The sequence below is a fragment of the Adiantum capillus-veneris genome, chromosome 3 (assembly GCF_014529385.1).
Source record: "Adiantum capillus-veneris isolate H3 chromosome 3, ASM1452938v2, whole genome shotgun sequence".
Taxonomy (NCBI): Eukaryota; Viridiplantae; Streptophyta; class Polypodiopsida; order Polypodiales; family Pteridaceae; genus Adiantum; species Adiantum capillus-veneris.
This window is the reverse complement of record NC_140933.1, coordinates 144,335,610-144,407,698: the sequence shown is the minus strand read 5'-3', so window position 1 is coordinate 144,407,698 and position 72,089 is coordinate 144,335,610. Positions and strand designations below refer to the sequence as shown.

General features: G+C 40.6%; 1 protein-coding gene and 1 long non-coding RNA gene across 2 annotated transcripts; one reads left to right on the top strand and one right to left on the bottom strand.

Annotated features, from left to right (window-relative positions):
* Nucleotides 1-24,921: 24,921 nt before the first annotated feature.
* Nucleotides 24,922-27,920, top strand: LOC147461854 (putative serine/threonine-protein kinase WNK6). Its single transcript, XM_086509321.1, has 2 exons — nucleotides 24,922-25,049; nucleotides 25,285-27,920. Exon 2 carries the CDS (start codon nucleotides 25,292-25,294, stop codon nucleotides 27,464-27,466), a length of 2,175 nt encoding a protein of 724 aa, XP_086365447.1. The 5' UTR covers nucleotides 24,922-25,049; nucleotides 25,285-25,291; the 3' UTR covers nucleotides 27,467-27,920.
* Nucleotides 27,921-32,731: 4,811 nt separating this feature from the next.
* Nucleotides 32,732-41,451, bottom strand: LOC147461853 (uncharacterized). Its single transcript, XR_015186651.1, has 3 exons — nucleotides 40,872-41,451; nucleotides 32,875-32,950; nucleotides 32,732-32,806 (listed from the first exon to the last, which is right to left on the bottom strand). It is a non-coding gene; the product is annotated as an uncharacterized LOC147461853 (long non-coding RNA).
* Nucleotides 41,452-72,089: the final 30,638 nt, after the last annotated feature.

The window sequence follows — 72,089 nt, the reverse complement described above, 5'->3', positions numbered from 1 at the left end:
CTACTCGGAGGTGCAATTATGCAAAAGACGCAGGGACGGTAGGATGGTTTGGGTAAGTGATGCATTGCAAGGAAGTGTTGACCATAGGACTAGTTTGAAGGCATGTGGCAAATATAGATGAAATCAATAGTCCGAAGCTAGTGAAAAATAATGTCATGCTTGGATGAGCAATGTGTGTCATGCCTACCAATGGTGGTGTACTCTAAGCATAAGCTTTTTATATATTTTTTACATTGAATGTAAAATGAGGATGTCTCCTATGCTTGCATCCTCATGTGCAAACACTTGCAAATATGAGGAGTGTCTTATCTGCAGTTTGATCAAAATGAGATGAGGAAGAAAAGGGCCAATTTAGTTGTTCGTTGCCATGAGCTTAGTATCAAGGGGAATATGAGCTAAGGAAGAAGAGGTGAGTAGGTAGGCTGTGCCAATTTTGGTTAGGGGGTGTATTAAGGGGTATCTAAACAGATTCCCTCTTTGAACTAAATGGAAAAAAGGAAAGATGTCCTCTCTCTCTCTCTCTCTCTCTCTCTCTCTCTCTCTCTCTCTCTCGCTCGCTCGCTCGCTCTCTCTCTCTCTCTCTCTCTCTCTATCTCTAGATTCGAAACTTTCTAGGTGTCTCTCTTGATCACGACTCATGAGTAAAAAAGGATAAGCGATGGAATGGACGAGCAATAGCTTATTTTGTGCAGAGGAAATTTTAGAAAATTAAATTATCTTTTCGGGTTTTCACAGTATTTTCCTCTATTTTGGTGCGGAATTTTTCCTTTTCGTTCTTGTCCTCAATCATCATTTTTGGAATTGAAAACGACACAATATTAAGCTGGGACACATTTTTCCCAGACAGTGGAGAGGATCTACGGAGGCAGTTTTCATCACACGTGGAAGACACACAGAGAGAGAGAGAGAGAGAGAGAGAGAGAGAGAGAGAGAGAGGCTAGTTGCAGGTGTGTCATGCGAATAGGGCGGAGAGAGAGAGAGAGAGAGAGAGAGAGAGAGAGAGAGAGAGAGAGAGAGAGATCCCATCTGTATGTTTCACGTCAGAGTCCCTGTCGCAGTCGTTGATTTGCATCTGAGAAGATGGGCAAATGTAGAGGTGGCAAAGGCATGAAGACTGCACAGAGAGGGATTGAGAGAGGCGATACAATGAAAGAGGGAATGGAGACAGGGTGCGAGGAAGGAGGATATAAGTTATTACTGATGCACCTGTTGGAGATGGTGAAGAGGCTGCATGCAACCTTGCCGACAACCTTCATGTGGTCTTTTCAAGCCTCAAAGAGCTGTCGGCCAACCATAATATCTCTACCCTCAATGAGGGCATTGAAACCAGACATCCTCGCGTAGAGGCATAGAGATGGTGGAAGTCAAGAGGAGGAAGGGGCGCGGGATCCGGCTTGCATCATATAGGGGGAAGAAGAGGTAGATGCTCTCTCGTAGCCTGCATCCGAAGAGAAGAGGGAGAGTTATATATGCTCAGAGAGAGAGAGAGAGAGAGAGAGAGAGAGAGAGAGAGAGAGAGAAGTGGTTCTATCTGAGCACAACCGCCGCAAGGAGGGATAGAGAGCTTGCGCGGGTCTATGCAAGAGGCAGCATGCCAACGACAATAATGGTCTTCCATTTCGGCTTGGAATGAAAGATTCCTTGACATCTTCAGAGCTAATAATGGGTTTTGTGATTTCAACCGAGTAGTAGGCACAATAACAATGAAGCGCATGGCCCTATGTATGCTTCATTAAAAGTCTAATGGCACACAAAATTGTCAACATTTTCCCAAGTATAAAGACTCATATTCTTGAAGCTTTTGGAGAGTATTTGCTACTTGCTGAGTGGGGATGGTCATGGGATGGGGAAGTCGTGTTGACGAAGAGTCACCCACAATTTACATTCAATTGTTCAATTTACATTTCTATGACAATGTTAAACTCATGCTCTTGAAACAAGAGCTTGGAGTGATTTGTCATTACAAGATTTACTTGAGTTAAGGTCAAAACATAAATTTAAGAGGTATGTCAAGCTTGATCCTGTTCAAATAGCACGACTAAAAGTGCTATGTAGGTATATTGCAGAGGGATAACCGCAAAAAATTATGTGTTGTAGAGCAAAAACTTTTATTTTGTTTGAAAAAAAACTCTTTGTGATGTGTTTTCTCTCTCTCTCTCTCTCTCTCTCTCTCTCTCTCTCTCTCTCTCTCTCTCTCACACACACACACACACATACTAGTGTTCCAAACCGACCTACCGAGACTAGTTTGTTCCACTTTGTCTTTGGCGAGAGATAATCTAGTGGAACAAACTAGTCTCGGTAGGTCGGTTTGGAACACTAGTATGTGTGTGTGTTTGTGTGTGTGAGAGAGAGAGAGAGAGAAAGCTTCTATATAAATGGTTGCTTGAGAGACATTAGAAAATCTCTTGTATTAACACAATAATTTGTGTTCTTTGTTCAAAAAAGATAAACATTAACTATACTAGTATAGCCAGCGGCTTCTCAATCTCTCTCTCTCTCTCTCTCTCTCTCTCTCTCTCTCTCTCTCTCTGCGTTACTGTGCTCTCGGACGCTGCAGGCCACACCCGCCGGTTGAAGGAGGATCTGACGCATGGCGGGGGGGGGGGGGGGGGCGGAATTCCCTCCCCCTTTATCTATTAGTATAGATGATTGATTTTCTTTATTTTTTTGTAATTTGAAGTTATTTTTGGCCTGCTTACAAGGATTTCAAGAGCGAATGCATATGAGATTGATCCCACGATGTCTAGTATTGACTCATTGAGGATTTTTCTTAACATTTTAATTTTTGAAAGAGTCCTTTCATTGAAGAACCTCATAAAAGTCCATTACGTTAAATTATTTTATTATTTCTTTGAATACATATACTCATTATTGTGAGTTGGACCGAAATTTCTTTTATTGTTTCTTATGCTTAATAGACCAACCTTTTTTTTTTTTTTGCCATACTCACTCAAATGAGTGAGTTGAAAATAAAATTAGATAGAACAACATACACCCTCCATGCTCAAAATGAGCTCCGGAGTTCAAAAAGAATTAAAAGAGAACCCAATCATGCTACAATATCAACATCTCGAGGGCTTTTACAGGGAGCCCCCAAACCCGACAAACTAAAGACAACATCACGAGAGCTTTTACAAGGAGCTCTCAAACCCGAGTTGCTAAAAAAAACCATTAGTGTCGAAAGGGGTGGGGCCCGAAGTCCCCATCACTAGCTCTGGTCCCCCAGGTTACCACCATGTCTTCATCCCTACTATCGAATCTGACATGCCCTGGGAAAGCCAGACAAAAAGGCCTCCCACCATCATCACCTGGAAACCCAATCCAGGCCGTGGAGATGCCCAAGGTTCGATACCTCCAAAACTCAAAAAATACCTTTAGCTAGAGCCTTCACCCCAGTCTGTAAGAATACATGTTATCATTTGTAACATGTGAAAAAGGGAATTGTTGTTTGGCAAAACTCACAATTGTGAGTGATTGTATTAGAAAGAGAACAAAAAGTTACAGATCAATCTCAAGCCCAGGCCGAGCCTTGAGAGGCGGATATTACATCAGACTTTACAACATAAAGGCTTTGATCGAATGGGTTGTGCTGCCCAAATCCAATGATCTGAGTCATGACTTTTACTTATTGTATATATCAATTCTTTGCTTTCTTTAATAATTACTGAGAAACTAGCCACAGAAACTTCATTATTGAAGACACGGCAGTTCCTGACCTTCCAGATATTGTAGAAGAAGCAAAATCTAACAATTTGGGTACAGATAAGAAGGGCAGGACTTCGAAAGCGTTTTCCTCCAAGAAAAAGATCCTTCTTTCCCATACTCACAATTGTGAGTGGAGAGAAAATATATTAACTTGAAAAGAATAAAATCACCCTCAAGCACCACATGAACCTTGAGTATCGACAATTCCATGGGGGCATGAACCCAACCCCAAGTGAAACCAAAACATGCTACGAGAAGCTTACGCAGCTCAATGCATGAGGCCACTCTTTATCTCTACATGTTGTTCCTCTTTTGGCTCCTACAATATGGATGAGCTCGGTGTTGAGACACACAATATCATCAAACTGGGCTACAACAAGTTTAGCCTCAAACCCCTGAAGGTTCCTAAGTTTCCAAACTTGACTAAGGTAACAGAATCTGGTGATTCGGGTACACACCAGAACAACATGGCTTTGGTAGCTCCGCTCTCCCAAGATCAGATCGTCTATAAAGAAGCTAATGTTCCATGTCTTTCGTGCCCATTTGTAGACTTTAGCGGCCAGTCCTCGCGAGGTTGGGCACTTGCTAAACAAATGTAGGGGGTCCTTAGAAGGTGCCCTACAACCAGAGCTAGTGGCAATGCTGATCGCTCTAGCATGAACCTTAATCCCAGTTGGCATGGCTCCCCACAACACCTTCCAAGAGAGTGGTATGAATCTTATAGAGATCATGTTAATGTAATTGTTGAAACATGGCTTCCTTGAAGAAGACTCCCCTTGAAAAAGACCGCTTGGCACTTTTGAAACCAAAGAAAACAAGGTGAAAATACATGGGGGACCTGCTAAGAAGGTATGTTGTGGAAGGGGGGGAGGATGAAGGGGTTGGGATGGTCAGGCAAATGGAAAGAGAAGGCAGGAGGTAGAATGGTCAGACCAAAATGTGTAATCAGTCCTTGTGGTTGTGGCGGGAAAGTTGTTGGTTGTTCAAATGTGGTCTAGCAACCAAGTAGGCTTTGGCGATAGGACAAAGATGGTTTTTCTCCTGAGCTCTTGCAATTGCACTTTTTGAAGCTTGTAGTGCGCCACATGAGAGGCAAGGATGACCGTGGAGATGACAGCCAAGAATAAAATGATTTTATTAATTAAGTGCTCTGAATCAAAATGGCAAAGAAGAAAAATAGCTTTAATTCATCTTTAAATTAGAATAGCATGTTGGAAGTGGAATAGACACTTGCAGCTATAGAAAACCATGAGCAGCCACATTTCGGCCGACTTGGCCTATCGCAGCACCATGCTATAAAACGAGAGCGAAAATGACAACAGGGGCATGCAGCATAGGTCCACCGCCGAGCTGAGGTCTTGAGGAGGACAAAACATCCCATCTTACAAAAGATCATCGATGATAGAACACAAGCGTAGGCCGCCCAACACACATCACATGGGGAATAACCACACATGGTCAACTAAAACCACATTGAATACAGACAGAGATAGCATTAAATGGCAAAGCCATTCCTCATGTGCAGCCTTGTGTAGCAACAGTGCATAGGGAATAAGCAGACGATAGCACGCAAGTTGAAGTTCCAATGCTCGAAAAAAACCTAAGTTTAGTGTAATCCCACCTACAAATTTTGAAATTTACCTCTAAATTTTATATTTGAAGGTGAGAAAACCTACAAAACTTTGAAAAAATTAGTGTAATTCGGTGTTAAAACCTTCAAATTTTGTCAATTTACCTCTGTTTGTTTCATATATGTAGGTTTGCCAAGTTTTTGGAAAAATGTTTTTTTCGAGCTCTCCACGCAACAAATGGAGAAGTGAGCACGCATTGAATGTTCTCCTAATTACGAGAAGGGAAATAAAAGAAGACCAATAAAGTACTCTCCAAATCATGACACATGTTGAAAGCCAAAAATTGCCCATAGTGCACTAAGGCCTTGAGCGGGCCAAAAATTCAACAGAACACATTATGTCGCTTTTTGCGTTTGAAAGAGTGGTGTTTTTCATATGTCAAATTGTGACATTAAGATTGCTTACCTACAACCATCAACATTCAAGATAGTGTGAATGCACTTGTCCAAGCATGGCCCATATGAAAGACTTTCTATTGAAAAGGTTTTTTGGTAACTACATCACTCGTGAAGAACACCCTCCGTGGCCAAATTACAATAACAAAAACATTTTATTGCGTCTTATAATAAGGTGAGGAGTCACTAAGGTCCACTGCAATTAAGGGGGGATGACAGTTATTGAAAGTGGGTTTAAACGAGTGCTTCCAATCATATGTCATTTTTGTTGTGTTTTGACAGAGCAATATACACTCACTCACAATTGTGAGTTTTTTTTAAAAAAACAATATGTACACATATTATATGTATGCACATACACACACACACACACACACACACATGTGTCTATGTATTTATATTCTTTCTTTTTTTTGCAAAACTCACAAATGGAGTGAATTATATTAATCAACCCAAATAATTACAAGGTCTTGTCATGCTCGTGTTGAGCCATAACATCATCCAGGGAACATAATTACATCGGCAAACAGGGTAGCCATCCCTACCAACTTGCTCCCTTATCCTTGATACATAAGGTCCATTATCATGTTCTTCAGAGATCTTTTAATTACCGATGGCCAAGATTTTTCCCCATCCTAAGCATGCTCTCTGTGAAAACAAGGCACAAGTAGTCCTAGACCAATCCTCCGAGTGTTGCTTGCGCCTGAGCATCCATATTAGCACTTTGCTTTCTTGTATAATTTCTGCGAAGCTTGCCACCTCAAGGCCTCCTTCAAACACACGGCGGTTCCTTGTCTGCCATACATTATGTAAGAAGAACTACCTGACGATTTGAGTGCTAATGAGGAGGGCAGGACCACCTGAATTCTGAATAGATCAGTCTTTTAAAAACCAATTTTCCATGTTCTTTGGACCCACTTGCATATTTTCCCTGCGAGGCCTTTGATAGTTGGGCAATCCATGAATAGGTGGGCTAGATCTTCACTAGTCAACCTGCACCCCAAGCATCAATCTAACCCAATCCCTCTTTCCTGAATCTTCATCCCCGTCAGTAGAGCACCCCAAATTACCTTCCATAAAAATACCTTCATGTGTTGCGGAACCTTTGGCTTTCTGATGTTCTCTTATATCAAAGATTTATCACATAGATCTTGAAGCCTCTTCTTGTTGTTCCAATACCCTAACTATGACATTCAAAAAATTTATGCTCCCCTCGTGGCCCCCTCCAAACCTCTCTCTCTCTCTCTCTCTCTCTCTCTCTCTCTCTCTCTCTCTCCCCCACACACACACACACACATGTCAGGTGGATAGCAGTTTGCATGGAGCTCTTATGTGCATACACATACGACTTGTCATCATGGTATAGTAGTTGACAAATTGGCGCTGCGGTTGCAGTGATAACCCTAAATCAACACGTGAAAAGGACGAGCAAACTCTTTTTTCTTAATCTCTTTAAGGAAAAGTATAGATGGCTATGATTGGTCGGTCTCTCTCTCTCTCTCTCTCTCTCTCTCTCTCTCTCTCTCTCTCTCTCTCTCATACACACACACAATGCAATCGTAGTCCTCCGATTCACTCTAGAAAGATGACAATGCATCTGTATGCCTTCTCTCTATCTTTCTCTCTCTCATATTAGATCTAGAGATCAAGACTCATCAAGTATATCTTTGATATCTCTTTTATCACCTTCTTTCCTTTATTTCTCAATTCTTTTAAGTTGAAGACTTGCTCAATAGCTCTCTCTCTCTCTCTCTCTCTCTCTCTCTCTCTCTCTCTCTCTCTCTCTCTCTCTCTCTCTCTCTCACACACACACACACACACACACACACACACTAAACACATGGAGTTCTTTCAGCCGATCGGTTGCAATCAGCTCATCCTTCACACGACTTCTAAAAATTTTAGTTGTCTGTATCTCCCTACTCATCAATCAATGACAATGTACCACATTTCTACCAACTTGCTACTATTGCGCCATGCTTTCAAAACCATGGCTTGCCAATATACGTAGTCATTTTGGTGGGCTACCAAGTTGCCAAGGAAAGTCTCTCTCTCTCTCTCTCTCTCTCTCTCTCTCTCTCTCTCTCTCTCTCTCTCTCTCTCTCTCTCTCTCTCTATCATAACTTCTTCATCCGAACTCCGATTTGGGTGATCTATAGCCTCAATCGAAGAGCACGAAGTACTCCACGCATTGATGTAAAGAAAGAAATTTTCAGAGTTATGGAAGGCGTCTCTGTAGCAGCATTTCCGAAGTGAACAGGTTCAACAAAATTGATTCTCATCTCCTATTTTACATACAATGTCTTCCGGCACTCGCAAGGGTTCTTCTTCTTCAACAAGGTCCACAACCATTGTGGAAAATGATCCAAAATCTCCTAAGTGTGGAGATAGCAACACAACCACCCAACCAACGACATCGGAAACCATGATCATGGCGTTCTTGGTATCATTGCAAGAGACCGTAAACAAACAAGGCGAAGACTTACGAGCACTTGCAATGGAGAATGGCACACTAAGGGTACTTGTGGTTGAGAATGAGAATCTCAAGAGGAAACTTGAGATGCAAACAACACGTTTGATGCAACTTGAAGAGGAAGTCAAGGAATGTAAACGCTCTCTTGTGGACTTGAATGCTTTGAAGGAGCAGATGAGCAAAGTAGAGCATGACCATGTATTGAAAGAGGAGAAATTTGACACTATGAGCCGGGATGTATGCGACATGAAAAATGTATGCACAAACAAGTCTTGGGCTGATGTATGTGGTAGCAATGTGGTTTTTAATTCCTCACTCATGCAAGCTATGGTTCAAACAAAGAATGTTGAGAATGTGGATGTGGAGGAGTTGAAGGAACGGGAGCGACGTTCCAAGAACATTGTTATTCGTGGAATTCCCGAAGAGAAGTTAGAGACACCTCCTTCTCTTGCCATTGTTATTGAAGATTTCTTCAAAACCCACTTTGGCATGTCCCGAGTTATGGTCTATGGAGCACATAGAGTGGGGAAGCAAGGAGCTCCTCGCTCGGGAGAATGGCCAATTGTATGCACCATTCCGGATGAGACCAAGCGAAAGATTATCCTTGATAATAGTTGGATCTATTTGAGGGATACAAAATGTTTTGTATGTGAAGATCGCACTATTAAGCAACAAAATATGCATCGCAAGGCATATGAGGAAAAGAATAATAAAAACAAGGAGATCTCTCATGAAGAAAATGTGCCCAAGGAGGAGGCAAGTCTCTCAAGCAAATAGGGATGCGTGACCTATGAGACCGACTTACAATTGAAAATATGCTTTTGGAATTGTAATGGATACCCATGGAATGCGGGGGTTGGCATTGATAAACTAACAAGCAAAGCCGATGTTGTACTTCTTGTTGAAACTTGGAAGCATGATACACAAAGGATTAACGGCTTGGAGGATTACAATGTACATTCATTGATGTGGTCAAAGAATCTCAAGCAACGAAGAGGACAAGGAGGGTTAAGAAAGGATTGGAAGATTTTGTATCAATTGTGAAAGATAACAATTACAAACGTTATGTATGGCTGAAAATTATGACACCAAAAAGAGTACCCATTTTTGTAGCCGGTTGCTACATTCCTCATCATCATTCTCCCTTTTATGCTTGCATGGATAGAGATCAACCATTTTCTAATTTGGAAGAGGACATTGCTTATTTCAAAGGTGAAGGTGATGTTATTGTATTTGGGGATATGAATGCTCGCACAAAAACATTGCAACATGATACTCAACAATTTGATATGCCATACATTTCAAGGGAGTTGGAGGAAGTTCACTTGTATGATCGTACTTCAATGGATGAGAAAGAGCCGGATCACTATGGAAAGTTACTTTTACACATGTGTAATAGCACGGGTATGCTCATTGCCAATGGTGTATCTTTGTGGAGTGGAACCAATGGATTTACATGTAGGAGACATAATGGGGATAGTGTGATTGACTATATGCTACTCTCTGAAGCCATCATGTATCGCATAAAGAGTTTTATGTTTGGTCAATGGACCCCGGAATCCGACCATCACACTTTATGTATTGACCTTTCATGTGGAGAAGCAACTAAGCATGATAATCTCAGCCAAAGGAAAGAGAAGTTATCACTATGTATGGATTTCAAACGGGCACCAATGTACATTGAAATGGTTGAGAAAAAATTATGGATGACAAATTATGGATGACAAAGCTTCACCATTGGAAACTAAATGGGAATCTTTCAAGAAAGCTATTTGTTCTTGTGCGGAAGAATGCTTTGCCATAAAGCATCTCCATGGTATCAACAAAGATAGATCACACAAAAGGTGGTTTCATAAAGAATGTCAAGATGCTCGAAAGTCCTTGATAAAGCTTGATGCAACTATGGACAAAGACAACTATCAAAGTCATTTGCATACATACAAGGCATTGATTCAAAAGAAGAGAAGAAGATGGGAAGTAAAGCAACAAGAATTTCAAGTCCAAGAAAAGGCACATGCATGTGGAAGATTTTGGAGAAACTTGAGAGGCAAGCGGGTTGAGAATTTTGGTAACTTGAGTCTAGTAGATATGTACACACATTGTAGGCAATTATATGAGCAAGAAAATACTGAAAAAATGCCATTTTATGGTTCACTCCCATGTATGCCATCTTTTTTTACTATTGAGGATGTATGCGGTGGGCTTGAAAAGTTGGCCACTCGCAAAGCGGGAGATCTTCAAGGTATCAAGCCGGAGATGATAAAATGGACGGGAGATTTTACCCATGAGTGGATGTGTGATATGTTCAACCTTGCACTTCAACATGGTATGCCTTATGATTGGAGTACTAATTGGGTTAATCCTTTGCATAAAGGAGGGGATGTAAAGAATGTAAGCAACTACCGGACTATAATGATTGGGTCTCTTATGGCAAAGTTGTTTGGGTGCATAATGGAGATGAAATTGAGTGATTGGGCTGAAGAGAATGACAAGCGTGCAAAGGGACAAGCGGGTTTTCGTCGATGCCATAGCACCATTGATCATCTTGTCACTCTTCGTGTTCTCATGGAGGAAAGTCGGTTGAAAGGCAAGCGATTGTATTGTTGTTTTGTGGACTTTAAGAAAGCCTTTGATATGATTCCACGTAACAATTTGTGGAGAAGGATGGAAGAACTCCAAGTGCCAAGTGAGTTTATGCTTGCGGTTTCTCGAATCTATGAGAAGGTGATTTGTCAATTGCGCATGGGAAGAGAAATTTCAAAAAAATTTGTAAGCACTATTGGGTTAAACAAGGATGTCCATTGTCACCAACTCTCTTTGGTCTATGCATCGATCAATTGGAACAAATGGTACTTGACTTTATGCAAGAAGAAGGCATTGAAGAGGTCACTATTTGCAATGCGGTAATCATGCTTTTGTTGTATGCGGATGATGTAGTGCTTCTAGCACACACTTTAGAAGATGCACAAAAGCTTATGGTTGTCCTTGAGAACTTTTGCTTGCATAGTGGGCTGATTGTAAATGAATCCAAAACAAAGGTTATGCTTGTGAAAACCAACCATAAGGAGGAGCCATGCATTGTGTACAACAACGAGACACTTGAAGTTGTTGAGAGCTTTAAGTACCTTGGCCTTGAGGTTCCATCCAATCACAAGTGGCATGAATGTGCTATGCGTCGTTGGGAAGCGGGAAAGAGAGCATATTATCCATTTGAGAACATGTGTAATGCGGGAAACATCAAGTGTTGGGTTCTCAAGAAGTATCTTTTTGATGCATTGGTGACACCGGTTCTTCTTTATGGAGTTGAAGTGTGGGGCGGGAGCATCTCAAAGTCTACATGGAAAGAGTTTGAGAATGTCCAAAAGCGTTTTCTTACAAACTTTCTCCAAGTTAAGACACAAACACCATATATGCTCCTACTTCTTGAGTCGGGATCTCTTCCAATTGAGGTTATGGGCATAGAAAGGGTTGTGGAGTACATGATAAAGATGAGTCAAAACCCCTCACATCGACTTCCTACAATTGCATGGGAAGCAAGCAAAAAAGTTCAAAAGACGCATAAAAGCAAGATCTTGAGCACGGGATGGATGCAAGACATAAAGAAGTGGTTTGGGAGATGGGATGCATTACACTTGCTACATGATGCTTCAATTGACTCTCAAGTGAATGAAGCTTTTGTACAACGCCAATGTATTACGGCTTGGGAGAAATCCGGTGGGTCACCCTTCATACATTACACCACCTATATTGCCCCCAACTACAAAACCATGTTCTTCGCTGAGAGAGGAAACCGTACTCACACTTACATGCTTGAGCCTATTCCCTTGTCCGCGATACGCACTATCGCACCAATTCGGCTTAGCTCCCATTTCCTTGGATGCGAGATAGGGCGTTGGGGCAATGGAGAAGAGTCAAATCGATTGTGCACATTATGCTCACTGCAAGTTCGAGAGTCTGAGTACCACACACTACTAGAGTGCTCAGCTTTTGATCACATCCGAACTTGCTTCTCTCACATTTTCAGCCATAACTTAGACCTACACACTTTCCTCTCCCAGCCAAAGTGTGGGCTCTCCATTTTGACTCTCATCACTACAATTTTGGAGCATCGAGAGTCACTCATCAGCCATACACATACTACATCACATGTAACTTTGGTCCCATAGGTCATATTTGACCTCCAAGGACGATAATAAAATCTATCTATCTCTCTCTCTCTCTCTCTCTCTCTCTCTCTCTCTCTCTCTCTCTCACACACACACACACACACACACACACTGTGACAGTGACATGTATGCATGCAGAGAGCGTGTGCACACACATGCAAACTATCAGGTGCACAGTTTCGGCTACTACAATGTATATGTCGTTGAAAAAGGTTGGATTTGCGTATTCTACTCTCTCTCTCTCTCTCTCTCTCTCTCTCTCTCTCTCTCTCTCTCTCTCTCTCTCTCTCTCTTACACACACACACACACACACACACAGATTGACAACAGCTTGTCAGACGCACAAATTTGACTATTGCAAGTGATTGGGAAAGGCTGGAGTTGCAATCTGAACTACTTTATGCAATTTTTGAAGGCTGGGACTCAACATCTCAATATTGGCATTGATCAAACGGGCCATACGAATCAACCAAAAATGCGACGTGTGGAGGCCCTCTCCTTCCTCTAATTTTTTAAGGTCCAGTATAAAGAGTATAGATAATGGACTACTGAATAATAGCAGAAAACTATTATGTACCCAACTGCTCAAGAAAAACCTAGGTTTAGTGCAATCCCACCTACAAATTTCTCAAGTATATCTTATGCACCTTGGAGGGGGCTACCACGTGACATAAGAAAAGGTCTTGGCGGGGGTGGAGGCCAAGGCGAAGAAAGAGAGAGAATGGACTGGGTGCCAAGGAAAAGGACCTCTCTCTCTCTCTCTCTCTCTCTCTCTCTCTCTCTCTCTAACGAGCCGCACACTTGTAATATTTAATTTGAAGATTAGGACACCCACAACAATTGCAAAAAAAACCTAGGTTTAGTGTAATTCCACCTACAAATGTCAAGATTTACCTCTAATTTTTAAAAAAATTGTTTTCAGTAACACTCACTCAACAATATTGAAGTAGAAACATAAAAATACAACATCGCCATGCTCCAAGAGAGCCATGTATGCAAAAAGAATAACACTTCAAGTCACAACCTTAAATTTTAAATTGAAAGACCACCTCCAAAGTTCAAAGAAACTACAAAGTTCAAAAACCTAAATCAAAGTTTAAAGAATCTACAAAGTGCAAAGAAGTTTAGTGCAAAACCTTCAAACTTTATAGTAAATTTGCCACTTTTTTTTTTGGGAAAAATCATAACATAGCCAAATGCTCAAAAAAACCTAGACCTACTAAAATCTCACTTACTGATTTTAAAAATTATCTGTATACATACAAAATATATAAAAATTGAGTGTAAAAGCCTTCAAATATAATAAAGTTACCCCAAAAAATTCTCACAACTAAGTTTTCCAAGTTTTTGGGAGAAAACACAACTTGATTTAGTGTAACCTCTCTTACAAATTTTTGAAATTTGCCTCGAAAATTCTTTTGCCTTTAAGCGGTTGAAAAAATCTAGGCTATGTGTAATCCCACCTACAAATTTTGAGATTTAGGCTATGTGTAATCCCACCTAAAAATCTAGGCTATGTGTAATCCCACCTACAAATTTTGAGATTTACTTTCAAATTCTAAGTCAACTCAAAGGAAACCACAAAGCTCACAAAAATCAAGCATAAAAATATCAAAAAGTTGTTGGAGTTTCCTCCCATCGTCCACCTTTGAGCTCCGCTCCTACCTTGGGTATACACGCTTTTTGCCTTGGATTCATTGGATCAAATTTTTTTATTACGTCGATTCTTAATTCTGTAGATGTCAATTGTCAATTTTCGATTCTTGATTGCAAATTTTATCGATTGTTGATTGTAAGACCAATGGTTATTCTCCCTCCTCTCTCTCTCTCTTCTCTCTCTCTCTCTCTCTCTCTCTCTCTCTCTGAGACACACATACACACACTCACATGGATTGTAGTAGCAAATGACGCTCTCTCACTCACTCACATGTGCATTCTCTCTCTCTCTCTCTCTCTCTCTCTCTCTCTCTCTCACACACACACACACACACACACACACACACACACATGATGAATCGCATGGACCATTCTCTATTTCTCAGCACACTCTCCCACACATAAAAGCATAGAATGGTTCTCTCTCTCTCTCTCTCTCTCTCTCTCTCTCTCTCTCACACACACACACACACACACACACACGTGCATGTACGCACACAATGTGTCCAAGAGACATCCACAATAAATTATTAGACTCTCATGGTTGAATTGTTGAGCTCATTGCACTTCATTAATGCAATGCAAATGTGGAAGACCTCCGCAACGCTCCAATACCACAGCAAATAGCACGCCTTTTGTATCTTTCATACACACACCTGCAACGAGTCTCTCTCTCTCTCTATCTCTCTCTCTCTCTCTCTCTCACACACACACACACACACACACACACACAAAACACAGATGTGCCGAGATCAAAGATCATTTACCGCATGGAAGGTTCGTGCAAGCGTGTTGAGAGAGGTTCATTGGGTGACAGTTAGAGGGGTTCTTCATGGCCTTCATAATGCAAAGTAGAACTACTCTTCAAATGGCTTTCACAAAAGAAGTAGTCACCCTTGACATTTGAGGACTGAAGTGAGACTCCATGGCCTTCTCAAGAGCTGTAAATAATCTATACTAAGGATAAAGGGGTAGGGAATTTCGGCTCCCCCCCCTGCCATGTGGCTGAAGCTGCTTAGTCCGACGCACCTTGCGGCCTGCACAGGAAACGACCGAGTGTGTTCTCTGCAGCTTTGTGCTCGCATAGAGAGAGAGAGAGAGAGAGAGAGAGAGAGAGAGAGAGAGAGAGAGAGAGAGAGAGAGAGAGAGAGAGAGAGAGAGAGAGACGCTTTTTCGCAAACATTGTGTGTGAGAGAGAGTATTATACCTCCCGGATCCGCCAGAGAGAGAGAGAGAGAGAGAGAGAGAGAGAGAGAGAGAGAGAGAGACCCCTCTGAATCTAATTGCGGGTGGGCACGAAGAAAGAGAGAGAGACGCCGCCTATTGGCCATTTTTGATGTGGTTTGAATGTACACAGTGCACAAGTGCATCCTGCTCTCTCTCTCTCTCTCTCTCTCTCTCTCTCTCTCTCTCTCTCTCTCTCTCTCTCTCTCTCTCTCTCTCTCTCTCTCTCTCTCTCTCTCTCTCTCTCTCTTTGTGTGTGTGATTTTCAATGCTCTTCCCTCTCTATCACCTGCTCTCGCTCCTACGATCTATCATGTGGTTCGTTCATCCACCCATTTGCCCACCACCCAGTCCTCATTCGAGTGTGTAGGCTGCAGCACCTGGCCCGCCATCATCCGACCTGTGCAAGGCGCCCCATGAATGCATGCAGCGCTAGCTTCTTCTAGCACCATCTCTGGCTCTACTCCCAGAATTTCTCCAGCCGGCCCTTGCTTCAAAGTTACTTTTGTGGTGGCTAGGCAACATTTGGGAAAAAGTTGTATTTCCAAACATACAAAATTCATTTTCTTGATTTCGTTAAGAGAAAATTTTGGAAAATCAGGTCATTTTTTGGGTTTTTACACTATTTTTCTCTATTTTGTCGCGGAATTTCTCCTTTTCCCCTTGCTCTCAATCAACATTTATGGAGTTGAAAATGTCACGATATTAAGCTGAGACACATTTTTCCGAACATTGTGGCTAGGCAACAAACCATGCTTAACAATGAGCTAGGTCGACTGGTAGGGTCACGACCCCTAGGCTGCAAGTGGCGTTACAACGTGACGTGGCCTACGATCAGAGAAGCTACTCGCCTTTGATTTGCAAACCCATCCGCCCCCATAACCCTTCGCTTCCTCCTGCTATATGCTGGGTCACGACTCCTAGGCTGCAAGTGGCGTTACAACCGACCGACGTGGCCTGCGGGGTCGGAGACTACTCGCCTCTACTCATGTGAAATCTCATCCACCCCCATAACCCTTCTTTTCCTCCTGCACTCAACCTGCAAGCTCCTCCACCTGCCAAGCTTCTGTAGCTCCTTGCACCTGTAAGCTCCTCTAGCTGCAAACCCCTCCCCACTTCCAGCTATGCTTGGCACTGCATTGATCGACATGTATGGCAAATGGAGTGCACTTCATAAAGTATGAAAATTGCTTGAGGAGCTTCATGATGTGAGGGACATCATCTCTTGGAATGCACTGATTGCGGGATATGTCCAATTTGGGTAGGGCCAAGAAGCTTTGAGTTGTTCTTAGTGAATGCAAAGTGAGGGTGTCTCTCTAGATGCAATCACATATGCTTGCATCTTGGAGGCATGTGGCACTATGCGAGATGCTCCCGCTGGTGGTGGTGAGGAGTGGACTTCAGCACCAACTCTCTTGGGCATTCATATTGAATGGCTGGCTATTGTTGGCCTCGCGTACACTTGCACCTTCAAGGCATGTGGCATTACACAAGAAATCAGTTGACATGGGCAAAAGAACTCATGATGGTATTTTCAGCCGGGGGTTGTTGAAAGAAAACGTGCTCGACACTGCCTTGGTCGACATGTATGCCAAATGTGGTGCACTTCATTAAGCACATAAAGTACATAATGATCTTTTTTTTTTGGGACGTCGTCGTCTTTTGAAATGCATTGATTTGTGGGATATGCCTAACTTGGGCAGGGCCAAGAAGCTCTAAGTTGTTTCCGGTGGATGTGAAGTGAGGGTGTCACTCCATATGCAATCACATACACTTGCATCTTGAAGGTAAGGGTCAGCAATCCCTTGGCTGTTTTTAGCAGATGCAAAGAGATGGTATCTCTCTAAATGCAACCACATAAACTTGCACCTTCAAGGCATGTGGCAGTGTACAAGATGTTGATATGTGCAAAAGAATTTATGATGGTATTGTTAGTGAGGGGTTGTTGAAAGAAAACGGGGAATAGTGACTATGATCGCCCATTACGTCGATATAGATCCTACTACTCTTAAATGCTTCTACTTCTCATATCACAATTTGATGACCCTTAAAGTAATCTCTCTCTCTCTCTCTCTCTCTCTCTCTCTCTCTCTCATGTGTTGGAAGTCGACGCTGCTCCTCCACATGAAATTATATATATACTATAATAAAGGGGGACAAGCAAGATCACCTCGGTGCATGATAACCAACAAGAGGCACGGTCCATATATTGTACTGTAGGACCCTAAAATTATAAGGGGAGCTACCAAGCTGAGCACCATGGCCACCATAATAGGAAATGGGAGCCCCTTTCAACGTGATTGTTGCCTTAAGGTCTCCTTGCTCTCTCTCTTATTCCTTCCCTCAACAGTCGTAATCAATCACGTACACTTGCACCTTAAGGGCATTTGGAATTACATTTGAAATAAATGCATTGTCTATCGACCAATAGGCAAAATACAAGCAAGATCACCTCGATGCATGATAACCAACAAGAGCCACGGTCCATATATTGTAGTGTAGGAGCCTAAAACTATAAGGGGAGCTGCCAAGCTGAGCATCATGGCCACCATAATAGGAAATGGGAGCCCCTTTCAACGTGATTGTTGCCTTAAGGTCTCCTTGCTCTCTCTCTTATTTCTCCCCTCAGTGACCATGAGCAATCACGTACACTTGCACCTTGAAGGCATTTGGAATTACACAATATGCAGATATGGACAAAGGAATTCATGATGATATGGTTCGCCAAGGGTTATTGAAAGAAAACGGTGTGCTTGGCATTGCCTTGGTCGACATGCATGACCAGGAAGCTCTCGGTTGTTTTTAGCATTTTCAAAGAGAGGGAATCTCTCCAAATGCAAATCTCCATGATATGGTTAGTCAAGGGGCTAATGAAAGAAAATGGCCTGCTTGGCTCTACCTTGCTGGACATGTATGCCAGATGTGGTGCACTTCATTAAGCACAAAAAGTGCTTGAGGAGCTTCCTGTCCGAGATGTCGGGGGCTGCTTGGCTCTACCTTGCTAGACATGTATGCCAGATGTGGTGCACTTCATTAAGCACAAAAAGTTCTTGAGGAGCTTCCTACCCGAGATGTCGGGGGGGGGGGGGGGGGGAGAGAGAGAGAGAGAGAGAGAGAGAGAGAGAGAGAGAGAGAGAGAGAGAGAGAGAGAGAGAGAGAGAGGAATCTCTGGATTGTTTTTTGTTGCGATGGGGCCTCACAAGAGTGCATTGATCGCAAGATATGTCCAACTGCAGGGTCAGGAAGCTTTGGGCTATTTTGAGGAGATGCAAAGTGAGGGCATCTCTCCAAATGAGATGATGTACACTAGCACCTTTTGATATGGGCAAAAGATGACGTACACTAGCACCTTTTGATATGAGAGAGAGAGAGAGAGAGAGACAGAGAGAGAGAGAGAGAGAGAGAGAGAGAGAGACAGAGGGAGGGAGAGTCAATATGTACGACAAGTACGTGGATACACAGGGGTTTGACTATGCAACAAAACGTATAGGGGTGCAAAGCCTCAATCATGTAGGACCCTAAAATTATAAGGGGAGCTACCAAGCTGAGCACCATGGACACCATAATAGAAAATGGGAGCCCCTTTCAACGTGATTGTTGCCTCAAGGTCTCCTTGCTCTCTCTCTTATTACTTCCCTCAATGGTCGTAAGCAATCATGTACACTTGCACCTTAAGGGAATTTGGAATTACATTTAAAATAAATGCGTTGTCTATTGACCAAGAGGCAAAAACAAGCAAGATCACCTCGATGCATGATAACCAACAAGAGGCACGGTCCATCTATTGTAGTGTAGGAGCCTAAAACTATAAGGGGAGCTTCCAAGCTGAGCATCATGGCCACCATAATAGGAAATGGGAGCCCCTTTCAACGTGATTTCTGCCTTAAGGTCTCCTTGCTCTCTCTCTTATTTCTCCCCTCAGTGACCGTGAGCAATCACGTACACTTGCAGCTTGAAGGCATTTGGAATTACACAAGATGCGGATATGGACAAAGGAATTCACGATGATATGGTTCTCCAGGGGTTATTGAAATAAAACGGTGTGCTTGGCATTGCCTTGGTCGACATGCATGACCAGGAAGCTCTGGGTTGTTTTTAGCATTTGCAAAGAGAGGGCATCTCTCCAAATGCAAATCGCAATGATATGGTTAGTTAAGGGGTTGATGAAAGAAAATGGTTTGTTTGGCTCTGCCTTGCTGGACATGTATGCCAGATGTGGTGCACTTCATTAATCACAAAAAGTGCTTGAGGAGCTTCCTGCCCAAGATGTCGGGGGGGGGGGGGGGGGAGAGAGAGAGAGAGAGAGAGGAATCTCTGGACTGTTTTTTGTTACGATGGAGCCTCCCAAGAGTGCATTGATCCCAAGATATGTCCAACCGCAGGGTCGGGAAGCTTTGGGCTATTTTGAGGAGATGCAAAGTGAGGGCATCTCTCCAAATGAAATGATGTACACTAGCACCTTTTGATATGGGCAAAAGATGATGTACACTAGCACCTTTTGATATGGGCAAAAGATGATGTACACTAGCACCTTTTGATATGTGTGTGTGTGTGTGTGTGTGTGTGTGTGTGTGTGTGTGTGTGTGTGTGAGAGAGAGAGAGAGAGAGAGAGAGAGAGAGAGAGAGAGAGAGAGAGAGAGGCAATATGTACGACAAGTACGTGGATACACACGGGTTTAACCATGCAACAAAACGTATAGGGGTGCAAAGCCTCAATCATGGAGTAATACAAACATGCACAAGGTTGGGCATTGGGCAACATAGAAAAAAGAGGAGCATAAGCACATACATGCGTAGGGATGGGCAGCCTTTGGCAACCAAGCAAAGCCATAGGCTTTGTGCAACTGAGGGGATGACTAAGGAACAATGCAGAGAGAGAGAGAGAGAGAGAGAGAGAGAGAGAGAGAGAGATGCTAAGTAAGAGCAAGGGGTTTGAGGGTAAGAGCGGCGCCGTTTTACTAGTATAAATATAGATAGAGTACTACTTTTTTGACTTTACATTACCAAGACTAAGTTCTAATCTTTTGACTTTACATTGGCATCAATCAATCAGAAAGTCTTATCATTTTTTACCATCTAAGTACTTAACTCTTCACTTTTGCATTTCAAATGAAATGTTTCCAAAGGTTTTCTTTGAAATGAACCAGAGTGTGACACGTGGTTTGAGGGTAAGAGCGGCGCCGTTTTACTAGTATAAATATAGATAGAGTACTACTTTTTTGACTTTACATTACCAAGACTAAGTTCTAATCTTTTGACTTTACATTGGCATCAATCAATCAGAAAGTCTTATCATTTTTTACCATCTAAGTACTTAACTCTTCACTTTTGCATTTCAAATGAAATGTTTCCAAAGGTTTTCTTTGAAATGAACCCGAGTGTGACACGTGGTGGCTCTCTCGTGGTGGCTCTCTCCTTCCTTCAAAATTTTAAGCTCCATTAGATATAGTATAGTTGACTTCATAAAATCTACATATAAGTGCATGGCACACCAATTAGGCAATGACAACTCATCTCATGTTAGCTCATCCCAAATTGGTGACTGCAAATCAACAAGATTTAATCAACAATAATGTTTACAAAGAACAAGAGTTAATTAACAACAATGATAACAACTTCCCAAAATCATATGAATGCTAGTATGACATGAAGCATGAAGTCTTGCATCCTCATCAGCATCTCCTTGATGGAGAAGCGGTCAACGGGGAACTCACCATGACAGATAGAAACCACTCCGTCCTTCTTTAATTTTTCAATTTGCTTCCATGTCTTTATAATGGTGTGTCTAACGATTTGGTTGCATAGCTCATGCATGTGGGTAAGCACAACTTTTACATCCTCATTGGCCACTATGTCATTTGATTGCAAATGTATGTTCTAATAAAACAACCCTTTGGTCACTCTTTGTGAAAGTTGTGAGGGATCTTCATAGGGTTCTCAACAGGGGTCTCATGTGGTGCCTACTATTGAGTGGGTTCCATAACAGTGGAAAACGCATAGGGGCATATGATGGCTACACAAACTATGGAGTGGATGGTGAAGTTGTGGTAGGTGTGGAGCCAACAAAGGGAAGCGGGGACATGACATCATTGGCACCATCTCCCTAGTATTTTCCTCCACCACTACTAGAGTTTCATAGTCGTGATTGGACACTAAAGAATGAGAGCATCGTGAGTATGTGCTCCTTGGTAGGGATGGATATGAGGATGGTTGCATAGAGTCTAGGTATTCTTGGTGCTTTGGCGAGAGAGTGCCATACCAAGCATCAATGTTTGCTCGTGAGTATACACAAGCAAAAGTGCAAGAGTGAAACAAGAAAAGTGTATGAGAACCCTAGCCTACATGGTCAACAAGTAAACATTGCATAAACAACCAACTAAATTGCACCAAACATTCAACTTAATTAATGAAAAAACCCTTAAATTTGAATTTAATACTCATAAAAACAAGCAAAAAACAAAAAAGCTTTGCTTTCATTGCACCAAAATATGTCTAGTTGCTCAAGGGAAAAATTTGCTGGAATATAGTGAATAGGTTTCAAGAAGCCTCCATCTCCTCTCAACACAACACAACATAAATCCCCATATTTATGAAGAAATCTCCCCTAGAGAGATAGCCACACCCTCATCAAAGGCATCATCAGATTCTTCCAAGATTTGGTTAGGATCTTGCCTTTGAATTAAAATTTTCATCAAAAAGTTGATGAAGACATTCAATTGAGATTTCAATGTTGCACTTTAGCGCATTATTGGCCAGTAGATTATGTTTTAATGATTGGGATTAGGTTTTAGGCCACAAGCATATGACATCGTTGCTACTCAAGGTATTGGTGGAGGGCAAGGTGGGTTGTAAGTATAGTTTGTTGGGGTCAAGGTCCCTGTGCCAAATCACCCTTATGGCACATTGTTCACTGACCTTACTAACTAATCTCACATTAGATGCTTATAATATACAAGAGCATAAGGGATCATGCTATTGTTGCTTCACGTGCATCATGTGTCTTCTCTCTCTATCTCTCTCTCCCGCCCCGCACCACCACAAAAAACTTTTGTTGTCACTTTGCAATTGATACTAGATGTTTGATTTCTTTGGAGTACGACAAATGCATAACCAAGTTGCATAAAAGTTCCAAGCAATGCAGTGTTGATAAGTCGCATCCCTAAAAACAACGCGAAAATTATGCTTTTGAAGTCGAAATAATTAGTGATAACTGAAAATTGAAAGTCATGCATATAAGAGCACATGTAAAGTAGCGCTAGGTGACAGGGCTTTCTCCTTGGTGGCAACCTAAAGACAGTCTTGGATTTTCATTGTTGCTTGTGGTCTTAGGGTGGCTCCCTTTGTCAGCTCATGTATGGTCTATGGTTGGATGATATGGTGGGATGGTTGTTGGTAGATGCTATGGTTCGGTTGGAGCATGGCTTTCATTGTAACTTTTTTGTTTTTGTAATATACACACACACACACACACACACACACACACACACACACATATACACTCAATATTGTGAGTTTGGGGGGAAAAAAAGTAGTGCTAGGTGAAGTGAAACGAATAGAGCACTAAAAGGTACCGTTTGCTTTGGACTTGTAGAGTATTTGGTAAAGAAAGTGGTAGCACATCACTAACCCGTCTATGTGGTGTCACTTATGTGTATGTGGATCTTCTATGTAGAATTGGATACTTCAGGAGATGATCTAGCTATTTCAACAGCTAGATCATCTTCTAGCTATTCATGATCGGTTGTCGCTCATGGACGACCTAGCATGAGGTTGTATTGTAGTTATTTTGTTTTCAGTTTTAATATAATACTCTCACATAATGCCAAAAAAAGAAAACGATCTAGCTATTTATGTACATGTATTACATCTCTCATGAACTGATCAAGACTAAGATGAGTGAGAGTTCCCCTCATCCAAAGCACTTTTGCCAATCTTTTTGTAGATTTAGTTGGCATATTCTTGGACCGCTTGAGTTTTATAGTTATTGTCCATATTGAAGTGACAATGATTATCTTTTACTCAATGTATGATGATGATTATCTTGCTTATGTGTCATGTTGTGATTTGTTGAAAAGTGTATCATTATTAGACCTTGAGTGTCTCTAATGCTTCAAAAAGCTTCAAAAGCTGAATTTTATTCGGCCTTTTCATGAGGAATCTCGTGCAATGCGTAAATGTTGAAAATGATGAGATTTACAAAATCCCTCCCAAAAATATCACATTTCCACAAGTCGCCTCTAAAGTGGCTCTCTTACCCTATGTTATTTTGATAAAACATGTGGATTGCATTGGCACATGCGCATTGTACATGATTTGGATTTGGTACTAATAAAGCACCCTTTTGTGACCTTGCCATAGAAAGTACACAACATATAGGTGCTAATTCTGTGTACAACATTTTCTCATTAGCCTCAATGGCCCCAACATTCCAAATGAGTCTATTAACTCATTAATGATTGCGTGATGTTTGGAATTTTTTACCAAAATTACCAAAATTTCTTCAAAAATCGTTTCCTTTGAACTCAATTTTTGACTATCAAATTTATTCTAAAGATCTTATAGGTGGGCAATAACTTTTACATAATTGAAGAAGCAAATATGGGAGTATAAAGCTAGATTGGCTATGGAAGGTTTTGTGCAAAAGTAGGGGTATAGATTTTGATGAGGTTAAAACAACTGCTATGCGGATAGTTCTTCCTTTGGTTTCCATAGCCAACATGGAACTTGTCCAAATAGTTTCTAAGATTGATGTTCTTACATGGTGAGATCTTCATGAAAAGAGTCGCACTCGACATGTAGAGGGTTTCCTTGACAAAAGGCAAAGAGAAACTGGTGTGTAAGAGCAAGAGAATCCTATATTGTTTGAAGCAAACACTAAAGGAATGGTATTGTAAGATGCATTCACGAAATCTCTAGGTCATAGATAGAGGAAAATTGATCATTGCCTCCATGCAAAAAATTCTACATATGGTACTCCCACGGTAGCCACTCATCAAAATCTCCCTAGATCTCTTGTGTTTGAGAGATTATCAATAATACCCCAATAGACATGGTACATTTACACTATGGGACTATACACCATGCACAAATGTGCTTTGACTAGGTGGGAAAGAGATCTAGAGTTGCCTTGGCTAAGCTAGCTTCAAGATTCATGACATAGAGCAAATCCATTGTGTAGAGGATTAAGCCCATGTTGCTCCGGAAGAGGAAGCACCAAAAAGAGGACATTGTGGATGCGAACAATTGCATCCATGTGGATGGTACTCCTCTCTTTTTAATGGATCCTCTTTGGCAATTGGCCTCTCTCTCTCTCTCTCTCTCTCTCTCTCTCTCTCTCTCTCTCTCTCTCTCTCTCTCTCTCTCTCTCTCTCTCGTTCTCTGTGTGTGTGTGTGTGTGTGCGCGCGCGCGTGCACGTGTGTGCACGTGCATGAGCATGCGCACGTTGTCTGCATGTGTCATCGGGATTGCAAGGAACACCGTCGGACATGGCCGGGGGGAGGGGCCATAATTCCTCCCCGCTTTACATATAGTGATATAAATTCTCTCCTTCACATGATACTCCTCTCTTCAGTCCCGGCAGGACTCGGTTCTAAACACCCCTAAATTAAACGCAGTGCAAATATATATGTGGAGCAAATGACAGGTCAAGAAGATTACGTAGCATCACAAAAATGTTTTGAGCACATCGCCAGAATAATTCTCCCACCTTCATTACATAAAAGCCGCCCGTCCATCGCTTCTGCTCCTTGCTCTGGCCGCTCTGGCGACCTCGTCTGCGTGTTCATCATACACAGGTACGCTAGATCTTCCTGCACCGCTGGGAGCTATTTGAAGTCTCTCTCTCTCTCTCTCTCTCTCTCTCTCTCTCTCTCTCACACACACACACACACACACACACATACACACACACACACACACACAGACGCACGCACGCATATAAGCTTATTTCCCCTTCTAAATCCGCCCTCATAAAAAATCTCCCCTCTGCACACATTTTCGGTCTTGTACTTGAGAATTTCCTTGCGTCAGCATCGTCATGCTTTCTGGAGGAGACTTTGATGAGCCCGATGAGCCCCCAGAGCCTGACGAGATCCTCCACGAAGAAGATGATGACGACAATGATGGAGGTGATGATATGATTCTAGATGACAGCACTGATGAGGAAGAATTTGTGGAATTCGACCCATCTGGCCGATATGGGCGGTACTCAGAAGTGCTTGGGAAGGGGGCTATGAAGACAGTCTACAGAGGTTATGACATGACAGATTGCAAAGAGGTGGCCTGGAATAAAGCAAGGCCGCCAATTGAGTGCTCTGATGAGCAGGCAGTGGCGGTGCAGCGTGAAATCCATATACTTCAAGGGCTACATCATCCAGGTATTCTCAAGCTTGGTAATGCATGGGTCAATGACACCGGTGATACTAATTTCATTACAGAGCTTTGCTCTACTACTCTCTTGGAATACCGGCTCAAGCACACGCGTATCAGCAGAAAGGCTGTAAAGAGTTGGGGAAGACAAATATTGAAAGGCCTGGCTTACCTTCACATGCAAGATCCGCCCATCATACACAGGGATTTGAAATGCGAGAATATCCTTGTGAAGTGTAGATCTGACACTGCTCTTAAAATCGGAGATTTTGGAGCCGCAACTTTTCTCGACAAGACGCATCACATGCACACGCTCGTGGGAACCCCAGAGTTCATGGCACCTGAGATGTTTCAGGAGGATTATAATGAGCTTGTTGATGTGTACTCTTTTGGGATGTGCATGCTCGAGATTCTGACGCGAGAGTGTCCCTACAGTGAGTGCAAGAGTCTAGGGCAAATCTATAAGAAGGTCATAAATGGAGAAAAACCAAAGGCCTTGCTCAAAGTAACAGACATGCAAGCACAGAGGCTCATCAACCGGTGCTTGTTACCAGCATGCAAAAGGCCGTCGGCAAGTGAATTGTTAACCGATCCATTTCTGCAGTTTCGTGAAGCAGGGTGCACTAGTTCTGGTCAAAGCATCAAAGCTTCTGCTTCAATGCCAAATTTGAAAACTCTGACTAGTAATATTGGAGTGAAGAATATGCTCAGTGGGCAGGGTATCGTGAATAAGCTCGCAAGACCATCTGCATCTACAAAGAGTGTGGATCACGCGGAGAGTGTAGATCATGATCTGTTGGTCATGAAAAGCAAAGATTGTGTGCCTAGAAAGGCTATTTGCACCAAGAGCCCCTCCTTTCGCAGAACCTATAGGGTGACTGGCAGAGTCGAAGATCAGTATACTTTGCGCTTGAAGATACGGATTCAGGAATCTAGCCGGTCTTGCGATATTCACTTCCCTTTCGACTTGAGATTTGATTCGCCCATGAGCGTGGCAGAAGAGATGGTGCGCACATTAGATTACTCGGAGTCAGATCTGGCAACTATTACTGATTTGATTAGAGAGGAGATTGCAGCATTAATACCCGGTATGGAAGAGAGATTTGTTATGCCAGCGTCACCTGAAATGACGTTTCAAGGTCCCTTCTCAGAGCTCTGTGAGCATAATGAGTCAACTGATGTAGGGTTGTCCTCCATCTCGTCCACCTCATGGGAGCTGAGTTGCAATGCCAATGAGATTGGAAATAAGGGGTTTTGTGAAAGGCTTCTTAGCTCCAAGAGTTATGGAACAGCTGAAGAGGAGCCATGCAGAAAAGCTTCGGATGATTGTAACGCTGAGTTTTCAGCATCATCAGAAGATGGGGGGAGTACAACTACTGTGTTTACATGTGAAGGCGACTCATGGGTCGACAACTCCAGTGATTCAATGGAACTTATTTCTGAGAATGATGAAGAGCAAGGTGACTCGATGCTTCCAGAGGGTGATTCAATTACAACGAGAGATTCCACGAACTCATTGCCTAGTACGCTTTTCACGGAGCAGGCTTCGTTTGCGTCAAAGGAGATAAAAAAAGGGAATGAGTGCAACTCATTATCAAACAATACTGATGTAGCTGTTAATGCAGCTTTGGAAGAGAATGGAATAGTCTCGGATGATTGTGGTGCATTTAGAAGGAAAAACAACCGATTGGTGCTTTTTGGCAGTAGGCAGTCTCCACCCCATTGTACCTCGAAAAGCCCTTCCAGGTTCAAGCAGCTTCCTGCGGGAATTGGCATTCTACTGAGGCCTAGTGAGCAGGGCCTTCGAAGGGCACGCCCTTCTTGTATAAATGCATCCGCCTGACACTAACAGCGATATTGTTTGGTTTTGTGGCTTCGGCACATCCCCACAGCACTTGTGGATTTACTCACATTTGCAGGGAGTTTGTGCATATCAAAAAAAATTACTGGTTCAAATGTATGATGTCAAACAAACGGCCACCCCTCCCTAGAGCTTGAATTTATGCTGCGGAGGGGATATATGGTTTCTGAATTTGTTGGGAAGGTTACATGAGTCTTTTGTATTTCTGGTTTGACTGGGTTGTGTACAACTATTGCAAATTGAGTGCAAAAGTTGGATTAAGTTCTCTCCATTGTTCCCAGTACATGTGGTGCATCAATTAGGTGGCCATGGTGATGCCTACGCGCGGCCCTTGGCCCTTGCCCGACCATGTTTCATGGCTAATATTTGGAAGGGATAAGCACCTCCCCCTGTGGGCCCTCTGGTGTGTTGTAAAAAAAAGTCGGATTTAGTGTGTTCTTAGCAAGAAACACCCCCCCCCCCCCCCCCCCCCGCCCCCCCCAAATTTTCCCTCCTGCTTTTTTTTTTTTTTGTAGTGGTCGCAGTGCAAAGTGAACACGTATGCAGCATATCATTTCAGTATCAATTTGTTTGCAATCCATGAAAGGGATTATGTATGTACCTTGCTGTCAAGCCTTGTAAAGTTAGGCTTGATGTCAATTTTCAAGGCCCCTTTCCTTGGAGTAAGATTAGTAAAAACTCTCTGCTAAGAGTCGGTTTTACATTGTGGATGTGTGTGTCCCTGCTGAAAGCAAAAATTTACTTGTGTAAGATTGGTAGAGAGAGAAGAAGAAGAAGAAGAGCGGTTTAACGTCATAGGAGACTATCCCAAGAGACCTTAAAGATCTATCCGATGAGGGGAGTTGAAGTCAAGACCTGTTATTCAAGAGAGGGGGAAGAGAGAGAAGTTTTTAACGTCGTTGGAACAATCCCACGAGACCTCAAAGATCTATCCGACAAGTTTTGAACTCGGGACCTCTTAGGCAAGAGGCTAACAAGTCCGGGCAACATTGATCCAGAGATGTAGGAGCTGTTGTTGTGATCCAAATTCGTTGTTTGGGGATTGAGCTGTGCCTCCCCATCTAATGCTCAAGGGGAGATTATTTCTGAGAGTCTTGAAAGCTTTCCTTGCATCATGCCCACACCAACATTTTCCTTGACATGAAGAGGTGGCTTCTTGCCTCATGTGCTGTGTTATGAGGGTGTGGTTGGAGATGTGGAGAGGGTTGATCCTCTAGTAACCTTGGAGTTTGGACTGGAAAGGTGATTCGACACCTCTTTTGTTTGCAAACATGAGGGTCAAAAATTGGACTCACATTGATTGGACAAGAGCTTCGCTTCCTTCTATGTGAGTGGATGTGATCTTGACGCTTTGGGCAGAGATTGAGAATGCGATTCTAATAGATTGGCGTCCACTGTGGCAAGGGGACCCTCATCACTAAAGACCACGGGTCTTGAATGAAGCCCAAGCCATGGGATTGATGATGCACAACATGGGCACAATTTTCATGGTGATGTGCGTTTGTTGGATGGCGGCTAAGTTTCCTTTTTAGGCCCTACTTGACTTTCGCTTGCGTCTGTTTACAAACCCACGCGGGTGCGTGGTTAGCACATCAGCCTGTCAATGGGGAGGTCGCCAGTTCGATGCCTAGCTTGCGAATGAGAAAGTCAATGCCGTTTGAATTTTGTGGACCATCCACGCCCCTTGAGATCCCTGTGAATCCTTGCTCGCCATCAATCCCATGGCTTGGGCTTCATTAAATACCCCATGCCACTTAGTGTTGTGGCAAGCGGACCTTACACATGGCGGTGGTCTGTGAGTTTGTTTTAGTCTTGAGATTGGTTTTAAGATCAACGATACCATTGGAGTGATGGCCCTTTGCATTCGAACCATTGATCGCATTCCCACTGGTGGTGGGGCTACTTTATTGAGACACACAAATGAGGTTTTGTGGTTCTTGAGAGTAGCTACTATTGGTGTTAACGGCCGTCCGACATTTGATGAGATTTTGTTGGATTTAGAGGCCTCCACTCTTGTTCTTTATGTAGTTGATTCCACAAGGAAGCATCGTTGTGTAGAGTTGATTTTCCGTGTGGTTGATGTTCGGTATCATAGAATAAGACTCTTGGAGGGTTGTGATACTTGAGGGCCTGGTTGTGAGGTCCCAAATCCACACTCAAAAACTGTGATGGGATCATTGATAAAATTCTACATCTAATGAAAAGCAGAGTTACTAAAAAGGGAAATTTAGGGCACATGCTCTCACCATTAACCTCTCGCCATTAGATCTGATTATGATATTTTCATCTCAGCTTCCTAACAGTGTGGTTGAACTTTGAACATTATGTCATATCTTTTTAAGTTGTTTTGATATTTTTCTTTTTTAATGTATTGTAAAAATTACACAATTTAATAAATATTCAAAATAAAAATCTAATGATAATATTTTTATCTTAACTTTCTAATAGTACATTTGAACTCTAAAAGTTATTTCATATCTTTTAGTGATTTTGATATTTTTGGACAACATAAGGAGTCCTTAGTGAAGGGTAGATTTTTGGGTGCAAACCTGGACCATTGAAAAAAGCTTATCGATTAATGCCACATGACGAGCTAATAATAATTTTAAATTATATTTCATAGGGCCTTGTGAGAGGGTGTTGACATTTGTGTACCTCTATCTTTAAAGAGGGGTATTGAGTTATTTTTAATGTGTTTGAAATATATTGGAATGTAAATAGTTTATTGTTGCACTTCAAAAATAAAAAACATAATATTGTGTTGTGACACTATATGTTTAGAAATAATGTCACTTTCTATTTTTCGCAAAGAAGCTTTTTATTAGGAAATCTTTGTCAATAGCCTTATATAGGCCATAGTGAATTTTCACCTTGTTGCTTATTGATTTTCATTCAAAATAAAAACAAATTGGTCTAAATTAATATTTAAATTATAAGTAGGACTATGATATTTTTATCTCGACTTTCTAATAGTCTAATAATTATGTAATTAATGTTCTTTCACATTTTGCGTATATAGAAAGAAGATAATCCATGATGTAGAATGTTTAATCTTTCTTGATTTAAAATATAGAAGCATAGAATAGTTTGAGTAATTATCTTTCACTAATCTGAGTGGTTTAGGATCAATCACTTTGATTAGCTCACTAGAGTTTTTGCTTTCTTAGTGAGTTTGAGTAAACTATCTAAAGCTAAAGAGATTTTGACAAGGTCTTCAAGCCTAACTAAGTTTGTGAGAGTTAATGGCCTTTTATAAATGTATGTCCCTCCCCCAAAAAAAAAAACTTCGTATACATCCCTTGCTGCTAAATTTATTATGCACATGGCTTGCTACCATTTCTCAGTAGTTGTCCAATTTAAAAATAAAGCTATGCTATTTTGGTTGCATTTCTTGTTTTAAGTAAACATATTTGCCCATGTGGTCAAGACCATGTGACACCTTATTCAAGCCATGTGTTATAATATCTACTAAGGTTTTCAATAATTTGTTCATTTTAAATAACCATGTAGAATTAAATTACGTCCGATTTTGATTTCGAAAATTCTTAATTTAAGTAATGATGTGCTTAAGATTCTAAAAATACCAAATTTTTATGATAAGGATTTGTCAATTATTGAACTTAATATTTTTAAATAAGAACATAAAATATTTTTTGTATTTTGTAAAGGTGGAAATCTTACATTCACTACAACTTGAAGAATTTGAGAGTCCTCATCTCAATTGAAGTTAGAGAAAACATTACAAAGGGAGACTTCATTCTCCCGTGTACTATCTTCAGTGGGATAATCTTTCCATTTGACAAGATGCGCTCTCTCATCACTATTTTTAAAGGTTCTTTCTCTAGTGTTGCAAATACAATATGGTTGAAATTCAAGCACTCCCTGCTTTTGCATTACAATTTGTTCATCATCCAGAGCATGATTGGGATACAAGGCTTAAGGAGACTGATGGAACACGTCATGAACCTTGAGGTATTCGATTAGCTTTAGCTTGTAAGCTTAATCACTAAGTACTTATGGGCACCCTCATATTGTATGTGGTTAACTACAATTGGGATAGCTGGAGCATAATGGTTAATTATTGTGTTGTCTTTTTATTTTTTTACTAACGGTGAGTTGATGACTTGGAGATTGAAATTCTGGGAGTTGAGGAGAAAGCATCGATAACAAATAAATTCCTCGACCGTTTTACATTTGCACAGTGTCTTAGATCTTTTATCAATAAGCCACTATGGCTGCTTTGTAAATATGATAGTGAGAACTTGTCCTAAGAGGGTCATCCAATAAGTGATATGCTCCACTCAAAAAATAAAGTGGAACTAAGTGTAAAAGAAAGGCCACCAATTTTTGGCACCAATAAGCAATATCAAATATTACTAGTATGTGACCCGCGCGTTGCTGCGGTCAAGGAGTATCATTCAATTTTGGGTAGCCCCCCTCCCCCTTTCTTCAAAGGGATAACATGTGTCAGTATTCTTTATGCATCCAACTCAAGGTAGTGACAACCATACCTTAAATGCTTTATTATGTGCAATAATATTTTACATGCTTTCTGGTATCAACTTAAATCACATCGACTTTGTGTGACAATAGAAAGTGCATAGAGAATTGAATGAATGTAACAACTATAGAACATAAACTTAAAAGACTGCACGTTTGGGGGGGGGGGAGAGAGAGAGAGAGAGAGAGAGAGAGAGGGAGGGAGAGGGAAACTAAAAGAAAAACAACAATCCACTTCCATTATTATAAGTAGTCTTTGCAACCATAACATAATACTCGTCTTAAAAGAAAAAGTTTTTTGAAAGCTACTAAATTTCAACTAACAAAACAGTTGCAACTTCAAAACGACAACCTTCGGGATGTTGTATTTGGTACTCGTAGAATCCATTGGCCCACACAACGAATGCTCCTACCAAAACGATGACGGCCCTCATGTAGGTGTACAGTACACCCTCATGTAGGGTGTACAATACAATCCTCCAATTTTCAAACCTATCCCTATAAGAGTATTTTGCATTGGCCGGCAAGCAATCTCCGAGCTCGCGAACCCGTATGCGAGCTGAACCTGCACTATGATTCAAAGCCACACTGATTTAAAAGTATCCTTGTAGTCCGCCAAAAAACTCATGTACTTCCATTAAAATGTTATCACGATAATAGTAATTCTTGCAAGCCAACAGGTTAAGTACAATAAGTTTAATAACCAACCAAAACATTAAAAAGCATTGTGCTTCATTGATGTTCCTTACCTGACAACTTCAAAGCTCTCAACAATGTGTACTACATCGTGCGTAGTGAGTGGGCCTCTCCAACCAGGATGATCTACATGAGAAAATTGTCAGTTTGAACACCAACCTGAAAATTTTACAAAGAATATACTTAGATGTTACCATAGATATGAAATGGTGGATGATGAAGCATCCTGCTAAATGTAGATAGTCTCCAATTCCTTCTTTGATGTGGCATCTATAAATAGAACATTTCAACCCCATCCAAGAAACATCATAAAATCAGCTTTTCATGACCATCAAAGTGTATAGAGAATTGAATCAACATGCTAACTATATTATGTGAACCATATGCTGGTGCGAACCAAAAGAACACACTATTAATACCACTACAACTCTTAAATTTGTGTCAAAATCTTAGCTCTCGATCACTCACAGACATGTAGCATAGTTGTTACATAAATCTACTCGTTTATGTATATATAAGCCATAAAATTTCAACATTCCCACATAATGAGATGAGAAAACACGAAAAATATCACATATAACAACTTAAAATAGAAGGCAATACTTAGTTTTGAGATTTTGATGTCTTTTTTGAAAAGAAATAACTCCAAATGCAATACCAATAAACCTTCAAACACAGAAAGATTTTATTCATAATTTACATTGTCCACTCCATGGAAAACGTCAAAACTCTTAGGAAACAAACAAAATAATTAGTGGCAAATGATGCTTTGGTGGAGTTTCAACTGGCACTATATAATAACTATAATAATGTCCAAATTTTCTACAATTATCATACATCGACGATCCGTTTTGCAAATGAAATCCCACAAACTCTACCGTCTTGTTTGAACCTTCCACAAGGTCTACATTATACATCCTTGGTGGATACACATTATAACAGGGGCCAAATGGTCCATAATTTTCAAATCAAAGGGTTTCATAGGAGGAAGTTTGTTGTTTGCAAAACGAAAACAAACTTGAGGCATGTGCATATGCATCAATACAATAAAACATCTAGTTGAAGTGGTTTGATGTGCATGACCCCAGTCGGAAGTTGTCTACAATGGTCATTGAGTCAAAATAATAATGGGGTTTAGAAAGTGCCTCCCTATAATTCGAGGGTGCAAAAAGTGAACCAAATCTAAAGGAGCAAGACAATTCCTACTTGTAAACCTACATAGTGTAGTGACTGAAACCTCTTTTCTAGCGACATGCTACTTTATGTCCCTAAGCCACAAAGGTAGTACTTCATATTGTTTTGACACGAATATCATCTCAACCAAGATCTCAAAACTTATTTTAGGTAGTATAATCTATGGCTTCATGCAATGTAGATCAAGCAACACAAGCATAAAACCAAACGAAACAACATGTTCATTAATTTACCCTACCAACGTATTTCAAAGCAAGGTATGCTTTAGTACATCAAGACAGTGAATCCAATTATCACACAGATGTACGTGCTTCAATTATTTCTAGTAGCCAAGGTTGAACATTGCTATATGGCACCGACATTAGAAGCTCAAGCCATCTTTGTCATCAACGCATTCAATCGATTCATGTGGACCTTGAGCCGTGTCACCTCTCCTTCTAGAGCAAGGACCTGGTCCTTAAGTGCATCAATTTGGATTCCAATTTCCCTATTGGGCATGTTTGAGTTTTGCATTGATTCAAATTGTTGCTCCATGTGCACCAGCATGTCGAGTTGGTTCTCCTCAACGTGGGTCGTTCCGCCATTGCAGCGTTGTGCACATAGATGCACCTCATTGCGAAGTTCTACAATTTGTTGGCCATTGGCTTGCTGAGCCACCTCCAAAAGTGCTTCCAAGTGTCTTTAAAAGTCCAACTGCCTGGACTCACTACGGGCAAAGAAGTCCCATAATGCAGCCATGAGTTGGCCGTTCCTACCATTTACCACAGGATCAACAGAAGAGGATCCCACACATCGAGCATTTCTCTTTGCCACTCGAACATTGGCAAACCTTGGAGGAGTGGACTCAATAGCATCAGACTCGGTCTCAACAATGGCATTGTTATTAGTGTTTTCCATAGCTGTACCATTAAAAAGTAAATCACAATGCATATAAACCTGGATTATGTGTTAACTACCATGAAGGAGGCAATCCCTTGCACAATATTACAAACATAGCATCTTATCCTACCAAAGAAACATAATCTACACAAAGCTTAAGAGGTGCAAGTTTAGGAAAAGGCACAGAGAGACTTTAAAGTTTTTCTCACACTTCCTAGTAACATGCATGATTTTTCTCTTTTCCTTATCTCATCTCTCTCTCTCTCTCTCTCTCTCTCTCTCTCTCTCTCTCTACATAGCAACCTATCCTCTCAAAAATGTGAGGATTATTGTGCTCAAACAAAAATCTCTAAGATATGAATCTAATATCTTGGATCCCTCAAACTCAAATTTTCAAGTCAAAAACTCTATTCCATAGATTTAGAAAAGTCATAATAAACATCAAGGCATTCAGAAATGTATCCAAATATTCAAAGAACATTGCTTAAAATGGATCACAAACATGGAAAAGTTCTTGATATGTTTGTCATAGAAACAAACTCATTCAAGGGCACTAAAGTGCCACAAATGATCTAAGGGCCACTATCAACGTAGCTCGCTTCATCATTGGCTCGGAGTTTTTCCATTCTTAAATTAAGGACTGTTTTTCCATCCCAAGGTTGATTATCTCTTGGATTAACAAACGAAAGTAGTGAAAAAGGGAGATTTTTTTTGAAATAATACAATCCAGTAATTTATACGTACCAGTTATTACAGCTATGTATGGAACTGCCAAACATGCAAGTTGTTTAGGCAAGTAGATTTGGTAGATCAACTCAGAGAACCTAGAACTCTGGAGGTACTCCCAATCATTGGGAATGGAGTATCCTTCATATCTAGCAAACCATTGAGCATCATCTTCATCTTGGGAAGACACACACTCCTTCCTTACTGAGTAGACACTGTACTCAATGTCGGAGGAGTATGCCAAAATAGGCAATTAAAAATATCGATAGGTGGCAACTTCCTAAGGTCCACAACACAAAAAGAAACAAAAAAAATCCATGAATCTTACTTTATGCCAAGAGAATTCCCGATTTCATGCGCACACACCTGGTCTTGTAGTGCTTGCAGATGGTCCTAACAATTTTTTCATGCGGCAAAGGTGTGCACCAAAAACGTGGCTCTGCTTAAACAAAAAGAAAATTAAGGTCTCAAAAGGAACACAATAAGTCTCCACATAATGCCTTAATGGTGGACAAAAACATACCAGGGTGTGGATGATCTTCTACATTTAACAAAGAGGACACCTCGGAGATGTAAGAAACCTGATCCATGATCTATATAGCCAAATGGAAACCAAAAATAGACAATGTGAGGAAGGAACAAAAAACCTCACATGACATAGTTTAGTATATGTTATGGAGAGAGGTAGAAAATTAATTCATGAAATATTTTATGAGTTGAAACATACACAAAGAGGAAGACAATGATAAGAAGGATTGGAGCCTTCATACAACATTGTTTAATATCTCATGGTACACAATGTTTGTTGTTACTGCAGTTGTTTCTTTCACGTCAACGTCACGTAGGAGAATCTTCACTCTAGTATAGCTGAACGTGCACGTGACAATGCAACATACAATTGTCCATGAGTGAAGACCGGTGTCACCAAGTATAGGCCCAATACGGCAATGCTTTGGCCCTGTGACTTATTTATCGTCATACAAAAAGCCAATCTAACTGGAAACTGCCTTCGTCTAAGAACAAATGGCAAATCGGTGCCAAAATGCACAAAACATATTCGAGGGATGAAAACCCTGGTCCCAACACGTGTACCTATAATAACTTCTGCCTCTAAAACTCTACCGTGAAAGGCCTTGCACATCAAGCGTGTCCCATTGCATAGACCTCGACTTGGGTCAAGGTTTCGTAGTAGAATTATTGGGGCGTTCATCTTTAACTCCAAGCAATGTGCTGGAAATCCACCACCCATGTTTAACCCATTTAAAAACTCCACAGAGTATAAGAATGAATCTTGCATCGAATTTTCCACCACACAGTCAGCACTAAAGTATTGCACAATATCACCTTTCATTGCATACATGGCCTTAGCATTGAGAATATCAACATCTGAGTTTTTGGGAGCAAGGATTGCTCGCTCTTTGAAGTATTCTGCATGGCCCACATCTTGATCCAATTCTGAATAAATGCAACCTATCAATACATCTAGTGAAGACGAAGAAAGCACCATGTGATGGGGAATTACCATCTTCTGTTCATCACCACTTGTCAAAGTCCCATTTCCTACATCCATAAGCCATTCTCTAAAGGCAGAATTTGCAACATCACCATCTCCCACACGCATGTTATGTGTCAATTTAAGGATCTTCACATGATTCCATAAGTGTGATCGACAAAGTGTAGCATCAACAATGTCTGCAGGTGCTCCCTTGAACACCACTGGTAAGGTTTGCCTAAAATCTCCCCCAAGAAGTAACACTTTTCCACCGAATGGCCTTCTTGAGCACATGATATCTTGCAAAGACCTGTCCAAAGCCTCAAAGGTGTGTCGATGCATCATAGGTGCTTCATCCCGCACAATCAACTTGCATAGTCTAAGCAGTTGAACAAGCTGACCCTGAATAGGGATATTGCATGTGCTACAATTATCGAGCTCCAAGGGTATTTTGAACCTGGAATGTGCAGTGCGTCCATTCCGTAGTAGCAATGCTGAAATCCCAAAAGACGTTGTGGTGAATGCAACTCCTCCTTCTCCACGTATGCGTGACAACAAATAGTTGTACAAATAAGTTTTTCTAGTCCCTGTAGGCCCATCTAGGAAAAAAGTAGCCCCACCATCAACAGCCAATCCATGAAAAACTGTCTCAAAAGCAATCCTTTGATCTTCATTTAGAGTCCGCTCCATTGCATGTGACATAGATAGCTCTTGTGTGGTATCAAAGCATTGTTCTTGGAAAAGCAAGTTGTTTTCATCACGTGTCACAAAGCGCTGATCAAGCATTGGAATTCCAAGATATTCAATTAAAAATGTACCAAGAATGTTATGCAAATTTTTCAACGCATATCCTTCAGCCACCTGTGCACATCCATCCAAGGACTCGTATCTTGACTCCAATATGTGCTGATAGTCCTCGGACAAAAAATATCAAAATCTTTCCCATAAGAGATGAGGGCTCACAAAACAATAGAATGGTCACAAACAAATGTCTCAACTACAAGCCTGTATGTGTACTGCAAGCTTCCTCCATGCAGCCAAACCATTCCCCATCATCCTCCAAGATACCTCTTGCAATGCATGCAACCCAATACGCCATTTACAGAACACAAATCCTCAAATGATTTGCATCCTTTACAAACAGTCAAAAGCAACGGACATAATATCGTTCACTTGCAGAGGGCTGCAAAAATACATCCGCCTAATAGGGTCCCCACGACATCTCTTCATCCATTTTTTGGATTCTGAATTCCACACCCACTTTCGAGGAAAATCAATCTAGAAAGTTTCGTTTGCATTAGGATTCTCCAAGCTACATGTGAACCACTCTGTCAAAGTGGTCTTCTCTGCACCCTTTCTTTGCAAGACATCATTAAGGTTGTCATTATCTCGAAATGTCACCATTTGACCACCTGGAACATGCACGCTCAATCTCTGGACAACTGGGGCATCTTTGTACAAAGGGAATTTAAAAATTCTCCAGCAAGCCTCATATGCGAATACATAGCGGCCATCTGTATACATGTTTATCTCATCAACATTCTCCCTTTTTGTATCATGTACTGACGTATGGAACCTTACAGTTGCCCTATCATGCCCCTTGTAGATGTACTTGTAGACATACTTGACAGCTGAAATTGTAGAGCATACCTCAACATTGATATGTGCATTATATAGTGTTGACAAAACAGGATTATATGGCACAACCCATCGGTTATCGATAGTAGAACCCCTAACCTTGGCGGTGAATCCATTGTTTTGTCGTGCATAAATGGGGTAGCCATTATTATCCCCCCCCCCCCCCCCCCCCCCCCCCCTCTCTCTCTCTCTCTCTCTCTCTCTCTCTCTCTCTCTCTCTCTATGCCGCTCACACATTATGTTTTGTATGCACATTGGCAAGGTTGTCTTTGGAATGCAACGGGTTTTTTTCATTGCATGCACAATTTTTGCAAGTTTTTCTTTGGTGCATATGAATCTAGTGTGGCTATCTTTGTTGTGCACATAAATATACATTCGTCTAACACTAATGCTTCATGTGTATGGAATAGTCAACCTCAAAAATAGAAATAAATGCACTTTTTTGTATGTGTGAATCATGCATGGGTATCATATGTCCCTTTTGTTTGTGTGTAGGTGTCATGCTTGCCAACCCTCGCGCACAGTTTTTGGCTTGTCATGCAGGTTTGTATTTGAGTGCGCAAAGATGAGTAAACTTAATCAATTAAAACCCTTCATAGTAAGAGCGATTCGAGTTTCAAACTTCAATAAGATCTACTTTTTGAGATTTAACTTAGTAAATTTTAGATTTGAAGGCAAAAAACCTACAAAGTTTAGAGAGCATGGCAGTGTGATAGAACACAAGTGTAGTGGTCCTAGTGGCACCTGAGGCTATTGTGCAAAGGTGTAGAGAGGTAGCTTGTGGTCAAAAGTGGAAATAGAGAGAGAGAGAGAGAGAGAGAGAGAGAGATTTGGAGTGGGTTGCCATAATTAGTCGCACCCTTCATCATCGCTTTAATCTAATCCCACATAACAATTTTTCTATGAGAGTGCTCCAAAAAACCGCTTTAATCTAATCACACCTAATAAATTTTGATATTTACTTCTCAAAAATATCATTTTGAAACTATCATTATGACCATGAGTAGGGCTAGAAAAATACATTTTTCCTAACCGAAGAAAATAAGGGAAAACTTGAAATGCTAACGGTTTTCAGGTCAAAATTTGAAGCTTTTTCCGGTATTTACACTAAAACTTATGTAAAATTGCGGGTTTTCTTCGAGGCAAGCTCTAAATTCAACCTCGATTCTATGATTTTAGCCGGTTAAAATTCAATGTACCCCAATACATTTTTCCTGACCAAAGAAAATAAGGGCAAACTTGAAATGCTACCGGCTTTTAGGTCAAACTTTGAAGCTTTTGCCGGTATTTACACTAAAACTAGCATAAATTTGTGAGTTTTCTTCAAGGCAAGCTCAAAATCTAACCTAGATTTTATGATTTTAGCCGGTTAAAATACATTGTACCCCTTTTTTTTCTAACAATGACCGTGAGAACACCTAAAGGTGATTGCACATGCAAGATGCAAACGAAGGAATTTTTTTAAAGCATAGAGACATTCAAATGTAGCCGAGGTTGCCGTTCGCCGCCCGCAATCCGCTCACCCGCATCTCCCCATCCTCGTCACTTGCCTTCGCCTCCCACCGACCGCTCGTTTAATTCACCGACCGACTGCCTTCTCCACCCAAGGGTTGATCGCTCCCACGTTGGATCTCCTCGGCTTGTTGGCTTGCCGAGAAACGATCGCCTATCTCCCCGATTTGCTGAAATGCTACCGGTTTCCATGTCAAAATTTGAAGCTTTTGTCGGCATTTACACTAAAACTTGTGTAAACTTGCGGGTGTTCTTCGAGGCAAGCTCAATATCTAACTGGGATTCTATGATTTTAGCCGGTTAAAATTCAATGCATCCCAATACATTTTTCCCAACCAAAGAAAATAAGGGCAAACTGAAATGCTACTGGTTTTTAGGTCAAAATTTGAAGCTTTTGTCGGTATTTCCACTAAAACTCGTGTAAATTTGCGGGTTTTCTCCAAGGCAAGCTTAAAAAATAACCGGGATTTTATGATTTTAACTGGTTAAAATACACCGTATCCCGGCAAACTGAAATGCTACCGGTTTTTAGGTCAAAATTTGAAGCTTTTGTTGATATTTACACCAAAACTCGTGCAAATTTGCAGGTTTTCTCCAAGGCAAGCTGAAAATCTAACCGAGATTTTATGATTTCAATCGGTTAAAATACACGGCATCCCAGGTTTTTTTCTTAACAACGACCGTGAGAACACCTAAAAGTGATTGCACATGCGGAATGCAAACGAAGGAAAGTTTTTTCAACATAAAAACCTTCAAATGTAACCGAGGTTGCCGTTTGACGCTTGCAATCCGCTCACCCACGTCTCCCCGACCTCGTTGGCTTGTGTCCGATTTGCTGGCCTTCCGTTAAGAGGCTCGATATTGCGTGTGGAATGGCAAGGAGTCCTCTCTCTCTCTCTCTCTCCTCTCTCTCTCTCTCTCTCACGCTCTCTTGCTCACGGAAACTCTTGCTCACTGTCCCACACAGGCACTCACTCAATATTGCAAGGCTCAATACTGCAAGGCTTGCTCAATACTGCAAAGCTTTCGTTTTTCACGTCTCGCAAAAACGCAGACACTCAGGCTCAAGGTGGTCGATAGGAAATTGAAGCCGGGCTTTCTCTCAAACTCTCAGGCTCAAGGTGGTCGAGAGGAAATTGAAGTGGGCTTTCTCTCTCTCTCTCTCTCTCACTCAATCGAATCAAGTCTCTCTCTCTCTCACGCAGTTGGAGTCTGGACTCTAGACGCCAATCAAATCTCTCTCTCTCCAGTCTCTCTCATACGCAGTGACACACAGTTGGCGTTTCTCTCTCTGAGAGTCTCAAGTCTCGCTCACACGCACAGTTGGCGTTTTGCAAGAGTCCGTGCCACTACAATAGAAGCGTAGCTGTGTAGTCATCATTCTCTCTCTCCCCCAGAGTCCCATTCTCTCATATTACAGCCTAGTCATCATTCTCTCTCTCTCTCCAGTCTCTCACACGCGCAGTTGTGGCGTTCTGCAGCCGACTTAAATGACCTTGTGTGTGTGCGTGCACAACCTGCTGTGTTGCCGGCTGAAGGTCTTGAGCCTGCACTATGCACACCCCCACACTCGTAGTCAGTCGTCACTGTGACTCACACACACACACACACACACATCCCTGCGCACATGGACACACTGTTGCGCTGCCACCTAAAAGTCCTGAGCCCGTAGTGTCATTGTCTCTCTCTCTCTCTCTCTCTCTCTCTCACACACACACCTACGCAAGGACATCTTCTATACTGGACGTTGAAGTGACGTGCAGACTTACTGGCCGCTAAAGCGACGTGCAGACTGGCCGTTGTCATCATTGTCGACCTGCAGACTGGCCGCTGATAGTATTACACACACACAGCGACCTGCAGACTGGCCGCTGGCAGTACCGAGCGAGAGAGAGAGAGCGTCTAGACCCAGGTCGAGGTCATCGCAAGAGCCGTTGAGGTCCTCGAAGGGTAGTGCATTCTTGGAGAAGAAATAGGAGAGCACATGAGAGCACAACACGTGGGTGCTCGTATTGAGTTCCAAAATTTTAAGGTGCTTCATATAAGTATAGAAATACCAAACTCCACAAGAGGGAGGGCAGTGGAGTTTGGGGCTACAATCTTGGCCTTGGGGCTACAATCTTGGCCTGTCTTGTGTAGATGCTCTCAATTTTTCCCTTTCCCCTCTCTTAACCTATGTTTTGGGCTATGGATTTTCCTCTTGTGTAAGAGTGTGCAAGATTTGCATCCTTCCTTCTTTTCTTTGTGTACTACTATGTGTAGATATGTCACCATCTCCATCCCTTCTTTCTATGTCAACATCAACCCTTCCATCTCTATCTTTTCCCTTCTCCATCAAGGCAAGGTCAATGGTCATATTTCATGGCCAAGAGTGGAAGCCCTCCCTTGCTCCCAACAGTGGTATCAAAGAGAAAGTTTCGTTTCACGAGGAGTAATTAAACGAACATGAAGGTTCAATGTCGGCAATCAAGAAGCTATCGTTAAGAAGCTCAAGGTAAATTAAAGTTTTCTAAGTAGATTTTGCTAATAAGATAAAAAAAATTCAGAATTAGAGCAAAAATCAAGGAAATTATTCATGATGCCTTGCAAAAGAGATTTTTCATAGCACTTTCAGACGATCTTATAGAGAGTGCGTTTTATCAATACTTGGTGAATTCCACTGCATGTAGAACATGCTCATTTATTATTTTCAAAAGGTAAGAATAAATAAATAAATATATATATATATATATATATATGCAATGGAAAAATCATATATACAAGCTATGTGGCAAAGCCTTCAATCCTCCAAAAGGGATTGCTCATAACTTTGCCGACAATGTACGAGAAAAGCGTCTTAAGCCTAGCATTGAGCCGCATGTAGATTTGAAATAGAGGATAGAGAAGAAAATTTTGGTAGGATTTTGCGAGAAAAATAAGTGTGCATATAGCTATAAATATGGTTTACTTTCCCAAATTTTGCTTCAGATACAACGTTATGTTGAATGGTAGGATTTTGCAAGAAAAATAAGTGTGCATATAGCTATAAATATGGTTTACTTTCCCAAATTTTGCTTGAGATACAACGTTATGTTGAATATGCCCCTGCTGGTGAGATGTACTGATGGCTCACATGCTTCTTGATGTTGATAGCCAATTAATGACCCTTTGATGGCATTTATAAGTGACCCACCCTATACTACGGTAGCCCTAAAAGCGGTATCCAATAGCTTCAATTAAAATTTTGATGCTATCCTTGCAAGCAAGGGCCTTGCCTGGTGTTTCCTGCAAGTGAGTACATCACTTGCTAGATTTCTACCCTGAGTTAGTGAGTCCATCCCTGCGCCCTTTCCCTCTGGGATTCGACGACTAAAGAATCATTGCAAGCACCTCCGTCCCCGCGTGCCTATAAGAAGGTGTGCCTATAAGAAGGTGTGGCTACTGGCTAGCTGAGCATGCATAAAAGCTCAGGCGTCCCCAATCTCATTGCGTGTATTGAACGGATGCTAGCGCACACACATGAAAGTGTTCCACTTTAGACCCAACCACAAAGGGACAATGCTTGTTTTGGGAAAAAACCTGGTTTTCTTGAACTCTCAAAGTAGCAGCCGTGCCAATTGCACTATCTAGACTTTGCAAGCCATCTTCACAAGAGCTACCTTTTTAAAACACCTTGAAGATATTTCAAAATAGACCAATCATCAAAAGGTTAAGTTAAGAAAAACCTCCTCAAACACTACAAGTAGGTATTATCCACCTAAATTGTGCCATAGATCGTAATTTCAAACTCATTATCATGTATGAGCTACCTTGAAGATTTCCATGTTTATTAATATAGTTCACAAGATTTATTTTCAATCCTTTCATATTACGCATTGAGTATTTTCAGGTGACTTATTCAGTTATAAGATCTAATGCAACATGAAGAACCATTGCTCAGCTATAGCGATAAGTATTCATTATTATAATTTATGAAGAATTTATGCTAGTAACTGCAAAATAGTTTACTTGATAGACATTTATACTTATTGTGAACTTCAAGATCCACTCCTAACCCAAGCGAGGGAAGAAAAATTTCATCAATTTTATATAGGAAACTCGCTTTAAGCCAACTCCCTGCATCTAGTTTGAACATGATGGGTCGACATTAGAGGTCATGCTACTCTTCTCCCTTCACCTTAGGAGGCTATCTCAAACATAGAACACCATATGGGGAAGATATTAACTAGCACTCATTCATCATAGCTAAGCTACTATTTAAAATTCTCCCTTTAGTCCCTATGGTTTGAAACTATCCATGTTATATGTTTTTCAATCTTCAAGCTACTAATCAAAGCACAAAGGCCACTTTTAATTCCAATGTTGTCAGATTCGAAAACCAATCTCTTTCCAGTGCAGATGAGTTAAGCGTTCTAAACTTCCAAATCAATAAACTCAAGATAAGGATCCAATTTCCAATTGTTTGAACTCTTACCGGAGAAAAAGCCAAATGCCATGTTATTCAGTTGCTACTAGACTTGTATAACTAATTTATTTATTGCTACTATGCTAATAGTTCAATTTGAGGATAGAGAAAACCTGTGTACCTAATGCAATACACCACTATTTGCATCTAAATATTTTCCTAAGAATTGCAATTCAACAAGAAAATAGGATAATGCATATTTTCCAATTCTCTACATTGTAACATTGGGCTACTAGCCCCATGAGGTACTAAATTTTTGGGTGAAGTTTTTCTTTTCACATATTCCCATTTGTGGGCACTCTTTGTGACCCTTCTATGGTTTCGATGCAGGATATGCTAGGACAGGAGGACGGTTAAAATTTTATCCATTGTCCGTGCCCTTAGCTTATGTTTGGATAGTCACTATCTTTTGGGTCATGGTGTAATATCCAAGTAGACTCTAAAAAGGATACCTAACCTTCTAACTTGTAATTTTTCTTCACACTGCCACATTCACAATGCTTTTGACATTATTTTATGACGACCCTTTCGAGGACCCCTACCAACACATCATATATATGAGGAACCACCTACACTTTTAGATCAAGAAGAACAACTCATCCCTCACCAAATAGTTTGTCCTGAAACCACCACTACATGCATTGGCATGGTTCATAATCATTATCTTTGACTTTTATAGGCCACCTTAGAAAGTGGATGCCTGATTTTTTTTTTTCAAAATTTCCCAGATCTTCTCTACACCTTTCATCACTCACGGTCCAGTTGATTTTGTATTGAGCAATAGAGAACATTTGCTATCGTTGGAGAGAGGGATGTTACAAGACTAGCCCACCCTTCTATTATTTGTGGTTAACTACAATTGGGATAGCTGGAGTGTAATGGCTAATTATTGTGTTCTCTTTTTTTTTTTTTATTAACGGTGAATTGATGACTTGTAGATTGGAATTCTGGGAGTTGAGGAGAAGGCATCGGCAATAAATGAATTCCTCGGTCATTTTAAATTTGCACAATGTTTTAGGTATTTTATCAATAAGCCATTATGGTTTCTTTGTAAATAAGATAGTGAGAACTCACTCTAAGAGGGTCATGCAATAAGTGATATGCTCCACTCATAAACTAAAGTGGAACTAAGTGTAAAAGAGGGGCCTCCAATTTTTGGCACCAATAAGCAATATCAAATATTAAATGCCAAACTCCACAAGAGGCACAGTGGAGTTTGGGGCTACAATCTTTAGGCCTTTCTTGTGTAGATGCTCTCAATTTTTCATTTTCCCTCTCTTAACCTATGTTGGGCTATGGATTTTCTCTATTTATTCTTGTGTAAGAGTTTGTCCCATTCCTTCTTTGCTATGTGTACTATTATGTGTAGATAAGTCAACATCTCCATCCCTTCTTTCTATGTCAACATCAACCCTTCCATCTCTCTCTTTTCCCTTCTCCATCAAGGCAAGGTCGATGGTTATATTTCATGGCCAAGGGTGCAGTCCACCCTGGTCCCAACAGATTGAGCTCTTTGAATCTTCTAAAGGATCAATTGCTCTTTTTTGGTCAAAACCGTAGAAATACTTTACCCCCTAGTGCTTAAAGGTTTGGTTGGATCGCTTTTGATCAAAAACATGGAAGTTCAAGCATCAATGTTTTCAAGTCCAAGCAAAGGCACATGCTTGTGGAAGTTTTTTGAGAAACTTGAAGGGCAAGTGGGTTGAGAGTTTTGGTAACTTGAGTCTTATGGATACGTACACACATAGTAGGTGACTGTATGAGTAACCAGATATTGGAAAGATGTCATTTTATGGCTCACTCCCATGTATGTCCTCTCTTCTTTTACTATTGAGGATGTGTGCATAGGGCTCAAAAAGTTGGTCACTTGCAAAGTGGCAGATCTTCAACGTATCAAGTTATAAATGATTAAATGGATGCAAGATTTTATGCATGATTTGATGTTGATATGATCAACTTTTTCAACATGGTATGCCTTATGATGATTGGAGCACTAATTGGGTCAAGCCTAACTAAGTATTGGACTATAATGATTGACTTTTTTATGGAAAAATTGTTTGGGTGTATAATGGAGATAAAATTGAGTGATTCCTCTAAAAAGAATAACAAGAAAGCAAAAGGACAAGCGGGTTTCCCTCGATGCCATAGCACCATTGACCACCTTGTAACTCTTCGTGTTCTCATGGAGGAAATTTGGTTGAAAGGCAAGCGATTGTATTGTTGCTTTGTGGGCTTCAAGAAAGTTTTTGATGTGATTCTACGTAGAAATTTTTGAAGAAGGATGGAAGAACTCTAAATGTCAAATGAGTTTATACTTGCGGTTTCTCAAATCTATAAGAAGGCTATATGCCAATTGCACATGGGAAGAGGAATCACAAAAGTTTTTGCAAGCACTATTGGGGTTAAACAAGGATGTCCATTGTCACCAACTCTCTTTAGTCTATGCATCGATCAATTGTTACCATTTATGTGATAGTGACGTGTGTGAACACACTTAGGACTATCGGGATATTTTTTCCCTCAGTAGGAGGTTTTTTCCCTCGTGTATTTTATATACATCCATTAGTCTAGGACTAACTTATCTTTTCATTGTGCACCAAGCAATACAATCTCTGTTGTGTGCCTTGAGCTTCTTCATACTCTACAAGTTGTGTGTGTTTCCCTACAACCCTTATTCCAATAATTGGTATTAGAGCAGGTTGTGTCCTCTCAAGTATAGTTACCATTATTGCTAGCTGCCTGCCTGCTCACTTTTTCCAATTTGTGTGAGCTTTGGTGAACATCAAGAGATTGAAAAATACTACGGAACAACTCAAGAAGCTAGGTCTACTCAAAATTTCGATTCGAACTCATTTCGGCCTCCGTTTCTACTACATGCAGTATTGCACCTGTAATTTCATCCTTTTGTGCAGTATTGTTGTCAATGCAATTTTTTACAAAACAAGAACCTTATAGTCGTCTTTGGGTTATGCTACATAGCATGCATTTGTCCTACTTCATTTTCCTCTTTTCAGGTAGTTTTCACATCAAGTGCAGTCACTCGTCATGGTTGAAAACACCATAGATGTTTTCAAGATGTTTGTTGTTTGCTGAGGATAAATTGGATGGGGACAACTACCCAATGTGGGCTTACATGATGACACATGTTCTTGTGTTAAGGGTCTTATGGAATATTTTGCAGGGCATTGATATAATTCCACCTTCTATGGATACACGCTCTGACTTGCAAGATCTAGTGGCAGGTCTATTGCTACTAGAGTTGTTTTACCTATGGTTGAGCGGTCTTGTTGGGATGTTAGAGATGCACAAGCTCATGCATTGATTGCATTATCAGTGAAGCGTACTATTACTCTTCACATTCGCTCAGCTAAATCAATAAAACAGGCTTGGGATATTCCGGCTGGTCTTTATGCAAGTCCCAATGAGGCTAAAATTGCATTGATGCGTAAAGACCTGGAGTCAAAGATTATGCAAAAGGAAGATGACATGGATACTTTTCTTGAAGGTATCAAGGATACTAATGAGTAACTCATTTCTGTAGGCGAAGTCATTTTTGACAGTTCACTTGTGCAGACTGTTCTTGATGCATTATCAGATTCTTTCCACACTTTTGCTAGTACTTGGAGACTTATTACCCAAAGAAATCCTCAAGCTGTCAAGTTTGATGCATTATGTACATTGCTGATACTAGAGTCACTTTCAAGAAACAACAGGGCTAAACAACATGCAGTTGAATAGGGTATTGTTGTTGCTCAAAGAAAAGAAGGTAACATCAATGTAGCTAATTATGACGATTCTTCGGTGAGTAGCAAATCACTTGTGACTAGTGCTTATGTTTCTAGCACCTCATCTGGGAATTTTGGTGAAAAAGGAAAAAAGAAGATACGTTGCCATTATTGCAAGGTTAAATATCACTTCATAAAGCAATGACCTAAAAAGAGGCTGGTTCCACTACAAGTGTAGCTATTGTAGAATATTCTCTGAAAGAAGATTGTGATGCTAATATAAATGTAGAGTGATCATTGAGTCTAGAGTGCACTTATGATCTTATTGTCCATGATGCATGTATATCAGTTGCTACAGATTCACATGTGTGGTACTTTGACATTATAAAGCACATTACTTCACATTTTGACTCATTTACCTCTATTGAGTCTGTGTCTCATGGAACTATGCTCACTTGTGCCAACAATGCCTCTTATCTGATCAAGGGAGTTGGAAAGATTCGGTTGATTGCTACAAATTGTACTAAGTTCTTTCACACTTTTTGATACACTTTATGTCCTAGGATTAAAGAAAAACATTTTGTCTATATTTGCACTTACTAGACTTGGTCTTGTTGTCAAATTTGTGGATGATAGATGTACAGCTCATGAGCTCAGTTTTGGTGATGAAATTGTTGCATCTGAAATTTTGTGTTGTGGTCTATATAAGCTCATTTTGTATGACAAGTCTGGGCATAAAATTTCAAATGTAGCTACGGATGCAAAGGCTATTTTAGATGCAAAACTTTGGCATGCACCTTGACATCTGAATTTTTCTAGTTTTTTGCGTTTGCAAAAATCTAATATGGTTACTTCCCTACCGCCTCTTGAAGAACCTTCCAAGAATTTTTGTGAAGGATGTATTTTGGGTAAGATACAATGTCAAAAGCTTCAACATGATGGTTTGGTAAGGGTTACATGAAGATTGCAACTTGTGCATAGTGATGTTTGTGGGCCTATGCAAACTTCGTCCTTAGGCAATTACCTATACTTTGTGACTTTCAATGATTATACTCCTAGAATTCATGGATGTATCCGCTTAAAGCTAAGTCTGAAGTGTTCATGTGCTTCAAGAAATTTCTAGTTATGGTTGAAAATGTCTCTAAATGTACTATGGGCACCCTCCATTCAAATCCAGGAGGGAAGTATATGTCTCATGAGTTTAATTCATTTCTCGCTAAGCGTGGGATAAAACACCAATGTACAGTGCCATATATCCTCATCAAAATGGTGTTGCTGAAAGAAAAACTAGGTCGCTTATGGAGATGGCACGATGTATAGTCAAGAGTCAAGCTTTGCCACATTCGTTTTGGCTTGAGACTATCATGTGTGTTACTTGTGTACTTAACAGATGTCCTACAAAAGCTTTGTAGTCTATGACTTCTTATGAAGCATGGCATGATAAGAAGCCAGCTGTTGATCACATGCGCATTTTTTGTTGTTCAACTTATGCCTTGATGCCACGAATGAACACAAAAAAATGGATGATAAGGCTGTTAAATGCATTTTTGTTCATTAAAGTACTAAAAAAGCAAAGGTTACAACAGATTAAAACTATCCGTAAACAAAACATATCTTGGTTTCATGAGATGTGTTCGTGGAAGATTCTTTTCAGCCTTTGTTATCATGTATCAAAGACAGTAATTTAAGCTCACAGGGCCTTTACGACACTTTGTTGCCAATTTTTAATGGTGGAAACTTGAATGTAAATTCCAATGAGGAAAATGTACCACCTATGGGGGGTTTTGAAAATGCTACAGATCAGGCTATTACTAATGCAGATGTACTTGATGTGGAAAGGGCGGAGCATGAAGAAGTTAGAGGTATGCCAAATAACTCGTGTATACTTTGCGTGATAGTAAAATGGATGCACCTTTGTCTAGTTGTACTTGTTCATGTTCTTTTCATCCATCTTATGCGTCAGATTTTTATGCTTTGGCTATTTCTAGTTTGTGTAATGAGGAGGAACCTCTTTCTTTTGATAAATCATACAATTCTAAAAATTGGATGGCTGCCATGCAATCAGAATATGATGCACTTATAGAAAATGCACATGGACTTTATGTGATTTTCCTCCTTGCAAAAAGGCCATTGGTACAAAGTGGGCTACCAAGTTGAAACGTAAGACAAGTGGTGCTACAAGGCTTGACTTGTTACAAAAGGTTATGCACAGCAAAAAGGCATAAATTATGAAGAGACTTTTGCGTCCACTTTTTGTATGACTACTATGCATTTATTTGCATTGGCAGCTCACTTTGAATTGGATATACATCAATCAGGCATCGTTATTGATTTCTTGAATGGTGATATATTTAAGGAAGTTTATGTAACACAGCCTCATGATTTTGTCAACAAAGGACAAGAAGATAACGAGTGCAAATGTAAGAGAGCTTCGTATGAGTTGAAGCAATCTCCTCGTGCTTGGTAAGAGAAAGCTAACAATCATTTGGTTAGAGGATACTTCCATAACTATCCAAGAGAAAACACTTTGTATGTAAAGTGTGAGGGTGATGTATTTCTCATTGTCATTCTATATGTAGATGATTTGCTTATTACTGGTCCAAATGAGATACACAGTGTTTAATTCAAGGCTGATTTGAATTCTCCCTTCAAGATTTTTTGTTTGACTATCATGTACCAGAGACAACAATCTAAGCTCACAGGACATTAATGACACTTTGTTGCCTCTTTTTAATGGTGGAAACTTGAATGTAAATTCCAATGAGGCAAATGTACAGCCTATGGGGGGATTCTAAAAATGCTATGGGTCAGTCTATTACTGATGCAGATGTACTTGATATGAAAAGGGCTGAGAATGAGGAAGATAGAGGTATGCCAAAAGCTCGTGCATACTCGTTCAAGTTCTTTCCATCCATTTTATGCGTCAGATTGTTTTACTTTGGGTATTTCTAGTTTATGTAATGAGGAGGAACCTCTTTCTTTTGATAAAGCACATAATTCTAAAAATTGGATGGTTGCCATGCAATCAAAATATGATGCACTTATAGAAAATGATGTTGGGTTTATGTTGGCCATGTCCGGCCGCCCATCTAACTGCTACTAACCCAAGTGTATAGTACACTTGAGCCACTCTTCAATATATGTGTACATTATAATTGGGGGCCTTAATCTTTGGCTCACCCCCTTCCATACGTGTGTCTGTGTGCCCTTTCTCCCTGCCCACAGCTTCTCCTTCACAGATCCCGCTTCATCAATCGGTATCAGAGCGACAGGGGGGAGCAGAGAGTTCAGCCATAGCTTGAGCTCGGAGCTTGAGCGGAGTTGAAGCTCAAGCTTAGAGGAGGAGAAGAGAGAGGGCTGCACATCAGATCTGAGACATTGCAAGAGAGTAATGTGCTTGCAGATGGTTGTGTACTGGAGTGTGTGTGTGCTACAATTTTCAGCCCGTTTTAGTGTTCATTAAGAGAATTGCTGACAGAAGCCGTTTTTCAAAATTATGTTCGCTTGGGCTACCGAAAACAGCGTTTAGCAACTTTTTGCCACTCACGCGCATCTGCTAATTCTTCACCGTTTGGAATATACGTTTGATCAGGAGATTGTATGCAGACAACAGCATGTTTCTTGCAGATCTGCATTCTACAGGTGTTTTGCCTCTTGTGTGAGGGCTTCCATAGCTCTTTCATTTCAGCTCCTAGATCCCTACTCTACACAGGTTTTTGGCATCGGATTGCGTTTCGACAACGGCATCGACACACAGAGTACATGTTGCAGCATTTATGTCAGTTTTGGTTCCAGTGGGAGCAGTTTATATGCGTACATGCATATTTCTACACTTTTTACAGTGTTTGAGCTCTTTTGAGAGCAATTTGCCTTCCTGCAGGGATACTTTTTGACATGCATATGCTTTTGACGCCTGTTTGTGCGCAATGACAGCCTTGTACGTCTTTGTGGATACTGCCAGTGTACGTCTTTTGTGGAGCCATCTTTTGGCTAGTATGGCAGTCCGTCCATTTCTGAGACTTGGTCCGGAAGATAGCCATTTCTGAGACTTGGCTATACGTTTTTTGTTGCATAACCTAGGTTGTTGAGGGTCGATAGCATGAGGTTTTCATTGAGCTAGGGTATTCTCAAATGTGGAGATACCTTCGGTGATACAAGTAGCTGGAGCATCCCTTACGAGGCCTCGCCATAGGATATGTATAGAGTGGTATAGGTGCTTTTGACGCCGAGTTGGCGGTCTATGGTCAGTTTGACTGTTTATGCACCTCAGTTGGTCTCTATACAGTGTGCTTTTGAGAGGCATTGCTCTCTTCTATGCTTTGTGAGTGACATACTTGGTCATTTTGTCTCGTATTTTGGTTGACATAGTCCCAAATACAAAGGAGACTCTGCCAAAATTTTCCTAGAATCTTTTGGTAGTTTTGTCACCATGTCTACTAGAAAAGACCGTGACATTTATGACTTAAAGAAGTTTGATGGCACTAATTTTCAGCTTTGGAAGAATCAGATGCAAGATGTGCTTGTCCAAAAGAAACAGAAATTGCCTATTATTTATGCGACACGGACTGAAGAGATGAATTTGACTCAATTTCAGTGGGATGAGCTTGATGAGATATGCAGATCTACTATTAGATTACACCTTGCTGAGTCAGTGTACTTTTCAGTACTAGAATGTGAATCTGCCTATGCTTTATGGAAAAAGTTATGCAACACTTATGAAAAGGATACGGCAAGTAATAAGGTTTTCATGATGCGAAAACTGTTTAACCTTCACATTAAGGAGTCAGCCAGTGTTGCCAGTCATATTAATGACTTTGATTCTCTATCTACCCAGATTCGTGCACAACGGATCAATATTGATGACGAGATGAAAGCAATCTTCTTCTTTTGTTGGTTGCCACCCTCATGGGATATCTTTTGCACAGCTGTTAGTAACTCTGCTCCTAATGGTACACTAGTGTACATTGATGTCACTAGTTCTCTTTTGTCAGAGGAAATGCGCCGCAAGGCTATGGATAGCTCGCATCATGGCGAAGCTCATTATGTGCAAAAGGATGGAAAACAGCGTAAAGGTCGTTCTTGGAATCGTGAATCCAAGAAAGAGGGTAATAGAGATGCTTCAAAGGGTAGATCAAAGTCTCCTGGTCGTCGCAATGTTCAATGCCATTATTGTGATAAGTTTGGTCACATAAAGAAGGATTGTTATGCTTGGAAGCGTGACAAAGGTACAGGCAAAGGCAAAGACAATGATGATAAAGAGGAGAAACCAAAGAGTTCGGTTAAGATTGAAGAACTGAACATAGTGCAAGATGATTGTGATGCACAAGACATCAATATGTTGACTGAAAATAATGATGTATTTTATGATGCACAAGAAACTCTATCTTTGCAGAGTTCTATGCCAGCAGAGCTACTTGTTAGTGATGAAGTGTCCCATACATGGATTCTTGATTCGGGCGCTTCGTTGCATGTCACGCCTCATAGGCATTGGTTTACTACATATGAGGAAACCATTGGCATTGTTATGCTAGGTGACAACTACTCTTGTGACATTGTGGGCATAGGTAATATTGCTATGGTTATGGCAAATGGGGTGAGGTTTACCATACATAATGTGCATCATGTTCTAGCTTTGACACGAAATTTGATTTCGGTTGGACATCTGATGACTTGGGTTACAAAGTCACTTTTCATCAGCAGTCTTGGCGTATTGCAAAAGGTCATCTTATTTTAGCCCACGGCTCTAAAGCTGGTACACGTTATCCTCTTTATGTCTCTAACAAGAACAGTGTTCTTTCTGTAACCGAGCTGCCAACTGTTGCTTTGTGGCATAGCCGATTAGGTCATATGTCAAAGAAGGGAATGGAAACTCTTTCTCGTTTGGGCTACTTACCGTCTTTATCATTTTTTGATTTTTCCTTTTGTGAACACTGTCAATATGGTAAGCAAACACGAGCACATCGTACACAGTCTTTTGACAAAGAAAGAAAGCCCTTAGAGCTTGTGCATAGTGATTTATGTGGGCCTATGCCTTCTAAATCCCATGGTGGTGCATCCTATTATGTTACATTCATTGATGATGCAACACGACATGTTTGGGTCTATGCCATGAAGTCTAAAGATGAGACTTTTTCTTGTTTCAAAAAGTTATTATCTAGTATGGAAACTCAGTCTGAACATAAGTTGAAAGCTTTACGCTTAGACAATGGTGGAGAATATGTCTCTAAAGAGTTTTCAGACTTCTGTTCAAGTAGGAGAATTAAGCGCGAGTTTACAGCTCCTTATACCCCTGCACAAAATGGTGTTGCCGAACGAATGAATAGGACCATCCAAGAGAGGATTATGTCTATGCTATCACAAGCTAATTTACCGCAAGTGTTTTGGGCTGAAGCATTATACAATGCTGTGTATTTGATCAATAGATCACCACATGCTTCATTACAGTTTCGTGTACCTTTGGAGTTATGGTCAGGACATAAGTTGGTTTATGAAAAACCCGTACATTTGGCTGTGAAGCTTATGCACATGTACCCAAGGAGTTGCGTGCTAAGCTTGACCCTAAGTCCAGGAAATGCATCTTTATTGGCTATGGTGTAGATGGTCAATTTGGCTATCGTTTATGGGATCCGGAAAGCCGATCAGTAATCCATAGCAGTGATGTTGTCTTCAATGAGACCAAGATGCATAGGCAGCCAACGAAAGAGGTTGAATTTCGAAAAGTGACCGTTTTTCGATGTATCACCTCCTGCACAGATAGCCAGAGCCAATTACTACATAGGCTAGTACAAGCTCTGATCAGCCGAGGAGACCTCAAAGAGTCTCACATCCGCCAGAACGGTTTGTTCCAGGCGTGGACTTTGTGTTGCTGACAGACATTGGTGAGCCTTCTTGTTACAAAGAGGCCATGCTAGCCAATGATAAGGTTCAGTGGGAACATGCTATGAAGAGGGAGCTATCCAGTATTGCAAAGAACAAAACATGGGAACTTGTTCCATTGCCAAAAGGTAGGAAAGATTTGCCTTGTAAATGGGTTTACAAGAAGAAGATTTCATCCAATGTTGAGAATTACAAAGCTCGTTTAGTGGCCAAAGGTTTCAAGCAAGAATATGGTGTAGATTTCCAGGAAATCTTTTCTCCAGTGGTCAAGATGATGACACTAAGAATGTTGCTTGCTTTGGTTGCCACTGAAGATATGGAGCTTGATCAAATGGATGTCATTACAGCTTTCTTCATGGTGATCTCAAGGAAGAGATTTATATGCAGCAACCTGAAGGGTTTGTGCTAAAGGGCAAGGAACATTTGGTCTGTAAGCTTTTGAAAAGTCTCTATGGCTTGAAGCAATCATCCAGACAATGGTATCAAAGGTTTGATGCATTTATGCGTTCCCTAGGCTATAAGCGCAGTAATGAGGATCCATGTCTTTACGTGAAAAGACAACCAAATGGACAGCTTATTATGCTTATCCTTTATGTAGATGACATGCTTATTGCTGGTCATTCTAAGAAGGACATTGCTCGCTTGAAAACCAAGCTGAAAATTCAATTCGACATGAAAGATTTGGGTGAAGCCAATCACATTTTGGGTATGCACATTACTCGTGATCGTAAGAAGAGGTTGTTGTACCTTTCTCAAAAAGAGTATGTGCACAAGGTTCTTGATCGTTTCAACATGCATAAGGGGAAGGCTTTGAGTACTCCATTGCCTGCATACTTGAAACTTAGCAAGAAAGACTGTCCCAAATCTGTTGAGGAAAAAGCTGTGATGGCTAAGGTTCCTTATGCTTCATCTTGTGGTAGTCTTATGTATGCCATGGTGGCTACAAGACTTGACATTGCACATGCAGTGGGAGTTGTCAGCAGATTTATGTCTAACCCTGGTAAAAAGCATTGGGATGTTGTCAAGTGGATTCTCAGATACTTGAGAGGCACTGCAAATAGACAATTATGCTATGGTCATGGAGAGTTATCCATTAAGGGATATGTAGACATTGATTATGCAGGCTGTGTTGACAGTCGTAAATCAACTACAGGTTGGATTTACACATTTGTTGGTTCTGCCATTTCTTGGAGATCAGTTCTTCAAGATTGTACATCCATTTCCACTACAGAGGCAGAGTATGTGGCATTGAGTGAAGCATGCAAAGAAGCTATTTGGCTTGCTCGCCTAGTGCAGGATCTTGGATTGAAGCAGTGCTTACCATTTCTTCATTGTGATAGTCACAATGCTATTGCCTTGGCTAAAAATCCAGTGTTTCATTCCAGAACGAAACACATTGATGTGCGTTATCACTTCAGTCGTGAATGCCTGGCAAACAAAAGCCTTGACTTAGTGAAAATTCCTACGTCAGAAAACATAGCGGATGCACTCACCAAGAGTCTCTCCAACCATCAGTTTCAACATTGTCGTGAGTTGATGGGAATTGGGTAAGATAGAGACTTACTCATTCATTCTCTCTTTTGGCCTCTCACATTGGCCATCAAGTGGGATATCGTTGGGTTTATGCTTGCCATGTGTTTATGCTGGCCATGTCCGGCCACCCATCTAACTGCTACTAACCCAAGTGTATAGTACACTTGAGCCACTCTTCAATATATGTGTACATTATAATTGGGGGCCTTAATCTTTGGCTCACCCCCTTCCATACGTGTATCTATGTGCTCTTTCTCCCTGCCCACAGCTTCTCCTTCACAGATCCTGCTTCATCAAATGATACATGGACTTTACATGATTTGCCTCCTAGCAAAAAGGCCACTGGTACGAAGTGGGATTGCAAGTTGACATGTAAGCCAGATGGTGAGATTGATTGCTACAAGGCTCAACTTGTTGCAAAAGGTTATACACAGCGGAAAGGCATAGATTATGAAGAAATTTTACTTCCACTTATCTTATGACTACTATTTGTTTTTTGTCTGCATTGGCAGCTCACTTTGGATGGGATATACATCAATCAGACATTGTTACTGCTTTCTTGAATGCTGATATATTTGAGAAAGTTTATGTAACGCAACCTCTTGATTTTTCCAAGAAAGGACAAGAAAATAAAGTGTGCAAATGCAAGAAATATTTGTATGGATTGAAGCAGTCTCCTTGTGCTTGGTATGAGAAAGCTGACACTCATTTTTTTAAATGAGGCTTTTGTAATAGTCCAGCTGAAAGCACTTTGTATGTAAAGTGTGAGGGTGATGTACTTCTCATCATCATTCTTTATGTTGATGATTTGCTTATCACTAGACCCAATGAGACATATTGTGTTGAATTTAAGGCTAATTTGAATGCTACTTTCAAGATGAAAGATTGGGGGATGTCGCATCATTACTTGGGCATATAGTTTAAGCAGTGTGATGGTGGTATTTCCTTGTGTCATGCAAGTTACATAGAGACATTTCTATGTAACGTTGGACTTGAGGACTGCAAACCTATTTCTACTCCCATGGAAACAAGCTTGAAATTGAGTCTTCATGATGTTGGTGATCCTACCGATGTATCATGTCAGTCTTTACCAAACTACTATTGGATGCCTTACTTATGTATACAATGCAAGGCTGAATATTCATTTTGCAATCTCACAAGTAAGTAGATTTATGCATAGCCCAGGCTCTAAGCAATGGCACGATGTCAAAAGGATTTTTTGCTACTTGAATGGCACTTTGCATCTTGGCTTGTTTTATCCCAAGGGGGGATCATTGCTGCCAGATTTACATTGGGCTGGTTGTTTTGATACACAAGTGTCCACATGTGGTTTTTGTTTCATGCTCGGTAGCTCATGCATATCATGGTTAAGCAAGAAGCAACCTAATATGGCCACTTCGAGTTGTGAGGCTGAGTACAGGGTAGTCTTCACAGCTATGTACAGGGTTGTGAGGCTGAGTACAGGGTAGTCTTCACAGCTATGGTTGAGTGTGTATGGCTCAGATTCCTTATGGATAATTTGGGTGTTGGACAGGATGCTGGTTGTTTTGACACGCGAGTTTCCACATGTGGTTCTTGTTTCATGCTCGGTAGTTCATGCAAATCATGGTTAAGCAAGAAGAAACCTAATATGGCCACTTCCAATTGTGAGGCTGAGTACATGGTAGTCTTCACAGCTATGGTTGAGTGTGTATGGCTCAGATTCCTTATGGCTAATTTGGGTGTTGGACAGGACACTACCAACATCATCTACACTAACACTCAAAGCGCATTAATAGTTGCGAGGAACCCATTTTTTGATGCTCGCACAAAGCACATTGAGGTGCATTATCACTATGTCAGAGAGAGACTCTTAGTAATAGAAATCAGCTTGGCTTATGTGCCGACACAGGACAACCTTGCAGATCTTTTCACAAAGGAATTTCCTCATGAGAATTTTGAATCTTTATGCAAATATTTGGGCTTGCTTCCCTTTGTGGATTGATCATGTCCTCAAGGCGTGGCACTTCCCCATGCACTATGTGCTAGCTCTTGTTCATCGCATCACTCCTAGGAAAAAATTATTACCATATAAGTGATAGTGACGTGTGTAAACACACTTAGGACCGTCGGGGTATTTTTTCACTCACTAGGAGGTTTTGTCCCCCGTGCAATTTATATACGCCCATCACTCTAAGGCTAAATTATCTTTCCATTGTGCACTAAGCAAAACACTTTGTTATGTGTCTCAAGCTTCTTCATCTTCTCCAAGCCGTGTGTGTTTCCTTGCAACCCTAATTCCAACATCAATTGGAACAAATGGTTCTTGACTTTATCCAAGAAGAATCCATTGAAACTGCCATTTTTTGCAATGCGGTAATGACGCTTTTGTTGTATGCAGATGATATAGTGCTTCTAGCACACACTTTAGAGGATGCAAAAAAGCCTATGATTGTCCCTTAAAAAAAATTCTTGCATAATAGGCTGACTGTGAATGAATCCCAAACAAAGATTATGCTTGTAGAAACCAACCATAAGGAGAATCCATGCATCATGTGCAACATTGAGACACTTGAATTTGTTGAGAGCTTTAAGTGCCTTGAGTTTCTAGCCAATCACAAGTGGCATAAGCGTGCTATACATTGTTTGGAAGCTACGAAGAGAGTGTATTATGCATTTTAGAACAAGTGTAATGCAAGAAATGTCAAATGTTGGGTTCTTAAGAAGTACCTTTTTGACACTGGTGACAACGGTTCTTTGTTAAGGAGGAAGTGTGGGACATGAGCATCTCAAAGTCTAATTGGAGAGAGTTTGAGAATGTCTAAAAGTGTTTTCTTAAAAAAATTCTCCAAGTCAAGACACAAACACCATATATGCTCCTACTTCTTGAGTTGATATCTCTTCCAATTGAGGTTATGGGCATGGAAAGGGTTGTGGAGTCTATATTAAAGATGTGTCAAAACCCACTTCCAACAATGTCATAAATAGCAAGCAAAAAAGTTCAAAAGATTCATAAAAGCAAGATCTTGAGCATAGGATGGATGCAAGACATAAAGAAGTGGTTTGAAAGATGGGAGGCATTACACTTGCTACATGATGTCTCAATAGACATCATGTAGCAAGTGTCCCCAACTACAAAGCCATGTTCTTTGTTGAAATAGGAAACCGTATTCACCCTTATATGCTTGAGCCTATCCCATTGTCATCTTTATGCAATACTACGGCCATTCAACTTATGTTTCACTCCCTTCATTGCAAGATAGGGCATTGGGGTAATGAAGAAGAGTCAAATTGATTATGCACATTATGCTCAATACAAGTTTAAGAGTCTGAGTACCACACACTTCTAGAGTGCTCAGTTTTTTGCTACATCCAAACTTGCTTCTCAAATATTTTTAGCCAGACTTAAATCTACACACTTTTCTCTCTGAACCACAATGTGGGCTCTCCATTGTGACTCTCATTACCACAACTTTGGAGCATCGAGAATCACTTACCCCATACATTCTACATCACATGTAAATTTGTTAAGTATGGAGCCTGATTTATCCTTGTATTTTTAACTCTAGAAACACACATTTAGAAGGCCCCCATTATGAGGAGAATCCATCGTGTGTGAGAAAAATCACCCTTCAGAAAACCAAAAATTCTTGACAAAATATATGGCCGGATGATGGCCAAAAATTGATTGAAAAGTGGCTGACAGATACATGGCCGATGGTCGATTGTCAATGGTCAGTGGTCGGTGGTCTATAATCGATTGCTAATAGCCAATGATCGGCGCTCAACAAGTGGTGACCAAGTTTTAGGTGGACTCGTACACCCATAGGTAGCTACACATGGTTGTGTCTACACATGGATGGTTACCTCTCATGAGAGAGGGCAACCCATAGTACTTATTGATCCTAGCAATTGGTATCAAAGCATGGTTTACTAGTAGCTAGAATATCTAAAGGAAAATATTCCTTGAATTGAGTGGGAGTAGGGGCAGAAGAAGGTAAGTTCAAGATTGAGAAGCTTAACAGTAAGAACTACCAACATTGGAAGATGCAAATTGAAGATTGCCTCTACCAAAAGGATCTCTATTTTCCATAGGCGGTGTTGCAAAGAAGCTTGCAACAATCGTAAATGAAGCTTGGAGTATCCTTGATCAAAGGCATTGGGAAACGTTTGGATTTGCTTGGTGTCAATGGTGGCATTCAATGTTTTTGATAAAGTCCCCTGACGGCCTCTACATAAACCATCCACATCAAATAAGATATATCTCATGAAGTGATTACTCAATGTGAAAATGGTAGAGAGTGGTTTGGTTGCAAAATAATTACCCATGGACCAAGTAGGGCATAAAAGAACAATAACACATATATTACATGTGTGATACCAAAGTGAATGATGTTTAAATAGTGAAAGTCGACCATCACAAATCACCTAAGCTCAGAGTCAATGGCTACACAGCTTAATGATGCCAGTAGTAGTTCCTTTCAATGCAAGTGTAGTGGAATCTGTTGACTTTCTAGCTGATCTAGGTTTGTGTTTGAGCCACTTAAGTGGCTTTAGCCACAATAGTCGCTTAACACCTTATTCTATAAAATTGGCTCTAAGATTGTCTATTTTTTAAGAAACCCTGATCATAGGATATCATTGAGGTCCTATAACATAGAGGAAAACTTGAGTATACCACTTCTCTATAGTAAGAATCCACAGAACTAGATTTTAAATTTAACAGTATACATGTTTTTTAGGCCTAAAACAAGCCGACAACTTTTTTCTAAAAATAGTATATGCATAGATTCTTATTGTATACATAACCATGTATTTTTCAAAAAAGTTTTAATGTGCTTTGAAGGTTTTTGAGGTGACTACATGGGATATCAAAACTTTTGAGTGCTTTTTATTCTATTGTACCTAAAAGATGGCTCTTAAAAAAATAACAATTTTACATGAAATTATTTATTTATTTATTTTTTCAACTCCCCATATGCCTTGAGAACAGATTCCTGAAAGGTTTTCATGAGGTTTTTTGTGGTCTATGAGAATGAGAATTTACAAAAAAGTTGCTTATAGCCACAAAAGTGTCTCATGTTCACATAGCCCTAGTGTTAATGGAAATAAATAAAAGATCCACGTGTTCTAAAATAATGCTTGGTGGTATTCTCCGTTGTTGCCAAAAATTGCTTTAGTGTAGCTTGTCGGGCATAACTGCAAAAGGATAGCTTGCCAGAGAATGAGAATATGAAATGATGTAGTCCATGGATTCAGAGCAGGAGCATTCAAAAAATTGGTTAGGATAGAGCTACCTTAGCGACTTTTAAAGAGTTGGTTAGTAGTGAGTAATTAGTGAATCTATGTTTGGGAGTTAGTGGGATAGTGGTTTAGTAAGATAAATATATACGGTTGTTGATGGTGGAGATAGTGAATAATCCTTGTGAGGAGGCCGTTGTGAAAATTGAGAGCTTGAGGTTATATTGTGCTTTTGGTACGGGAAGGAGGTTAGTCTACTAGAGATATTGGACATAGAAATAGAGTTCAATTTAGAAGTGATTAAATGTACAACATTAGATGAAAATTAAACAATTGATAGACAAAATTTAAACCGGCTTATTATAAGAGAAATAAATTATCATACATTTGTTGTCGTCTACAGTACGCAAAAGATGTTCTGGTAAAAGAGAGAGTAGAAAGATCTAAAAGAGGTAGACATAATTAAAATTTATTCATGTGGTATTATAGACACTAAGAAAGCTACAAAAATTGCTAAAAGATGTTTACATGGATTTTTGTTCACCATAGATGAGATGAACATTTGCCTCCCAAGTAGCCTGCGGCGATTGGGATCATTCATTTCCTTCCATTCAGGGTGAGTGTTTTGTGGTTCTTGACACATCCATAGGCAGTACTCGAGACGAGGGTCGGAATCAAAAGAATAATATACAATTTTTTCAACGGGCCTATCCCAGACTCTAAACATAACAATGGGAAAGCACCCATTGTTGGTTTAAAATGAGTATCTTACAAGCTCGGGTGGTTTTGACTATCTAAGAATGCAGCAAATGGAAGGCATTGATGTGGAGGAATTTTTTTGTAACCCGTATTTCCCCAGTGTGAAGTTTTGCTTTAACCCAATCAATGTTGCCTAGGAGGGGTGCACCAAAGTTAGGAACACCGCAAAACTTGGGCTGACCTTCCACGTGTTCGTGTCAGGCACGCAGGGTATTGGGCACCAAGTAATCCTCGTTATCCAATCATGAAAAAATGACGGAGGACCTTGATGTCCTAGTAGATTTATCTACTGACATGATAGTCTCATAGTATATAGGTTTGGATCTCTTGCAATGCCATGACAAGATCCAATTTTTTGAACGAGGTTGCTAGTATGTAATGATAGGATATCATAAGTAGAAAATTTATAAATATTAGAGATGGTGAAGGGTGGTGTGCAGGGAGCATGGCTCGTCTCAAAAAATGTATGGGTAGATCATTTGAGAGGAAAGGAGGAGTAAGAAGAGATAGTGACTTAACTTGATGGGGTACAAGATCGGTGTGAGGGACGTGTGTTTAGGCTCTTAAAGAGGGGTATTAGAGAGTTTAGTGGTTTGTTTTGTAAATAGGGATAATGGGGATACTAATGGTGGCTTGCATAGTTTTTGTGTTATGATTCAACCCATGATATAGGACGTATAGGACGTGTATGTAGCTATTTTTACTTAAATATAAGACATAATTAAACTTTAACATTCAAAAGACAACTGGCTTTAGAGAAAAATCAATGATAAGTACAAAAACAACTTAGTCTCAGAATTATCTTTGTACAAAGTTTATGAGAATGAAGCCTCATTCCAGTATTTATTGATAGCATAAGTACTTCCCCAATAGCAAGTGTATGTGTAATCATGTACATACATCTGCTTTAAGCCAAAAAAATTCCAAGAAAAGATAGAGTCCTCACGTGCATCCATTCAAACAAGACAACAGATACGTTAGCCTTGGATGTGTTTTACAGGTGTCAATGGACTATATTAATTGTTATCCATGTCCAACTTACAACCTTTTTAACTAAAAACATATATCCAAAAAGTGATAATGTAAAAAAAAAGTAAAAAAATTTAAGGAGATAGTCATACATATGGTTTCTATATATCCCCATTTTTTAAAGTACCTTAATAGATAGCTATTATATACATCATTTTGATCAAAAGGCCACCACCCCTTTTGATTCAAGTGTCTTAATACCCACATCGGCATAAACGATCCGAACCTTCAATATCCTATGCAGAGAGTGTCCAATCCAACCTTTTATGACTTAAGACCAATAAAACATCACGACAGAGTTTAGTTTTCCCAAGAGCAAAGATAGCCAAAGCTATGCCATCAAGATATAGCATCCAAGGTACCATTTGTGTTTGGAAAAACAATCCTTCCAGTTTTTTAGGCTAAGAAGGAAGAAGTACTACTAAACCCTCAAAAAATTAACTAGTTTTAAGCTTGATAGTTAGATCAATATTATCATTCTTAATGCTACAACATTCTTTTGTAGTTTTTATGATGCTTACACCTCAACATATCATTGATAGTCAATCAAAATAAGTGAACGAATGAAAAACCATAGCCATGTAGAAGAATCCAACAAGGATGATAGCCCTAATGAGATTGTTTAGGGAGAAAAACCAAAAAAAACTTTTTTATCAAATATGCAAAAACCTAAGTTTCTAGAACAAAGAGGTAAACAGGAAAAAATATGAACAAGAAGCTTCCGCGGCAGGTCACCTCACCAAAACATGATGCTCCTGAGTTATGCTCAATAAGCCAGGCGGTATCCTCCTTTGTGAGAGGATTGTCGTAAATCAAACTAATCAACCAATTTCCCATATTCCCACTACCTTAGGTGCCCCGTTTTTTATGCAGTAAATTGTTTAAGCAAAGCTCATAGAATCAAAAATATAAACAGAAATAGTAACAAGATCCTTAAACCATAATCTCCCACACCAAGTTTTTTTCAACTGTCGAACGTAGTCTAGCTTAGCCACCCACACAGTGGGCCTTACCAAGCTAAGTCACATGGTTCACATGCCTATAAGCAAAGGTGTTTACATCACCTTTAGACCTATACATACAAAGGAGAGATAACCATATTACCAAGAGAATATACGGTAACCGACCTGTGTAGGTTGCACAACCATTCCATAACGACACAACAGAGAAGTAATACACACAGTCCTCTCTTTATGCAAATAAAACACACACAAGGTTAAGTGAGAGATGAAATGCACCCTCACCTCTTTAAATAGAAGAAGGTTGATTCTGAGTACTCATGGCGTGTAGCAGGCAGTTTCCATCATCATTCCAAGCACTGAGTATTCCAGGTGCTATTTCAACTAGGGAAACAAAAGCATCCACCTCTGATGAGGCACGATTTAGTAGAACAGAGTAATCTACATGCCATTAGCATGGCAGGGAGGAGACAATGTGTGTAGCACAGCTGTAGAATGCGAGTTTAATCCTCGTTTATCGTAGCGACTTAACTTCCAATGGTGTAATTATAACCTTTTAGGGGTGACATCCCATGGTGGATTCTATCCTAATGTAGCCTAGAAAGTGAGTATGTTTTTGAATATTTTAACTATAGCTTAAGTGGAATTATATAGAAAAAAGAAAGCAGTACAGGGTGCTTTTATTAGAGCAGGGCACTACGTGTAAAAACTACCCAGGTGTGATTTAGATCATACTGGTTTTAGGTAATATACAGAGAGAAAAAGTACTTGTGTGTGTGTGTGTGTGTGTGTGTGTGTGTGTGTGTGTGTGTGTGTGTGTGTGTGTGTGTGTGTGTGTGTGTGTGTGTGTGTGTGTGTGTGTGTGTGTACCCGCCGTGATCGAGGCACCAAACACAATGGGTCGATAGTAGGCCCATTGTGAATGGGCCTACTACCTTATTAAAGAGATGAGATTATCGTGGTTAAAGTGTAAGCCAGGCCAGTCATTGAGAGAGAGAGAGAGAGAGAGAGAGAGAGAGAGAGAGAGAGAGAGAGAAAGTGTAATTTTATTATTTACGTCATCTCTTCTAAATCCTTTGTTGGAATTAGGGTTGCAGAGAAACGCACATAGCTTGGAGAAGACGAAGGAAGCTCGAGGCACACAATAGAGAGTGTGTTACTTAGTGTGCAATGGAAATATAGATAGCCCTAGAGTGATGTGCGTATATACAATGCACGGGGGGGAAAACCTCCTAAAGAGGGAAAAAATGCATCAGCGGTCCTAGTGTATCCACACACATCACTATCACATGTATATGGTAACAAATCCCCCCCTGGAGTGATGCGGTGAACGAGACCTGGCACATGAGTAAAGGGAAGTGCCATGTCCTGAGGACATGATCAGTCCACAAAGGGGAGTAAGCCCAAAGCTTTGGGGAAAGCTTCAAACTTCTCATGAGACAATGCCTGTGTGAAAAGATCTGCAAGGTTGTCCTGTGTTGGCACATAAGCCAAGTTGATCTCTTCTGCTGAGAGCCTCTCCCTGACATAGTGGTAATGCACCTCAATGTGCTTTGTGCAAGCATGAAAAACTGGGTTCCTTGCAACTGCCAATGCGCTCTAACTATCAATGTAGATAGTGTTGGCAGTGTCCTGTCCAACACCCAAATCAGCCATAAGGCGTCTGAGCCATACACACTGAAGACTGCCATGTACTCAACCTCACAACTTGAAGTGGCCACAGTAGGTTTCTTCTTGCTCAACCATTATATACATGAACTGCCAAGCATGAAATCAAAACCACTTGTGGACACTCGTATGTCAAAACAACCAGCCCAATCTGAGTCCCAAAAAGCATGTAAGTCTGGCAGCAATGATCCCCCCTTGGGATAAAACAAGCCAAGATGTAATGTGCCACTAAGGTAGCAAAAAATCCTCTTGACAGCCTACCAATGCTTAGACCCTGGGCTATGCTTAAATCTACTGACCTGTGAGACTGCAACTGAATATCGGGGCTCGTGTTGCATACATAAATGAGGCATCCAAGAGCATTTTGGTAAAGAGTGACATCAGCAGGATCGCCAGCATCATGTAGACTCAACTTCAAACAACTTGTTTCCATAAGAGTGGCAATAGGTTTGCAATCCTCGAGCCCAAACTTACATAGCAATGTCTCTGTAACGTTTCTGACACAAGGCAATACCACCATCACATTGCTTAAACTGTATGCCCAAATAATGATGCAACAGCCCCAAATCTTTCATCTTGAAAGTAGCATTCAAATCAACCTTAAATTCAGCAATATGTCTCTCATTTGGTCCAATGATCAGCAAATTATCTACATAAAGAACCACAATGAGAAGTATCACCCTCAGGCTTTACATACGATGTGCTTTTTGTTGGACTATTACAAAATCCTTGTTTGACCAAATGAGTGTCATCTTTCTCATACCAAGCACGGGGAGATTGCTTCAACCCATACAAATCCTTGTTACGTTTGCACACTTTGTCCTCTTGTCCTTTCTTGACAAAACGGTGAGGCTGTGTTACATAAAGCAGTAACAATGTACGATTGATGTACATCCCAACCAGAATGAGCTGCCAATGCACATAGAAAACACACACTAGTCATACAACAAGTGGGAGGAAAAGTCTCTTCATAATCTATGCCTTTTTGCTATGCATAACCCTTTGCAAAAAGTCGAGCCTTATGGCAATCGATCTCACTATCCGTCTTGTGTTTCAACTTGTAAACCCACTTTGTACCAATGGCCTTTTTGCCAGGAGGCAAATCACATAAAGTCCATGTGTCATATTCTATGAGTGCATCATATTCTAATTGCATGGCAGCCATCCAATTTTCTAAATTATGTGCTTCATCAAAAGACAGAGCCTTTTCAACATCATGTAAGCTAGGCACATCCAAAGCATAACAATCTGATGCATAAGATGCATGGCAAGAGCCTGAACGAGTACAACTAGATAGAGGTGCATCCAATTTACTTTCATGCAATGTATGCACCAGCCATTTTGGCATACCTCTAGCCTGCTCATTTTCAACCCTTTCCTCATCAAGTACATCATGTACATCTGCATCAGTAATAGGCTGATCTCTAACATTTTCAAAAACCCCGATAGGCTGTACTTTGCCTCATTGGAATTTACATTCGTATTTCCACCACTAAAAAGAGGCAACAAAGTGCCATAAATGTCCTGTGAGCTTACATTACTGTCTCTAGTACATGACAGCAAGGGTTGAGCAGAATCTTTCACAAACACTACATCCCATGAAACCAGAATACGCTTTGTTTGCGGATGATACAACCTATAACCTTTGCTTTCAGCACTATAACCAACAAAAATACATTTGATAGCCTTATCATCCAATTTTCTGCGTTGTGTTTGTGGCACCAAAGCATATGCCAAACAGCCAAAAACACGCATGTGCTCAATAGAAGGCTTTCTATCATGCCATGCTTCATATGGAGTAATAGATTGCAAAGCTCTTATAGGACACCTGTTTAGTACATAAGTGGCACACATGATGGCCTCAAGCCAAAAGGAATGCGGCAAAGCTTGACTTTTGACCATACATCGTGCCATTTCCGTAAGTGACCTGTTTTTCCTCTTAGCAACACCATTTTGCTGAGGTGTATAAGGCACTATACATTGGTGTTTTATCCCATGACTAGCTAGAAATGCATTGAATTCATGAGACATATACTCCCCCCCTCGATCAGAATGGAGGGTGCCCATAGTACATTTCGAGACATTTTCAGCCATAGCCAGAAATTGTTTGAAGCACATAAAACTTCGTACTTTGCTTTAAGCGGAAATACCCATGCATGCCTGGAGTATCATCAATGAAAGTCACGAAGTAAAGGTAATTGCCCAAGGACGGAGTTTGCATGGGCCCACAAACGTCACTATGCACAAGTTACAACCTGCATGTGGTCGGAACTGAACCATCCTTTGGAAACTTAGAGCGCTGCATTTTACCCAAAATACAGCCTTCACAGACATGTTTGATTGGTGGTTCAAGAGGCGGCAAAGAAGCAACCATATCAGATTTTTGCAAATGAGCAAACTGGCAAAATTTAGATGACCAAAATGTGCATGCCAAAGTTTTGCATCTGAAATGGCCCTTGAATCTGCAACTGCATTTGCAAAATTTTGTCCACACTTGTCATACAAAGTGAGCTTATACAGCCCACGGCACAAAAGGCCAAATGCAACAATTTTGTCACCAAAACTGAGATCATGAACTGTACATCTGTCATCCACAAATTTGACTACAGGTCCAAGTCTAGCAATTGTGGATACAGAAAAAATATTCTTCTTGATCCCAGGTACATAAAGTGCATCAACAACTGTGAAATAACTGCCATTTGCAGTAGTAAGAACAATCTTTCGAAGTCCTTGAACCGGATAAGAGGCATTATTGGCACAAGTGACTGAATTCCCATGAGCGACAGACTCCAAAGAGGTGAACAATTCACGATGTGAGATAATGTGCTTTGTAGCACCACTGTCAAAATACCACACATGTGAATCTGTAGCAACTCACATGCATGCATCATGGACATCAGGATTGTAAGTGCACTCTACACTAAAAGCCCATTCTACATCAACATCAACATTACAATATCCTTTCACAGAAGACTCAACAATGGTTGCATTTGTAGTGGAACTAGCATTTGCAGTGGAACTACCCTCTTTCTTCTTAGCCTCTTTGGCCTTCAACTTAGGACACTGCTTGATCAAATGATCATTAGCTTTACAATTATGGCAACGCATCTTCTTTTTGTCCTTATCACCAAAATTTCCAGACGAAGTGCTACCAACAGAAGCATTAGGAACAGAGTTTTTGCCACTCGCAACAGAACCATAAGAAGTGGTTTCATTACTGTTACCACCCTTTCTTTGAGAAGCAATAAAAGCATGTTCAACTGCACGATGTCTAGTCCTGTTTTTTCTATAAAGTGACCCTTGCAACAGCAATGTGCATAATGCATCGAACTTGAGAACTTCTGGATTTCCTTGGGTCATAAGTCTCCAAGGACTAGAAAATGTCTAGTAAGAATATGGTAAGGCATCAAGAACAGTCTGCACAAGGGAACTGTCTGAAATGACTTCACCTACAGAAATAAGTTGCTCATTGATATCCTTGACACCAACAAGGAAAGTGTCCATATCATCTTCCTCATGCATAATCTTCGACTCCATCTCTTTACGCAGCAAAGCAATTTTAGTCTCATTGCGGCTTGCATAAAGACCTCCAAGAATATCCCAAGCCTGTTTTGCAGATTTTGCTGAACGAATGTGAGGAACAATGGTGCACTTCACAGACAACACAATCAATGCATGAGCATGCATATCCTTTACATCCCAATGACATTGTTCTACCGTAGGCAAAACAACTCTAATAGCAGCGATCCTTGCAACAAGACCTGCAACATCCTCAACATCGCCTACATCCGCAGAACCAGGACGTACATCAATGCCCTACACAATATTTGAGACTCCCTTTGACACAAGAACGTGTTGCATCATATAAGCCCACATAGGGTAATTGTCCCCATCCAACCTGTCCTTAGCAGCAAACATCTTGAACACATCTGTGTTGTTGTTAGCCATGGTAAATGATGTACTTGATGTGAAAATTGCCTGAAAAGAGGAGAAATGAAGCGGAAAAAACACGTGCTATATAGCACAAACCATAGAATACTGTAAGGCACTTGTTATGCAAAAAACAGCACTGGCAAAAATTTTGCACAAAATGACAAATAGCCTGTGCAGTAATGCCTGTAGTGGAAAAAGAAAAAGTGAGCAGGTGTGTGCTGGAGCAGCTAGCGACTAAGCCCGGGAGGATGTAACTTGCTCTGATACCAATTGTTGGAATTAGGGTTGCAGAGAAACGCACACATCTTGGAGAAGACAAAGGAAGCTCCAGGCACGCAATAGAGAGTGTTTTACTTAGTGTGCAATGGAAAGTTAGATAGCCCTAGAGTGATGGGCATATATACAATGCACGGGGGAAAAACCTCTTAAAGAGGGAAAAAAATGCCCGGTGGTCCTAGTGTGTTCACACACATTACAACCACATGTATATGCTAACATCCATTAAGACAATATTTGTGATATAAGTATCGTGATATCTTCCCAAGCAAGAAAGTAGTTGGAGGAGGAGTATACAATTAGGTAAAGCAGTTTGATACAAGTGCTAAGAGCAGCTTTGTGGGGTCTACTATTGTTGTTTTTTATGAATTCAATAGATGGGAGGTTGAGAAGGTCTCTTTTCCAAGAAAATCTTTGGTCATACTCTCCTATACAAGGTTTATAAAGAGAGATAGAAAAGTTGAGAAATTGTACTGAAGTGCAAAAAAGCCATTGGATGTAGTAAACCCTTGTCCATAAGTTGGTTCGATTTTTAAGTAGTCGGGATATATATATCCAAAGTTGGAGGTGGAAGAGGGTCAAAGATGGTCTCCACTTCATTAGTGGAAAAAATGGTTCTCCCCCGAGGTGTTACGGGGATTACAAACCAAAGTTTTGGTTGGTGGATTGAAGGGATATAGATGACCTATAAAAGAGAAGCTCAAAGTGAGTAACATTGGTATAATTAATTCTACAAGCAAATAAGATTAAAAAAGGTAGTTTTCACTCACCTGCTCACAATTGCACGATAAAACTAAATTGTCATATCTCCCTGTGTGATGCACACTAGAGTCCACCATGTAGAGGCCATTCTCATGTCGTCTACACACATTTGCAAACCACTTGCACTCAAAGATGAAGGTATCAAAGGCTCTAAAATTAACCTTTAGCATCTTTTCAATAGTTCCATAGTACTTGGATTCATCACCATCTGTGTCAAAGTTGTCTGTGATGGCACAATCCATGGTGGTTCTACGCTCGTCAATGTGGCTTATACGAAAGTAACAATCCTTTGACAACATAGAGTTAAAGGAAAGGCACTACAAAATAGGACAATATCTTTTATCAAATACAAAGATAAAATCAAGAAAAAAAATTACAATATGGTTTAGGTATATGAGTACTCTACCTTTGGTACGCAGCCTCGTGCATACTCCCATTCTTTGTTGGTGATGTCTTCTCCACGTGCTTTTGCTTTGGTCATTCTCCCATGAATCCAATCTGCACTAATCAGATCTAGGAAACATGCAAGGTGTCTAGGCACTGGGGGTGCCCTCCGTCCTCCATGTGCTTGTTTCCATGCTTCTCTCTCTTGCAAACACCTTGCCTTTGCCACTATCCATAAGTCCACCCACTTGATCATAATCTTTGCATTGAGAATACAAAAGTTAGTGACCACTCGGGATAGATTTATATCCATGTTAAGTAGTTTTTCCTTTCTACTTGGTAAGTGTGAAGTCATCCTTGCATCTTCCTTGTCTGACCACATGCGAGGCATTGAAGGATC

Excerpts from the sequence above, each read along its gene's own strand:
- LOC147461854 (XM_086509321.1), top strand. The coding sequence starts at position 25,292 with ATGCTTTCTGGAGGAGACTTTGATGAGCCCGATGAGCCCCCAGAGCCT.